Source organism: Streptopelia decaocto (genome assembly GCF_964273445.1).
Source record: "Streptopelia decaocto genome assembly, chromosome: 10".
In the NCBI taxonomy this organism is placed as follows: Eukaryota; Metazoa; Chordata; class Aves; order Columbiformes; family Columbidae; genus Streptopelia; species Streptopelia decaocto.
In genome coordinates, this window is record NC_138665.1 from 2,661,555 (window position 1) to 2,722,502 (window position 60,948).

The following is a 60,948-nucleotide window of genomic DNA, read 5'->3' on the forward strand; positions in this document are numbered from 1 at the left end:
GTTTCCTAAGTGAAGGAGAAAAAGGCAAGAAAACCCAATGACTGCTTTGGAAAGAATAACCTCCAGTTTTATAGCTGAGCATGATGTTACATGGCATGGAATGTCCCTTTGGTCGATGCTGTTCAGTAACAGCTAAAACACTGATGTGGTATCAACACTATTTTAGCCATAGATCTAAAACAGCACCATATAAACTGCTATGAAGAAAATTAACTCCAGCCCAACCAGTCCCCATACACTCATCTAGCAACAAAAGGCATTATGAGATCCAAAGGCTGGAATATGAAACCAAGACAGGTAAAACAGGTAACAGCGTGTACTTTTTAATTCCAAGGATAGCTTTGTTACTGGAAAAACATCCAAAGAAGTGGTGTATTTCCCCCCATTAAGTCTTTGACTCAGGACTGGATAGCTTTGTATCTTTTGTAATGAGATGGTTTAGTTCACCTACTGTTACCAGTTTCAGCAAAGAAATTGGTGGATAGAATTTTGTGGCATATTAATACAATGCAGGAACTACAGTAGGTCATCACAGTGGTCTTTTTATGACCTTAAAAAAAATCACTGAAATTCCCCAAATCTTCTCCTCTCCCACAATTGCAGAAAGAGCAAAACATAAAGATCACGTGCACTTTGGTATCCAAGAGTTGAAAATGCAGGCACTGTTTCTTGTGAGCTGGAGTTCTGCGCGACTGGGATTTTTTCAGGATTCAGATAACAATTCCATTAGGAAAATCTGGAAATGACATGTATGTGAATTATGTTTTGTCAGTAGACAACCTGTACTGACTGCAGTATTTGGCCAACTCTGTTTTGCTGGCTTGGCTGTGGTGTAGACAAAATCACTCAATTCATAAGGATCTCTTACTAAGTAAATGAATTCTGGGAAGGTTGTAGTCCCAAGTTAACAAAAAACCCGTGGATGTTTTGTTTTGTTTTTTTTCTGAAGGTGATCTGATGTTGAGGAGTGGGGAGTTGAAGTGGCAGGACTTCTATTTATAGTTTTTCTTGTGCTTGTTTCTGCTTCTATAAAACTAATTTTAAGTCAGAAATGTAGTAGCAGGATTCTTCTGGATGAGGCTGGCTAATGAACCATTTATAATACAGTTTTGGCTTACTTTTTTAGACTAGAAGATCAATTCAGAAGTTATTAGAATGGGAAAATAACAGACTATATCATAAGGTAAGTTAGAGTGTTTGTTTTCTTCAGCTTTAAGAATAGCAAGTTTTTTTACATAACTGGCATATAGGAATTTTAGAGTCTTGTTATAATTCTATACCATACTGATCTTAAACCTCTGTCTGAAGTGTTTCAGATCCTTGTAATTTGATATTGCTAATGCTTATTACATTACTCATCAAAACAGTGCTGTGGTATGCATTAATCCTTTGATAATTATTCTCTTAGCTTGGTTTGCACTGGAAGCTGAGTAAGAGGAAATGTGAAACTAGCAATATGATGGAATATGTAAGTATTACTTCCATTACTTATTTGGTATTTAACCTAACTATGATTTTATAGAGAAAATTTTTAACTTACTAGACTGTCACCTGTCCAAAAAAAAATCTTTGAGAACAACATGTTGTGTTTGATATACACCCATGAAAGCCACTTTTACCAAAAGCAACTGTGGCATATATTAAGACGTAGAAATTGTCAGCGCTAAACGTCTTTTTCACTTCATAAGAATGCTATGTTTGTAGTGCAGGTACGCTTGTTTCGGTCTGTAATTTGTAATGAGGGAGACACACTGGGACTTTGTGCATTGATGTGATTCCCGTACCAGTCCGTAGTTCTTTAACAGTTATCCACGTTTTCCGTTGGTATTCATAATTGCTTTGATTCAAATTCTTTGTGCGGAAATATTGAAGCCCTGTATTTCAGAACAACTAGAATATCTGCTTTGTTACTTGGGGAAACATTCCCTCCTTACAGAATATCTCAGATACATTTAGTCTTAGGTACTAGCTAATGTTGCATGGAAATTGTGCTGACAATTTGAACTTTTTGGTTACTGTGTTCTGTTCTTGTCTCTTTCCCTTCTTCAACAGGTAATATTAATAGAGTTCTTACCAAAATATCCCATATTTCGACCTGACTGAGGAACAGCATTTGATCGTTCATGTTACCTGTCATTTTCTACCCTTAGTGCCTTGTAGATGATTTTGGAAAGAAGATGGTCTACTTTGCTGTGACTTAAAAATGTTCTTCAGTAGAATATCTTCCTTGCTATGTTACTTTCTTTTGTTATTAAGAGAACAATTTGCACATTTTTTTATGTTAAATGAGGCTTCTATGTTGCACTCTGAATTTTTAACATTAACTGATATAGTTGCCACTAGGGATCTAACATCAGTGCTGCTTAAACTTGTTCTGAGCATGCTGCCTTATTAATTTCTATATTTGCTGTCCTCAAACATGCATCCTAATGCCATGTCATACTATATTTCATTCAAAACATCGCAGCCCTATAAACCCTCAATAGAAATGTCCAGGTAAGCATCTAGTAGTAATGACTTCAGTATAACTTGCTTGCATAGGACTTGCAATCAACAGCACTGGTTTTGTCCTGCACTTTGCAAAATCATCATTTACAGTAGGGGGTTAATTATTTTACCCACTATGGATTTGTAAATATTGACTCTTTGCATAATGTAAAGTGTGGTATGCCAAGGTTTACAGACTGTAATATAGCTCTTATTCTATTGCCAACAGCCCAACATCGTTTTATTCATTACATTTGCTAGTATCCCTCTGATTGTATAGACCCATTCACATGCTGGTTTTATGGTAAAGCCATAATGAGTTTGTACATGTTATCAGATGTGTAGGGCTCAGTTGCACTTTGTTTAGTAAATGGATGAAAAATGCATAGCATTTCTGTCTTTTTTTTTGAAGTATTTCAGGTGTTGTTTGTAGCATCTGAAATAGGAAGCTTAAATACTGTTCACCTTTGAAAAAGTTGCATTTGTGGGGTAGATGGTGCCTGCTACTAGCAAAATACCCTAAGGCCTCTTTTTAGTTAGGAATATATGGATGTCAAGTTTTGTTTTCTTTTTAAGTAAGGTAAAAAAAAATGGTTCATAATTGGGGACCTTCATTACTAAGGAGAAAAATTTGGAACAGCCAAATCAAAGCTGGAGTAACACTTTTTTTTTCTGTAGTGTGATAGTACTTAACAGTGAAGTGACACAGCATCCTTTTCTAGTGGAAATAAATTTTATCTAAATCAGAGTAATGTTTCAAAATATGCTGGCAGGAGGAAGTGGATCAGTTGAAAGTGTTCATGCTTATTTTTTGGCGTTCAGGAACAGACTGAAGAGCCACAAGCTGTGGAATTCTTAAGTATTTTTGGATTCTTCCCTGTTTGTCTGATCTCAGGAAGAGAAGTAACTGTAGAAAAACTTCCTGTAATGGCTGGCCTAAGCAAGACCACTCAATAATAGTAAGTGAATGAAAATTGATGCCAAGTTCCCTCCCTTTCTTAACTAGAAATAAGAAAGCAGAGAAAAGACAGCAGATGGCTGAGTATCTGCATGTTGTGATGAATATCATCATAAACGTCCAGGCATTTCTTTGCAGCAACTTGACTTCTTGCAACATCATCCCAAGTCGCTTTTTAGTTTCAGGGTGACTTGAGATTTCTTCTGAATGTATTTGCATCTTTTCAGTATGCAATGTTGTATTAAAATACATTATCTGTAAGACCATTGCATTCTACTAACTGTAGCAGGCCAGATTTCTTGTACGCAGTGTTTACAGCAGGCCAGTTTTATGCGAGTTGTTACTTCGAATTGTTTTGTGCTATTCTTACTGTACAGCTGAGGAGTGTCAGACTCCAGCGCTTGCAGTAGTTTCCGATCACAGACCAATGCTTCAGCTTCTGAAATCTGTATATTTAGTGAAGAGGTTTGGTTTGAGTGGTAGATTGGTGACAACTAACTGTGTAATTGCATTTGTAACATAATGAATAAAAACCTACTGTGTTTGAATTTAATATTAGCTACACCTTGCAACTTGGAATTCTATCACAGAACCGAGCAAAGTGTTCTCTCTAATTTATTTTTATTTAGGATGAGTGTTAACTGGAAGCAGAGAAAATACTTAATGGCAGAAAAATGCAGTGTAAACCAAAACTGAAATAGCATACTCGATTCTATGTATTTCCCCTACAAATAAGTTTCTGGAGTAAATGAAGGGAGCTTAGTATAATTAACAGGACAATGGAAGTTTCTTACTGTTAGCCAGAACTTTATTAGTTATTTTCTTTTTGTGTGTGAGAAACTCAACAATCTCAGCAGGTTCTTATTTTCTTCTTCATGTGACTATATTTTCAAAATGTTCTTTTCCAACTGACAGACCGGGCAAGCCAAATGTGAGTTGTAGTAGTTGCCAGCAGTGAATGCTGAGCAGTCTTCAGTCCCACTGCCAACAAAAATCCTCTTCACTCTGTGCTGACTTCATCGTCTTCACTTCAGAATTTTTCAGTCTGATTTGTCTTGTTTCTGTGAAGTGCTGTGCCAAGCAGAGATAATACCCAGAGCTACAGGATCACCAGTCCTTGCTGTGGTGTGATCAGAGATCCGAGGCTTTGCATTCCCACCCTCGTCGCTTTGTCCCCTTTCCGTGGGCCTGGCCATGTCCCCTGCCCCTGTGTCTCTCCTGCGCACCACAAGGCACTTAAGCACAGAATACTAGTCTTTAAAGTTTACATTTTAAGTACGTAAATTCTATACATTTTACTTTGTCCTTAATTATTTAGTCTTCAAACCATGAAAGGGTCTCTTCTTTTTGTTTTAATAGGCATTTAAATATGTGGGCATAAAGCAACTAGTAAAGAATATGAGAGCCAAAACTGCCTTTTACAGTAAGTTTCATGTTTTAGTAAGTAGATAAATTTTCATTAAAATGCAAAACCAGCACACAGTATTATATTTGCATCTGAAAGACACAAGTTCTATAGCTCATTTAAAGACGAAGGCAGCTATAAGTACTGCTGTGAACTCTCTGCACTTGGGTCTACAGGTTCATTTTTTCCCTGGACTATCCTTTGCTTTAATATGAGAACATTCAGCAGGTAATTATATATCATGAGACTGAAAATCTTGTTTTTTACAATAAGATGTCAGCATAAATTGGTAAACCTGTTTATGGAGGATACTTGTTAATTGGAGAAAGAGTTTGTAGCAATGTAACAGAGATTAATGTCAGCAAAGTGTTGTGGAAGTGGTAAAGAAAGTGCCTTGACTGGTTCCAACAAAAGGGAAAACATTGTGCCGAGAGTAAAGGGAACTAGGAACTATGAGTAGTGTGAGTTTGCAGCAGATTTTTAAAAGCAGTTACCGTCTACCAAATCAATGTTTAATCTTTCATATAAACATGTTGACATTAACTTTCTAGTTTTTATCTAGGAAACATTTGGGTTTGTATGTAGCAAGTTTTGTATCTAAGGAGTATTGAAGTATTAAACAGCATTAAAGCTCTTACCTACTGGTTCCCACCTGCATCTGTGAAGTTTTACTATAGGAGGGGGAAAAAAATAATGTGTTCCAAGTCATGCACAGACAAGGCTAGGAAGTATGGATTCAGCTCTAGAAAACAGAAAACATTTTTGCCAAATCTGGTGTGGTCTTGATAAAAACAGTTCATGTGGTTTCCTCAGTAGATACCAAACTCCATATGCAAAAACACAAATACATGTTTATTATTGTCCCACCATGACAGTTTACTGCATTTACTCATCAACACACTACCATTGGAGCAATAAAAATCTCAAGCTATTAGTATTAAATGTAAATAATTTCTCATTTTAGTAAGTAATGTTATGTGATTCTTCTGCCATTTTTTTTTTGTTTTCTGCTTTTGGTGTTCTTATGGTGTAACATTACTTGTACTGCCTAAGAAAAATGGTTTTGTTTAAGCTGTGTGAAACCTTGTGTTCTTAACATTTTTATTCTGTTTACAAGTGAACACCCACTTTTTTAATAGGACCTCACATCTTGAGAATTTTCTCTTTTTTTTTTAATTAAAATAAAGTTCTAACTGAGCTTGCTTTCTACAGTTTACTGTACTGGCTTGTGCCATTAAAAGAAGCTGGAAGTCAGACATGCTTGATCACTTTGAGACATTTTTCTTTAATTAAATTAAAATATGAAAACCTTTGAAAGTGCAATGTGTTTATGGAAAGGAAAAAAAAATCATCTGCGTCTCTCCCTGTAGCAGTGCACTGATCAGCTGCAAGTGGAATGGCAATAGCGGTGGGTTTTCTTTAAATGAGACACATTCTGATAGAGCCAGACCAGGTGTTTGTGTTGTGACTAAGTATGGTTTGGCTGGCTTAAAGAACAAGACTTGGAAAACCTCGGAAGGTGCTCAAAAACAAAACCCCAAACTGCAGAATGATCATCACATTTAGCCTTTCAGATGACTTGTTTGCTTGGCTTACAGACCCTTTGTCGTAAGGACTTGTTGCAGCAGTGTTCCTCTCCCAAAAGCAGAGGGTTTTCTCCTGTGCTGTCATAGTTGCACCTCAAAGGGAGTCTAACCTGAGCGTGGATATTGTCCGTTAGCGAAATAAAACATGGGCTTATGTAGGGGATCGTGACTGTAGGACAATGCAGCCTTTTGTGTGTGTTAACAGGCTGGCTTTGTAGCTGTGAAAGCAGGACTTTCATTGAAAGCCTTTGGCTCATCCCTGAGGGAAAAATATTGCATTCCTGGAATGGACACGTGCAATGGTTTTGTTGAAAGGTGATGTCCACAGTTGTTTTGGACAAATACAGGAGCGTCTGGGTTGACGCGCTGTTTAAGCGTTGAATGGTTACGGAATATTGTTTGAGAAATTTAGAGAATGTTAGTGTGGTGTTAAGCCAAATATATAAACATTGGGCTGAGTTATGAAGTTAATCCCCATTAGGGTTTATGACATGTAATAGCCTAAGCTACTAGAAAGGTCCATATTTGGGATTTGGCCCCAACTTCTGCTGTTGGAAGGCAGTTTCAGAACTGTTCAGTAGTGAAGCTTACTATAATGTCTGTGACAATGCATTCATAATTCTATACATCTGTCATGTCAGTATTGTTCTTAAATAGTGGAAGTGATCCAGCCGAGTTTATTTTTCTAGTTAAGCTTAGAGAGACATTAATTCTCTTAGTCTTCATTTGCTAGACAAAATGAAATGTTAGTCTCTGTTTCTGATCATCCTATTTGCATTTGCTTACATTTATTCCAGTTTGAATTCATTTTCCTTTGAATACAGGTGTCCAGAAACAATCGGATATTCCTGATAATGGCTCATGCCTAAGGCACCAGTTATTTCAATGCGGATAGTTCCATCTCTTCTGTGAAAATGAGGTGATCCATTGAATTTAAAGGATCACATTTCTCTCCATATTGGCTGTACTGTATTTCTGATTCATAGCCATCCTGTGATAAATTTGTGACTTTGTCTCTAGTTTATACCAGCTCCCAACACTCATTACTAGTCCCATCAGGCCAGGCTCATCATTTGACACTTTGCACTGTTGAATTTCTCCATACTTACATTACATTGGTCCTCCCGCTCTTCTTGTATATGCCCTCCCATTCCTCATGTAAAAAATCTTTGCCACTGATTTCATCTGCAAAGTTAACAAAAATGGTTTTAGTAAAAAGATTAGTTCCAAGATTGATGCCTGAAATCTGCTTGTAATTCTCTAAAAGCCCTTTTACTTAGTCCCTTACCTCATTTAAATTTTTCTATTATTTCTCCATTTGACCGAACCAGTAATAGTAGTCGATCTGCTAGGTCTAGCTTATTTGGACTTCACTGACTTACACTTATTTATTTTGCAAACGTGTGAACAGGGTAGTTTTGGAGTTTGGCTAAACTACTGAGCTTTCTCCATTTTTCTGTAATCGCTGGATCTGTGTAGAGGATTATCCTTTTAATCACATTTTATTTCACATTCTTTATATAAACCATATGATCCATAGTAGCCTTCTTTTGAACAGTAAATTAAAATATGTTTATATATTTAAGTTCACTGATAACAAATATGACCTCAGATTTCTGCTAGGAAGAAAACACACTTTTTAAGAATGTTCTGGGTCATACGGGATATCCAAAATTGTAGTAAAATTGTGAGGAGGAATTACAGTATCTCTCAGACTGAAAGGAATTTCAAATTAACAGGCATATACTAAACAAAAGGTAATGACTGATCTGTATTTAGTGTAAATTATTTGATGTGCAAGCTCAAATGAGTAATTGAAAATTACTGCTTCTCCAGACAAAATCTACAGGGATATCCTTGGACATTGTTGACAATGAAGTGCCCTATTCAGATAGGGCAAAAAAGGAGTTCTCATTTCGCAATATCGTAGACAGTGCATTAACATGCCTTGTGGTTATGATGGGTGCCCATATTCTGCAAGTCATATGGATTCAAAGCATCTCAAGTTGGTCTATTAGGACTTTCTACAAACAATAGCACTATGGTTGAGTGCATAAATTCACTCGGAATGCTAAAATAACAATGGGAATGGCGAGGAGAAACCATGGCAACGCAGTAAGCTCGGCAGTGCAGGGCAGCTCATGAACTTAATTCCACCCTAGTTTCCTATATACCTGAACATTTCATCCTTCAGCAAAGATGAATTTATTTTGACCTTAAAATGACAGTCTATTGGATGGTGAAATCTGTAGCCACAGCGGGTCAGTCCACATCTTCATCTGAGCTAAATTACGAAGTGAAAAGTTGTAAACTGAAAACTAAGCCTGTTATCCTAACTGCTGTTTCCGTCAAAGTACAAATAAGTTCCTTTCAACTCTAATTCCTGTTGGGCTTTGTGGGTTTAGTTTGGTTTTTTTTTTTTAGATAATCTCAAGTGTTTGTAAGGCTCAAGTGCTGTTTTGAGATCATCTGAATAATAATAATAATAATAATGATAATGATAATGATAATAATAATAATAATAATAATAATAATAATAAATCAACCACTGTTGTAAAATCTATTGATAGACAGCAAGAGTTGTTGGCCACTGCTGAGGCTCCTCCTATGAGTGAACATTTTCATCTTTGTGTAAATTAATCTGAAATCACTGGTAGCATATAACCAGGGGATCTTGTGTCGACTCTCAATGTACTTTGGGGATCCTGTGGAACAGTTGTCTAATTCCTGCGGTGAGCATTTGTTCAGCATCTCTTTCCACCCGTAGCAGAACAAGGGACGAGGAGGAATGGATCATAGCCATGCTTGAACCACAAGAAAAGACACTTCCAAGGTAACTTTTTGATACGGTATTTTTTGTTGTTGTTGAGTGCGAATAAAAGGTAATTTGCTTTATGATTAGTTACAATTTTTGGTAGCATTGAGTAGTACTGAAAATCATGTTGCTGTAAGTTCCTATGTAGTACTGATGGAATTAAGAGCTTTGAAACTCAGAGAGGGTGACACTAACTGGTACAGCTACTCTAATGGAGAAGCTACCAGATGGTGACAAATGGCAGAAGAAATAAGCATCAGGTGCTACATCTTGAGAATGTGAAATTCACTTATGAGCTGCAAAGCTAGAAATGGGTCATGTAAATCCTACCCAAAAAGTACTGAATATTTTCATAGTGTCACCAGCTGTTTTGTGAATACCGCTACATTGGCGTAACAGCTGTTAGGGCTTGTGAAAGGAACACAAATAGCAACAGCATTTGCCTCCAGTCACTTCCAAAAACCTCTTTGGAAATTCCACTGGACTCCTGAGCCCTTTGGGGGGCTCTTACCAAGATGCTGTGAGCATCAGGGACAAGAGCCACAGTGGTTGGTTGTGCTCTCCTGCTCTCCATGTCCAGCACTTTACAGTAGCCAAAATCTCCAGGGTCTCAGTGTTATGAGGCTCATTGTGAAAGGCTGAAGAAAATTTTGGTATTTACAAAAATATGAATGCAACACTCACATTGCCAGACAGCGCTGTTGTAAAACACAGGCGCTTGTCTTTGCTTGGGAGGCAGTTGTTGAACCGAGCCCATGGCGTATAGGGAGTCCTGTGAGGCTGCAGAGCTCCATGGCGGATTGTGTCAGTGAGGTTCATGAGGTAAAGATTTAGTGAAACCCGGGTGCTTCGCGTGCCATCGGACTCTCAGGACAAGGCTCGGGGCCGACAGGGCGATGCAAACCTGCTCCTTGAGCTGCTGTGGTGTGGTGCGGAGCCCTGCACTGCATCAGCTGTGGCGCTGGGGCTGCTCACAGAATCCCAGAATGTCAGGGGTTGGAAGGGACCTGGAAAGCTCATCCAGTGCAATCCCCCCATGGAGCAGGAACACCCAGATGAGGTTACACAGGAAGGTGTCCAGGCGGGTTGGAATGTCTGCACAGAAGGAGACTCCACAACCTCCCTGGGCAGCCTGGGCCAGGCTCTGCCACCCTCACCATCAAGAAGTTTCTTCTCATATTTAAGTGGAACCTCCTGTGTTCCAGTTTGTACCCACTGCCTCTTGTCCTATCGCTGGCTGTCACCGAGAAGAGCCTGGCCCCATCCTCCTGACACTCACCCTTTCCATGCTGATAACCATGAAGTCACCCCTCAGTCTCCGCCAGCTCCCTCAGCCTTTCCTCACACGGGAGTGTCCCCGCCGCTCTGTTCGGGGCCGCGCTCCTGCCTTTCCCGCGCGCCTCAGGCACTGCCGCTCCCCTCGGCGCATGCGTCCTGGCGCCGCGCATGCGCCCCCGCCGGCCCGTCCTGCGCCGCGGCGCTCGCCCAAGGCCCGGTGTGCGGCGGCGCCTTTTGTACCGGCGGAGCGGCCGGCGCCAAGGCCCGGCAGCGGCCTCCGCTCCCGCGGCAGGGGGGTCTCGCCCTCCTCCGCGCCTCCCTTCCCCCCTCCCCGCCCGCAGGAGCCAAAGAAAGAGCAATGGCGGCGCCTTAGTGAGGCGGCCCGGCGGCTGCGGACCTCCCCGCCCCGTGCCGCCCGCAGCGGATGCGCGCCTCGCCTCAGGCCCCGGCGGGAGCCTAGCGGGGCCGCGGCCGCCGCCGCCGCTTCTCCTCCTCCTCCCCCTCTTCCTTCTCCTGCGGGCGCGGGAGAGGGCGGGCAGCTCGGGGCGCCCCGCTCCCCTCAGCCCCGCGGCGCGGCGGCCATGGCCACCGAGCTGGAGCCGCCGGCGGCTGGCGCTGTGCCGGGCGCGGCGGCGCTGGAGGCGGAGGAGGACGAGGAGCACTGGCTCTACGGGGGTAGGTACCGCCGGCCCCGGCCCGGGGCTGGGGGGCAACGCGAAGCACCCGGCTGCCCCCAGCATCCCCCCGCCCCCGCCCGAGGGGCCGCCCCCGGGCTGCTGAGGAGGGATGTGGCCCCAGCTGGTCCCGGTGTCCCCCGCCGCTGCCCCAGCCCAGCGGGATGCAGCCGGGAGGGGCCCGGCGCTTCAGCTGCTTTTAGGGGGGGGAGTGTGAGGAGGTTATTGTCCTTTTAGCAACACTGTGATGTAAAGAGGTTAAAGTGATGCTTTGTTACCATTTCAGTTTCTTAATCATCCAAGTCTGGTTAACCTGATTGATGCAGGTGAACCCCTGGCCTAACAGGGGGGTGTGTGTTGAGGAGAAAGTGCAGGACTCGATTTAAACATCTTTGTCCTCTTTGTAGACTTCCCAACAGAATACTCTTATATTTCTTCTTCCCTGGTATGTTAAAAAGTCTGTGAGGACCTTCACAACTGACTTCAGTTGCTTATGCAATGTTTGCCATTACTGCTTCTGAGACTTAAAATGTGCATTTTGGATTTTATTCTGTGTCAGTGGTGTGACACTTCACTACTACAGAGAGGTTTTGTTTGTTAGTTTTTTCAGTTGCTCAATTTCCAGGTAAACTTTGAAAAGAGAACATTGGGGTTATAGTGTCTCAGCGATACGAGGTATTTCTCTAGCAGTGATGTATTTTGTGCTTAAATTTAGCTTGTTTTCTTTCACTTGAATAATTTACTTTTTTATTATTGTTTTTGCAGACGACACCACTGGTAAGCAAGAAGATGGACCAATTTCTGGGTGAGTCCAGAGACTGTTTATTCATTAGAACAGTAAATGCTCCTCAGAAGATCAAGCCACATTAAGCGTAGCTTCATGAATGCTTTAAACCAGTCCAGAAACAGGAGCCAATCCTTTTCCTATCCCATGGGGTCTTCCCCAGCCACTACGCTTGGGCTGGCACAACATTTATGGATTTGGAAGGTGAACCTGGATCAGTCAACTTATTTGGCTTCAAACTAACTTTTAAGCCCTTTTTTCCTCTCCCAATTAGTTTTAAATCAGACATGTCTTCCAGTTTAATTCTCTGGAAAAAATGGTGCTTTGAGGATTGGCCTTTGTGCTGAGCTGGCATTGGTAAAACTGCAGCCTGTGCTTTAGCCTGGAAAAGCTAAAAACCTTGAGCCTAGGTTAAATTCTCAACATGATCAACAAATTATAGGAGATTTATGAAGTATGGGATTTGGGTGAGACTTTCAGATAAAAGCGTTGGGGACAACTCAATGATCAGTTTTGCTTTCTGTGTCTGGAAAGTATTGTAGCAGTGTGTTTTGTACCAGAAGAGTTTTCTCTCAGCAAAGATATTATCTGCTTGCCATTTTTAAATGTAACAACGGTTTTCAGAAGACTCGATCTTCACTGGACTTCAGTGTGCTCAGCACCTTCAAAAGTTCAGTTTAATATTTATTGTTCTTTAAGTTCATAGGGAATTCAGTATCTGGAATTTCTGAGATTGTTATGGATACTGTGCTACTTGGATACTTGTTCAAAAACAACTTTTAGACAGACTTGGTGAATTTTTACCTAAAACCATCAAATGACCTTTGTGAGAAGTATGAGCTTTTGGTTTAGATAGAAGTTTACTGCTAACTTGCATAAATCTATTGCTCCTTGTCACTTCCATCTGAATGTAATTTGACTTTACAAGCAGGATTAAAAATCTGAATTTCAAGCAACTGTCTCCTCTAACTGCAAGATGCACAAAGGAAAAGTATTAGTGGTCGTGCTAACTCTCCTTTATTTATTTGGTTTTTTTCCCCCTCTTTGTTGTTTGTTTTCCCATTTTTGCCCAATGAGAATCTTCTTAAATGAAGAACTTTGGGCTCTTTTAAGAAAAATGACTTTTTGTTTGCTATGTTGTTGACAGCTGCAGCTCCAGAGATACATTGCTGGCCTGTCCAGAGTATTTGTCTCTACCTGTGAGGCAGAAATCAGTGCAGCACGGGATGCAGTGGCCGTTAACATCCCTTAGCCTAAAGGATGCGTTAATACCAGCAGTCTGTGCAGGATTCTGTGACATCAGCGATGCACAGGGTTCTGTTGGCTTTCTGGGGGAATTAAATAGCTGCGACATTTTTTTGCCTGCAGATAATGGCTGTGGACCTGTCAGATTGTTCATTCCTGGGAAGCAAACAGGTTAGGGAAGGACTGTTACTTAGCAAATGTTTCTTTGAACTCCGATTCACAAATTTTAATGCACACCCACAGATACTTCATGTGACTTGAAGCTGAAGGTAATACTTGTCACTCTTCCTTAATTCAGTCATCTTGGATTCTTAAGAGAATTCTGGGGTTGAGGTCAATGTTACGAGTTGCTTGGATTTGGCAAACAAAATGCAACAGGTTTTGGAGCCATCTGTGAGATTTTTTTCCATTGGTGCATCTTTTGGTCCTTGTGTAATTGCATATGTCTGCAGCTTTGAAATACTTTTAGAGGGTGATTGTTCCCTTAGATGTCTTTGCTAAGTTTTAAAACTTAAAGTGTCTTCACCTGCCACCTCTGGAACTTCGTGAAGATGGGACCTGTGCTTCCTTGGTTAGCTGCTGAACCTTCATCTCTTCTTTTTGATCTTGGCTTGATTGTCAAATTTCTTTGTATATGGGGCTTTTCTAATGTGGGAGCTTCAGTAGCTGCTCACACTGTTCCTGTTCGTTTGTTCTTTTTTTTAATGCTCTGTAGCTGCTTTGTGAGCTGCCTCAGTGTGATATTTCGGCTTACTTGTTTGGTGTCTCTCTTTCTTACCACCTCTGAAATGGCTTTAATCTGACCAGTGTTTGGATTCTGTTAGCTGCCATGTATGTTTATTTTTTAAAATAATCTCTGTACATTTATTATCCAACATGGGGTTTTAAGTTAATAGCAATGTCTTCACAAAGTACTGGTGGCGAATTTGGTTTCCTGGGCATGGTCTATTCTAATTGTCTCTTTTGAAAAGACAGAACTATTTTGAAGTTCTACTAGGTTTTACCTGCAACATTAGAGAAAAATGTTCTCTCTTTGTATTTTAGTTTTGTAACACCTAGCATACTTGTTTCTAGCATGTGTATAGCAGTTTGACTTTCTTGCTTGGCTAATGGCAATAAACAATGTTAACATCTGTATACAAGCTCTTTAATTGGAGGTAAATTTGAACCTGACCATTGTTGCATCTGGACTAATTTGTAATGAATGAGAAGACTGGGTGGATAATTATGTCTTTTCTTCTTTGAATTTTAACTGTTCATTAATGTAAGCCATTTGTAGAAACATTAAAATCACTTTTTCTTCATTTCTATGGGTCAGATGGCCTGACTGCTTACTAAATATATGTAGAATTATTAGCATCCTTAAGGAAAAAGTGAAGTTTTGCTTATTATGGTCTATTTGTATCAGTTGTGATTGTGCTGAACCACAGCTGAAAGCTTTGGCTCCACTTGTAAATGAGCCATTGAGTGGTGTTTGGACAGGCAGCCATGCTGTCTGTTAGGTGCTCTTTGCAAGCGCTAAACTGATTCTTTCCAGCAAAAGCAAAGCCAAGCAAGGATGATTAATTTGTTATCATATAGTTGAGCTAACTGCCAGCAGAATAAACACACTACGTGAATAAAGCCATTATATGAAAGTCACCTGGACGAATGCTTTAGAAATGTTTATAGCTGAACCTATAGATTTGGCTTGTCCACTTAATTTTATCTGTCACATTTCCTAGACATGCAGAACCCTCTCATCCTTTGCAAGACACTCCTCAGGAGAACCGACCCGTCAACACCGAAGACCGAGAGATGTCACAACATGTACGTGTTCCACTGCGAATGGCAGATGTAGTTATTTTTGTGCTTCTCAATACTCGCGGGTAGAAAGATGTAAGTGTAAAGACACTGGTACTGCCCAGTACGTTACATTTGTACTGTAGGAGTGTGCTGGTAGTTCCCAGTGGTAACTACAGCCATGGGCTTCTCAGCCAACCTTGTGTGAACCCAAATTTAAGTGTTGCTTCTGCCCACTGAAGAGGCAGATGAAGGAGGGTCTCCGGCTCTGCAGTCTGGCAGGAAAAGCAGAATGTGATGTTACTTCCAGCTCAGTATTTAGTATGACTTCTTGAGGGTCAGTAAGATGTGGGAAACACTGGGATCGAAAGCCCAAAGTGCTGGGAATCAGTTTTGATTCGGCCTCAGACCTTTTAGAATGCAATCTAGTGGCTCAGTGTTGAAGGAGGAGGAAGAGGCTTGCTTTTCCACCCCCTCTTTCTCCAGGCTTTTTGGTGGGTTTTTCTGTCCACTGTGGAATGTCGAGAGGGCTCATGCAGAGTTCTGACAAACCCATGTGCCGTGGAAAAGGAGGGAGGGCTATAGGAACACCTTCCTCGTGCCCTTTTGTAGCAGTGGGGTGTTAATCCAGCTCATGCATCTTGCAGAACTGCACTGCTGGATATCTGGAAAGCTTCCTCTGCTTTTCTGCCACAACAGTGGTGCTGCGCTGGAGTTGAATCGGCAGCTGTAAAGTTCTTATGTAAAGTGAGTTGGGGACCGAGTGTGCTAAATAAGCCAAGCCGAGCTCCTACCACAGAAGTTGTGGTGAGAAAATAGTTGCTCCAGGGTTCTCTAGGTGAAGCCTGGTGGATATGCATTGGTGATTTTTATTTGTGATTGTATATTTTCAGCACAGACCTGTGAAGGAGATGTGTCAGAAAAGCCCTAGCTCTTTCAAAAAGAGTAGGGGAGAGGAACTGTGGGACATGATGACATTCTTAGAACCGAGTTAAACCTTCCCTATCTTCGCAAATCTTATCCTGATTATTGTGTAGGGTCACTTCTTCAAAGGACACAGCAGTTTCTTTGTGGGCACCTGTCTATTTATCTTGAAAGCTGGTTAATTCCATGGTTTTTGCCTCCAGACACAACTTTTTATAGCCTTGGAGTGTAGTAGAAAGTTACATCCTTGTATCAGAATCATTCTTTCTAATAGTCCTTTATCATACAAGCTTTGTAAAGTTTGGCTTTCCATCCTGGGAAATTTATCAACGGTACGTATTAATGAGCTCCTGTGTGCTTTTGTTGTTGCTAGGCCCTTCCAAGCGGTGAAGATGATGAAGATGACAGCGATAGCGACAGTGATGATGATGACGTGAAAGTTACTATCGGCAACATTAAAACAGGAGCACCATCGTACATGTACGTATTGCTGATTATGGTGCTGATTTTTGATCTGAGGTGGCTCTAGGGGGTTTGGGATTGAACATGGGGACAAGAACCGATCTGTCTTCTGGGAGCAATGGGAGTAATGGCTAGAACACTGGAATGGGATTGGAAGCTGATGGGCAGCTCTATCCTGCAATTGCTTGTTGGAGAATCCATCTGTAAAATAGGAATGGTAATTCATGGGTCTGCTATTGGAAAATTAAGCAAATAATTAATGTGCTTTATTGGCAAAATCAAAGGTGGGAAGTTACATTTAACTTACCTGTGAAAACATAAAGAACCAAAATCTGTATCAATGAGAATTTGCATAAGTGGTGAATTTACTGATTTTCAGCTGTCTGATTTTTTTGTGATTCGGAACTGGTGAGGCTGGATTTGCAAACCAGGAAATTATGTCACCAGCTTAAAATTGTACTTCATTTGCATTGAATAAAAATAAGAAGACAGCATTTTTGCTTGCTGCTAGCAGCCCTTCTCTTAAGGAAATGACTTAGTGTGCTTTGCAGCATATTCTGATTTTTCCACTTTACAGATAATTCCCTTCTCTTGTTGTAGAGGTGGTTTCAGTCTGATGGATTACTCCGAGTAGCAATGCTCCATCCGTTAGCAGCTTGCTAGATTTTGCAGCCATCCTTTTTGAAATCTGCTTCTCCTACCTTTCTCTCCTCATTCTGTGATCTATGTGCAGCTGTGATTCCATGTTGCTCAGTTCCATTTAAATAGTAAGTACGTTCCTGGGCAGCATGGTAACTACGACTCTTAGAAATAACCTTTTCCTTCATGCTCAAGACAATCCTCTTGTGTTCTGTTGTTGGTCAGTAAGTGTGTTCGCTGGGTTTCTGTAGGGTTAGAGAAACTCATGTGACAATGAATCTCACTTTTAAGATGTTGAGACTTAATATTAAAAATGGTAGAGAGGCATGAACAAACCTAAGTGAACTAAGTACCTTCTGAAGGATGTCAGGGCTTGAATATATTTTGCATGAAAACCTTCAACCAAGTAATTTGTTCAAATACCAATGTAGTGATTCTTTTCCATGTAGGGGAACTCCTATGAATCTAAACTTAAAAACGGGTAGAGGCTATGGAGCATCTGCTTCAGGTATTTCTGTTATTTTTACCCTTTACCTTTTGCAGTATTTCACTTACCTGGCACGGACAGCTGGAGCAGCTGCAAATCTTGGTTTCTCTTTGGAAGGGTATCAAATAAGTGCATCTTATTTAAACTAGGAATAGTAAGTGCGTTTCCTAAAGACAAGCTCTGCTAGGACAGTCTGGGGCTCCAGGATGCAATGGAATGATTTGATTACCCATCACTGAACAAGTGCATTAAAATTCTATTTAAACTAGAAAACAAACAAACAAACTAACATAGATTCTTACTTTTATAGTAAAAAAACAGAGTATTTCTAAACTATATTGTGCACTGGAGCTAAACATTCTAAATTGTCTGGAGAAGAACTTTATGGTCAGTAGACAGAGCTGCTTGCAGTGTAAGATACTAAAAGAAGCAAACTCTGTGGTTGAGTATCACATAAACATAGTTCTGCAGATGACATTTTTCCCCACCATTCAGTTTCATTTATACTGTATATTGTGACTTGGATTCTGTCCTTCCTCATATGTGAGACTGTCCTTTCATGGGCTTCATATACTTCTTCCATTGATTTCTTTATGCAAATGACTTATCCTCTGATTGGGAAAGTAAGACCAATTCCCCTTGAAGATTCTGTACTCAACACATTTTTGCTGACTCCAGTTAGCACACAATCCACTTCAGACTGATCCTGGAAAAGTCTCTTTACCATGAGAAAATGTGTGTATATTTGGAGGGAAAAATAAATATTTTGCATGAGGATTTTTTTGTTTTCATTTGTGGTAAATTTCCTGCATGCTCTAATAATTTATTCTGTCTGTCTAGTAGCAATCTGGGTTGAAATGTGCTTCTCTGCTATTCAACTGCAAGTGCTGTATACCCTGGCTATTCATTTATAGAGTGACTGAAGTAGTTCTTAATAAGTTGATTGTGGTTACCTGTGTGCTATAAAGCCAGCAATTAATTCACAGTAGTGCTTTATTTTTGACTGGAGTAATTTACTCAGCAAATTAGTGGATTAAAGGCATTGCATTAAAAGTAGTAACGGTTTCTCTCTCTCCAAAGCCAAGTTGCAGCCCAAAGGTATTGACTTAGATGCCGCAGGGAATATAAATGGATTGCCTGTTATAGAAGTGGATTTAGATTCATTTGAAGACAAACCATGGAGGAAACCAGGTGGGGCCTCACAGTTTCTTGTGGTAAATATTTGCTGTAGTTTTAGTTGTCTCTTTTTCATTTCACATGTAATTTTTGTCCATTTATTGCTGCAAGGGAACAGGGAAGTCAGAACAATTATCGCTCAGCCTCTGCCTGTCTAGATAATCAATGACACTTACTTATTGACCAGGTCATGCTTCTGCCTAAAATTGGGTTACCTTTACTTTATTAATTTAACTTCCCTAAAGGGAGCAACTATTTTTTTTTAATATTCTGTTTTATTAATTCCCTAGTTCCAGAAAACACTGCACTGATACCAATGTGATAATGTTTGTTGGCTTTAAAGTCAACTGAGTAGGATGAAGATTTGGCTGTTGACGTGTGGTCGCCTCTTCATGTACAGCAGCTTGTTCTCTTTCGCCATGGCCAAGTTCAGAGTCACCCCCATGCACCCTTCTCGTCTGGGTCCCAGGGATGTCCACTCTTCTGCAGGAGAATACTCCTTGCAGAGGGCAACGATGGTGGGAATTACCATATGAGCACATGTCATCATAGGAAAGCTGTCTTTTTGTCTTGAATTCTCCTGCTACAAACAATGGAATAAAAGGAGGGAAAACACTGTCTACTCTGACAAGGAAGGCTAGGATTTTTCTTTTAGAAAAGCTACATTACCTAATGTTCAGCTAGATGCTGCCCTTGGGTCCACAACTATGAGTGAGCAGTCCCCACTTACTTCTTCTGGACGATATTGTCTAGACTGTGTCCAGAAAATTAGTACTTTGCACAGCAGGTTTTAATATATACATAGTCTCTTTTGTCTTCCTGATTAGTATTGGGGGATTTCTGTTAATTCTCCAAAGCAGCTCTTGGGTGACAGCTCTAGGATGCTAGGAATAAACTTGTGGTTTTCATCCGAACTTGATACAAAAGTAAATGGAGGAACCAGAGATCCAAATTTCTGCTGTGCTACTCTCATGAAATGTTCTATGATAAAATGTTAACTGAAGGAAAAAGTCCACTTGCCTCTTCTTAGAAATAATTCTTCTCCCCGTTAGCCCCTGTACTTTCTTTGTCTTTCAGAAATATTGCCGTGCTAAGTAGTGCTTTTAGGTTGTCTGTGGAGTGGTTTTGTTATATCTTGCCCACCTGAAATGAAGGGCATCGGAGTACCTCACAGTGCTATTATAATAACTATGTCGATGTGACATGATGTCAAACCAGCACTAAAACACTCTGTGATGAAGAGTAGATAGTATGGACATAATAGAAAGCATAGCCTTTTATTTGCAGGGGATTTGCCATTGATTAGGAAGTGAGAAAGAGGGGGCTAGGAAGAAAATAAGTTAGAAGGAAAATAATGAAGTGGAATTTAGAGATAAAGCATGGAAATCATTGTCATGCTGACATCTTTGCACCAAAATGAAGCCAGCTGGCCTTAAAACAGTGTTGGAATACAAATAGAGGGAAGACGTCTGCAGAGGTGTGGTCTGTAAGTTTATTTTAGATGTCAAGTATGTTTTTACTCAGCAGCCTTTCAGGTTTATATCCTGTACAGTTAATTGTTTGGCAAGCTGGTATCTCTTTTAGGTGAGGGAGAGGAAGAAGAAATACGGTGTGGAAGAACTGACAGAGGGATGAAATACAGGCTGATAAAATAGATATGTAAATGCCATGTTGCTGAATCTGTGGTGAAATTTGCATATTTGGGTGGTACAACAGGAAGAGTGGCCTGCACAGGAGATAAACTTAAACCTTGCTGTAGAGATCCAGGCTCAGCATGGTCAGAGTGTTTTGCTTAGTGCTTATGTTTCAGTTCCCTGTTTTAGAATCGATCTGTCTAGGAATACCTGTGTGAGGGGGATGTTTGTGGGACACCACGGCAGGGCTGGGAGATGCTCCATGCTGCTCCCTGTTGCGAGGGGTGCCTCACAGCGTTAACTGCAGCTGTGTTTCTCCCTCTACATCTACATTTTCATGGCAAGCAGTTTGCAGCCGCCTCTCTTATTCAGAAGTGCTCCTGCTGAACTGGCATTTCACAGAAGCCGGATAACAAACTTGGAAGGCTATAGTTGGAATCATGGCTGAACTGTAGTTACTTGTCTAGTCTGAGATGTATCAATAAAAAACCTTCCGCTTTAGCCCTGTTTCACATAATGGATGTGTCCCAGAATCTCTTCTCAAAATTGCAGAGGCAGTGATAGTCAGGAGAGGAATGTGTCGGCTTAACGCCACCAAGAAAAAGGTTCTGTGGCACCATCCCATTTTTCTGGTGGTACCTAGAACCATCACTCCCGTGCTCTTCTCAGCACTTAACTCATTTGGACAATTGCAAGAAGCCAGTCTGAAAAAATCTGGTTGGTGGATAAGTGGTTGCAAGCATCTCTTTTAACAGCCTGTGTACGTGCTGTATTCTAAGTCCCAAATGGTCCCACTGCTGTTCAGGGTATAGTCCCCCTCCCACCAAAAGATGCGGCCACCTCTGCTGTGGCACACAGTGGCTTTCTGACAGAATGAAGAGTAAGCTGTGCTCTCTAGAAGATTTTTGTATTCTTAAGCAGTTAAAGGACAATTTGAGAACGCACATCTGCTAGAATCTATGTTAACTTCTACTCCCTTTGTCAGGTGCTGATCTTTCTGATTATTTTAACTATGGATTCAATGAAGAAACATGGAAAGCTTATTGTGAAAAGCAGCGACGGCTTCAACTTGGACTGGATCCTGCTCCTCCCATCAGCACTGAAAACAAAATCACGGTAGGTGACCTGTTACTCCTGCATATGGCTATGATAAAAGTGGGGCTTTGTTTTATAATCACAGAAATGAGACTATAAGAGCAGAAGATACCTAACTGTTCTGTGTTCTTTCAGGGATGAGAAATACAAAAATATATCTTTAAGAATTAAATCTCTCTGCTAAAAATCTTTTCTTTACGGAACAAACAGTTCCAACTGCCCGGCAGGTTTGAACCACCACAATAGCAGGTGAATTTCCAGTTGACTTGGAGGCCACGCAGCTATAGGTCCTGTGGATGTGAGAGGTGCAGAGAGGGGAGCTGGGCATCCATGGCTGTTTTTCTTGTTGCTATTGTCTCTTGCGGTTGTGTGGCTGCCTTTTGTGCTTGGAGGCAGCTTTGACCATCAGCCTTTGCAGGAATCCATTAGGTGGCCAACAGTGTTTAATCAGAACTTCAGCCAATGAGTCAACGCAGCACATATTAATACTTCCAGTTTTGATTTCAGGACTAAATGAAAAAGGTTATGAGATTATTAAATTTTTGGACTTCTAGCAGCAGGCAGCAGACAGCAGGCTGAGGCTGAATAGCCAGCTAGTATACAGAAATATCTGCTGCCTCGACTGAAGAATAGATTGCTTGTTTGCATGTGCCCTCTGATTGTTCTTCAAAGGAGCCCTTTTCCTTTGCTGAGAGTTAACCTTTGATGCTACATTCAGTTGAAAGAGCATTAAACCTATGTGTTATATATTTCCATCCGTAGGTTCAGCAGGGAAGAACAGGAAATGCTGAAAAAGAAGTGGAAAACAACATCATCAAAACAGAATTCAAAACAGACTTCCTGGCTCTGGTGGGAGGACGCATGAAGGCTGGGCCTCCTCCTAACAGGTAAGAGATGGTGCAGGCATGAAGCCTGGCTGCGCTGTGCTTTTCACAGGGGTAGCTGCGATCCCCCCGGGCCACCTTTGAATCTCCTCGAGCCTGAAACAAAAGCAGCTTTTTAATTTTACAGGAAGCTATTGTGGTCTTTAGCAGTGCTCCTCAGAGGGTTGTGCAACCCCTACCTACCCATTTACCTCTTCTCAGTGATGTCCTCAGTATAGTTCTGCACAGGGAGGGAAACTTATCTCCCAGCTCAAGGGGTGAGTCTCTGGGCTTACAAAAAACCTCAGCTTTGGGGGCTTACGTTGCTGGTTCCTTATGCTTACTTGGCTTATTCTTACTCCCACGATGGAAATCTTTGTCTCCTGAAGCAGAAGTGGATTACATTTTTGGCAGCTGATAAGAGGAGCTATTGGTTTCTGAACCTGCATGCTACATTGCTTGATGCATGCTGATTAGTTATATTTTCCTGTGAAAGAGAGGATCCACAAGGCTGGACAAAGCAAAACAATTGAGTCATTTTGATTGACAGCCTCTGCTGGGAAAACTGCTTTGTCCTTATGACGCTGATGGTTTTTTATCAAAAGCTTCAGAAAACCAAAATTATGTGAAACCAGAAGAGCCAGAGCTTTAGGGTCTGTGTGTTTCTATTGCTTTATTCACATTACATCTTCTGCACACCTGTCTTGCAGAAATCAGTCTAGCATTCCAACTTTCCACTTTGTCTGAGAGAGAACCAGCTATATGCTTCATTACAAGCTTTAAAGCTCTACTTAGTCTGTTTGCATTTAAGCATTTTGCTGGCATTTCTGTCCCCCTTCGTAGTACCATGAAATCAGTCAGGTTTGTTTCCAGCTGTTATGTGTATCTCCTGAGATTTTTGAAAATTTACACCACTGCAAATGAAGCTGATGCTGTTGTAACTATACACCATTTTTGCCCTTTTTAACTCGCAGTCTGATTTTGAAAATACTGATGCACAAGAAAGACTCTGTTCCTGCAGCAGAGCTTTTAGTCAGGACCAGAACAAGTATCTTTATACACTGCAGCAGCACCAAAAACACAGACTTAGCAATGGGTTGTTTGGGTTGAGGTTTTTCTTCTTAAAGTGAGCAGATTGCAGTGAGAAATCTTGCCAACTAGCCAGCATTTTTATATCCACTTTGTCTAAATTTCCTACTGAGACGGAAAATTCTGCAGTCTGACTTGGAAAGGTGATGACGTTTTTCTGTCCTAACTGCAGGAAAACATGTCTGAGACCCTACTTACACAAATCAATTGTTGCGTGACTATAAGATGAGGGATTCTTAAATTTCAGTTGAGAGTGCTTCTCTCTCTCACAAACCTTTACTTGTGACCCTACAATGAGCTCCTATAAAAATGTTCTTCCACGAAGAGTGACCTGAGTATGGATATAAAAGAACATGAAAATTGTAGGTTCTGTGACTGATTTCTTGGCTACATCAACATTTTTTTTTTTTCAAGGATCTAGCCTTGATTTCACTGAAGACAGTGGAAAAACTTTTGACTTTATTAGAAACAGAGTAGACCCCAGGGAGGTGGGCTGGAAAGTGTCTGAGAATCTGATTTGTGAATAACTCCAGTGGTATCAGCCACACTTGGGAGATTGGACAGAAAGTAGGAAAAATCTGGGCCGATAACATTAAAGGCTTCTCCTGATAAGTATTCTGCACTTTCATGGAGCCTGATGTGGGAATGATTATTCAAATCTGGAGCGTGAGTAAAGGATTTCAGCTTGGAACCAGAGTGTGCAATCCCTGTTATTAAACCCGTTTGTGGGGATTCTTTGGAGCATGTTTCTGTGTCAAGAGAGACCTAACTCACCCCTGCTGACAGAGCTCAAATTACTCAAAAGTGAAAAATGATTTCTCTGCCTCTTGTCCACTTTGAGTGCTGCCTCTAGACATTTGGCCCTGGTGGAAAAGAATGTACAAGAGAAGTCTGTGTAGTAGTGGGGAAGACTGTTCTTCTGATGTTTTTGAGCCTAAAAAGATGCCTCTACTTTATACCAGGAAGCTGGGTGGGACAATTGATGTGATCGGTGGCCAGGCAGGCACAATTAGGAGAGTAGAAGGAAGACGTCGTGATAAGCACGCCTCTGAGGAAAACCCCATTCAGGTAAATGTTCTGTGCCCTCTTGACAAATTTCTCCTTTTATTGCACTTCTAGTGACCCCTGAGCAAACATCTGTGCATTCCTGACCTCCCACAACACTGTTTCTGCCTGCAGAGCAGTAGGTAGTTTATCAAGCCCATAGAGGCATATGCATGTATCATTCCCTTCTGCAGAATGAATTAATCTCTGTGTTAAAAGCTCTTTCTTGCCAGGAGCTGGGGATTATCTTTTAAAGTCTAGCCTTCCCATCAGAATGGTGAGGCCCAAGCTCCTTTTCTCATCAGCTCTCCCAAAGTATCCCTTGGGGCGTGTAGCTGGGAGGCTCTTAAGTGGGTTATTCCCTTCTCCTCCACTGTCGGATTGGAATCTCCAGTCCTGCAGTGAAGGACTTCAACCTGGGGCTTGTGTTTCTTTTTACTGTAAAATAACATTTAGTCTAAGCATCGTTAGGTGCAGCCCATGCTTCAGACTTCAGGTTACTGGATCTTGTCCCTTATAAAAGCCTGGGGTTTAAAGCTGGACTTGGTTCTGATCTTGCACGTCCAGTGTATGAATATAATGTCATGGTTGAGTTCCAGGTAGAAAGGTGCTCTATGGAGGCTTTGAGGACTCTAAACCACCTTCCTCCTACCAACCACTCCTAATTCACCAAAAAAAACCCAAATATGGAACCATTCCCCTCTCTAGACACAAATCCTGGTTTTGTTTTCACATGTGTTTATGTGGTCTGTTTATTTTTTTAGTGGTCCATTTTCCAAATTTTGTCAATGATGGCCTAAAAAAAGAGTTTGCCTAAGAGAAAGCATTTGCTGGGAAATGGTTGTTGTTCCTCCCACTTACAGACTTTGAGAACCTGTTATTTCCAGGTCATTCTGATATGTGCATATTTTTCTTTCCTTCAGCAGTAGTAGGTGTGTGATATGGTTTTGTCAGAGAGGTATGAATCTGGTCTTCCTTTGACCTACGTAGGCACAATCTAGACCAGAGTTTGGCCTCTCGCTGCTCTCAGGAGAGATGAATTTGGTTTAAAAAAGGAAGCACTACTGTGTCACCCTCAAATATGGCAGCTTTTAATCTGGAACCTCTATCAGTAGCCGTTCTGTGAACAAAATATGTTTGTAACAATGAACTGTCAGCTGCCTTGCCCAGTTGTCTGACAGCTAGAATCTCTTCTCACTGCTCTTCTTGCATAAGAGAAGATGCCTTGCTGAGTGTATTGATTACTTTGATCAGCCTTCCTTCCTTCCCAAAAGATGTTATCCCAGCATAGCCTGGCCTTTCCACGTATCCCCATGCTGCCTCTTTTGGCAATATGTTCCCTTTATGCCAGCACGGTGAGGTCCTCGCAGCAGGAGCGAAGAGATTAAGATGCTCTCTTCTCGTTTCTCTGCTTTCTAAGGTCCTTGGAGACCACGGCAGTAAACCACAACCCCCCCAGCAGCCCCAGCAGCCATCACAGCCCCAACAGCCGCCTCAGCAACAGCCATTCGCTCCACCAGCAGGCCCACCGCCTCCCCCGCTCGCCGGGCCACCTCCACCGCACTTCCTCCACCCTCCTCCACCCGTTACTTCTGTGCCACCTCCCCTGCATCCGCCAGGTACGTGTTCACGCAGCAAGATAACAGCAGTCTGAGCCTGCAAGTTAGGACATCCCAGGCTTGGTGCAAATCAAAGGTTTAATGGTTAAATGTGATGAGACGGTCAGTCAGTCAGGTAACAGGTCCTTAGACCTGGCCAATATTTGTTGAGTGTCTCCATCAGCCTACTTAACATTTGCCATTGAATACTTAAAAAATGATAGCTGTTCCTTGAAAAAAAAACCCTCTAGGTTTTGTTTCCATGAGAGAGCCTTTGGGTGCTACTGATCATTTGCTTTATTGATAAGTGTAGTGAAAGGGGTTCCTGTTTATCTGTGGAGGAAGCTGAGAACGCAGGAGTTGCCATCCTGTGTCACACCAGTGGGCTGGTTGGTTCAGGATCCTGCATGGTTACAGCTGATTCCAAATGTTTCAAGGATCATGCTGGAATTGGCAATTCCGCAACAGCAGTTCTAACAAGCAACTTTCCTCTTAATCCACCTCAGCTCTTGGTTGGTTTATGCCTTGAAATACCACAATTCGTGTCTCTCAGTGTTTGTTTCTGTGCATTTTTTTGTACCAACTGCCACTGCAGGATGATTCGTACTGCTCCTACGAGAGGCTAGTGTCCAGTGCAGATGTTAGAGCTGTGCTTTGTTTTAAAAGCAAAATATATATAACATAAATTAGGTCTTTACTATGCTTTTCTAGCCCTTTGGGTGTGGTCAGCCCTCAGCATTTGCAAGTTTGTGCGCTCTTATTAATAGCCAGATGGGTTTGTAGCGTGGTAAGAGCACATGGTGCTTGAGAAGCCACTGTCGAGTCCTGTCTTTGCAGGGATCCCCGTTGCCCCTGCACTTAGAGTCTGAGTCCTGGAACCCAGTGAGATAGCTGAGGCAAAATTCCTAATGTTATTCTTTATTGTCTTGAGCATCATGTTACAGAACTGTTTGATCGTCTCATCTGTGCATGTAAAACCCAAGTTTCCAGGAAGTTTCTAAATGCATCTGCACCATGGAGGCCAGTAGTCCTCCTGGGCTCCAGGCAGTTCAGGGCAATACTGGTGGAGAGAACAAAGAATTTTCCAACTGAAAGCGGCAAATATGCTTTCTCTGAGAGACTGCAAATAATAAGATGTAGGCATTAACACCTCGTGAATGCATGGAACTTTCCATTTAGCTATAGCTTTATTAAGCATGACTGTAGATAAAAGAAGCATCAAGCAATCATTGAAGCTTAAAGAACATTTTTAAAATAAGTACCAAGGCCTCATATTTGTTCTGAAACTTTTATTTTCAGTGAATACTATTTAGTTTAATGGTATTGATTCATGCAGAGCATTTTCCAGGGGGCGTAGCGTTTTTTTTTTCTCTTGACCCTTTTCAGTGCACATTAACAGACGTAGTGGCCGCAGCGTAAGACACCTTTTTCTGTCTTCACTTCCTAAGCCTGGGCATCTTCTGATCCAGCCTGAGCCATGTCTGTGCCTCTGTTGCTCCTGGCTTAACTGTACATCGAGGCTGAAGCAGAGGCCACACTCTGGGCTTCCCTGGTCCTGAGGGAGCAGCCAGACTTGTGAGAAGTCACCAGGAGCACCTCATGCAGTATTTTGCACTGGTAGAAGATACAGAATAAAAAAATATAATCAAGGCTTTTAATCTGAGGAGGATTATTACTGCGGTAGTTTCTGGTGGACATTGGTAGCTTTTCCTCCTGCCTTTCATTAAAATGATTGGCAAAATCAAGATAAATTGTTCACTCGTTATTTTGGTTGTTGACCAGAGTGTCTGATGTCACTATGCAGTTATGATTGACATTAAAAAAGAAATGGACAAGCAAAAGGACACCCTGGCATCTGCAGCAGGTTCTCTTCTTTGTCTCCTTTGGTTGTTTTGAAGGCCAAATCAATTGTTTCTGTTGTTCACACTAGGAAAAAAAGAATTCTCCAGTGTAAGAAAGCGCTAACATTTTGAATTAAAATATAAAAGAGATCACCATTTGGGAAAATGATATTGTTTATTGGCTAATTACTGCTTAACAGCACCAATTTTTCTGCTGGTCCGTTTGCTCAACTATGTGAAGTTTATTCAAAAGTGTGCTTTTAGGTTTAGCTTCAGTTACAGAGATTACACCTTTACCTGTTGTCCTCACTTGTGTTGCTTGTTTTGTTGTTTCCGTAGGTCTGCCACCGCCCGGTCCTATTCCAGGTAGGTCTTCGCTTGGGCTTAATAACAGCAGTGATTGTGGGTGTGCAGGTGGCCGTGTCTGAGCATTTGGATTAAGTCACACAAGATAGGATGACACCAAGACCCATTTAGAGCACAGTTAATTTAAGGGTAATAAACTCCAGTGCAGCGTTGAACTCCAGCTGCTTATCTTATATTCTGGACCTGAATATAAATCTGCAGGGCTTCTTAATACTATCCTGTTTCATCTCTGAAGACCAATCTAGAAAGTGAAATGGAGAGCTTCAGATGGCAACAGCCACTTAGTTGGTTTTGAAATGGTTTAGTTCTTGTTATGGCATTTGCACAGTGGAAGTCTGAGTGACAAATTGATGCTTTGTGGAGGAATTTTGGAGTGTGAGACTGAGCAGAACAAATGCCATTTCCATCAGAAGCCTTTGCTCCCTGGTGTGCGATGAAGATGGTGAATAGTAATAGAAAAATCTAACAACCAATCTTGTGCATAAGTTAAGAGCCCCACTAATTCAGAGCTGCTATAAAGCTGAGTTTCCTCTAGCTGTAACTTTTTTTTGTCTATTGGAAACTTTGCCTACTCCAGGGGACACAAATTTCACTGTTTGTGTAGCAGACTGGAGTGATAGCTCTGAGCAGATGATGTACATCTGAAAATCCAAGGCTGACGGTGACCACGTACGTGCAGTCAGGCCACTGTCTCTGTGTTTTACTGTATATTTGATTCATGTACTTGCAAAATGTCTGCACCCAAAGCACTTTGGACTCAGTGTGCTTGTCCTCACCATGTGTCAGACGTGTTGGACTTGATTCACAGCTTGTGCGTCCGTACGTTTGTATTCATGCTCTGCCCCAGGCTTCTCAAATGGAAATATGGAAAACCTATACTGGGCTGTCCCTCAGATGGACAAAATTCCTGTGTTTGTTAAAATGTCGCTTTTCATACTTCTCGTAATGTACAATAATATTATAATAAACTTGGATTTAGAAGAAATACATCGTAATGAAACTGGATGCAAAGTGCTATTGATTGCAGACATTGCAGCGCCCAGTTGCAAGTGCATTTAGACTAAAGTAGTTTGGGAGGAGCGAGGTGGACGAAATGACCAGGCTGTTGCAAGGAACTTCAGGTAACTGGGTTGGAAAGGGAAATGAGGGAGAATACCTGCTAATTATGGTGATGATCCACCTCCATTAGAGTTGGGTGCTTATAACAGTAGCACTTTGAAATACTTGCGCTTGATGAGCAAGTGTGACTGAAATGCTCTAGGCGTTGCATTTTATTGGAAGATCTTAGGAAAAAAAGGACAAAAAGCACCCAAGAGTGAGAGGTGTCCCCCGGCGGGTTTGCAGCACAGATCTCCGCCAGCTGAGCTGGAGACTTCAGCTTACCTCTTTTTGCAGTGAGATGCTTCTAGGGTGAGGTTCTCCTGACCCATTTGAGGTGTTCCCAGCAAGAGGTGATGAATTGGCCCAAAGTTTCATTGACTCTGCTGGCTCAGTCTCCATTGACTGGAACCTGGAGCTGCCAGCTTTAATGTAAATGACTGCAGTTAGTCAGTTGTCTCCTTTATATCAGTATAGCTTGCTTCTTTTCTTTTGTTTAATAATGAAAAGAGGAATTTTTATGCAAACTCAAGCCAATGGGTGTTCTTGTTGGCATTGGTAACTGCCTATAGAAATAATGGTTGCTTATAGTTATTGATGCAAGTTTCAGAAGTTCGTGTAGGAGCAGTTAGCACATACTTCTCACCTGCACATTGATCAGGGTTGAAGACTTTAGTTTCCAAGGCTTATGTCACTTCTGGAAGTGGCCCTCATAAACTTCTGCTTAATTCTGCTTTCTGAAGATACGGCCTTGTGATTTTGTATAACAACTCTTCATGCGTTTGACATTGGGCCCATTTTTATAGTGTCAGACCTTTCAGACAGCTCTCTGCATCATTAGTCATGTGTCTTCTCATGATTTTTAAATGGATATGTGCTCAGAGGATTGGCTTTCTTCAAAAACAAACAAAATCGGGTGACTGCTATGTTATGTGCTTTGTAAGAGACAAAGGTGCTCACTTTAATCAATGGAGCAATGTGTCCACAACGCAAGAACCAGATTTTTCTGTCTTCCCCAGGACTGTAAGGGTTAATGTTTAGTCCTTAATGACTCTTATGTTTATGATGAATAAGCCAAAATAGAAAGTAGTTCTTCCTTTATTTTCCTTTCCATGCCCCTACAGAACTAACACAGCTGTAGGGTTTTAATTTTGGTAGGAAATACAACCCTGAAGGAAAATGATTCCCTTTCAAACAGGGCCTTGTTTAGACTCAAAAGATGCTTTAACTGCTTTTAACCATGAACAGCAACAAAATCTTGTTCCTTCATGTCAAACGGTGAGATCTTTGTGCTGACTTACGCTTCTGTGTGTAGGGTTGTTCCCGCCTCCACTGGCACCACCACCAGCTCTCCTCATTCCAACCTTGGATGGGTAAGACCACACCTGGGCCGAGCCATGGGCAGGGCTGCTCTGTAGCAAGGAAGGGTGGAGGACAGGTCTAAAATCAGAGCCAGTAACTCAGCCTGGTCATGGCTTGGGGTGGGGGGTCCATGGGGAATCCTCTGTGCATTTACCTTGATTTGTCATGTTCATGACACTGGAAGGAGTCAATAAAATCTAGGCGTGTGCTTAGGTCTAGTGCAAAGTAGTTGATGCATGTTATGTTACTGCAGATGTTTTCTCTGAAGGTTCTCCAGGTATTTTGTAAGCGCTGGTGGTGTCCCAGGAAGCCTGCCTGATGTGCAGAAGGGAGGGGTGAAGGGGAGAAGTGACTGAGTTACAGCTGTTTCAGAAGCTGTAGCAAAGCAAGTGCACCTGTATGCACTTCCAGTAGTTTGCGGTGCGAAGTGACAGAGCTTCACTGAAACAGCAGCTTTCCCATGAGGATGTTCCACAGACCTTCAGAAAAAACGGGGTGAACTTGCAGCACAGACATACCTGCCAGTGGTCACTGATGGTAGTGACTTGCATCCTTTTTTCTCTCTCCAAAGCCAGCCAGCCAGCTACAACAACAGGCAGCCTCCTCCGTTTGGGTACAACTCTGCAGGTGAGCACTGAAGATAACAAACTGCTTATGTCTCTGTTCTCTGGTGTTTGGTAGTTCAGGCTTTTCTTAAGCTGATGGATGTAGAATCATATCCTAGAATTGTAGAATGGTTTGGGTTGGAGGGGACCTTAAAGATCACCTAGTTCCAAGCTCCTGCCCTGGAGGAGGAGCCCTAGTTCCAAGCCCCTGCCCTGCCACCTCCCACCAGACCAGGTCTCCCAGAGCCCCGTCCAGCCTGGCCTGGAACACTTCCCAGGATGAAGCATCCACAGCTTCTCTGGGAAGCTTGTGCCAGGGCCTTAACACCCTTGTGGTGAAAACTTTCTTCCTTATATCTCATGTAAATCTCCCCTCTTTCAGTTTAAAGCTGTTAACCCCTTCTCCTGTCACTACATGCACTTGTAAAAAGTCCCTCTCCAGCTTATATAGAGAGCAAGAGCTGTGGGAGTGCATAGCGCTTGCATTTACAGGCCGTGTAAGGGGCTGGGGAGATTTTGCAGTGATGTCTGTAATTATCTGGTCTTGCTTGCTTCTTCCACAGGGAAGAGGTGTCCACGTGTTCTTAGCAAACTGCTGCAAGGAAAAAGGGAGAGTGAGGACAGAAGGGAGCTGGGCCCTTGTTGACTCCTTGGGTTCAGCTGTATCTCCAGACAGTATCTTTGAAAAGGGAGGGACAGAAAGGATGCTCTGAATGCTCCAGATGAACAAGAATTCCACTCTCTCACTGCAGATTCAGGTTTCATCAGCTACCCACCCATCTCCACGTCCCACACGCCCTGGGTGACGACGGTGGACAAAGGCACAAGCAGTTCCAGCAGCAGCCATTGGGAGTACTCGGGCTCCAGGCGCGAGAGGGAGCGGGAGCGGGAGAGGGAACGGGAGAGAGACCGAGACCGCACTCCGACCACCAGTGAATACAACAAGTGAGTGCTGGTTTTTGTCACCACCTGCTCCCAGCTACCCAGTAGGGAGCTCCAACCTTGCCCTGGAGCACAAGGTGTTTGGTCAAGGAATGGGATTCTACCAGTTTAATTTTCTGAAATGTCTGGGGAAGAGATACTTTGGATCAATAACTAGAGGATAAACTAGGAGCCAGTGTCACTGGCTGGCTTCCCATGTCTGCTTTTTTGTTTAAATCCAGCAGAACCAGTTACTCTTGCTCTCCCACCTGTAATATGAGGCCAGTAAATGAAATAGCCCCTCTCTGTTTACTTGGTATTTCACAGCTCAGTGTGAAACATCAGCCAGAGAAGCTGCTGCTTCTTGTCTTCTAAATGCAACTGTCAGATCAAAGGAAGAACCACCCCTGCTTTGCTCTGCTCTCCTGGAGAGGCTTTCAGGGCAAGGAGTGCCATTCACCAGGAGTCAGCCACTAACTGGAAATCCTAACCGGGCGTTTCTGCCGGTGCTGCTGGGGACAACCACCTCACTAGGAACTGGCCGGCTCTGAGGCGACAGCAGCGCTGGGAGCACCAGGGAAAGGAGGCTTTTGGCCTCCCAGTGTTGATCTAGAGAGCTAAAGTGAAGGTTGGCTGCAAAGATTCTTCCTAAACCCATCACTTTTTTGTTCCTCAAAGGCAGCGTTGGTGTTTTGCAGGCGTCAGGCTCAGAAATACTAAGTCATTCAAAACATGATCAGAATGCGCATTCCTGGCAGAGAGGTGCTGCCTGCTGGGGAACTTCCCAGCCCAGGGAGTGAGCAAATAGGACAACATTTTCCTAACCTTTTTATTTCCTCCATTAATTTTTTTTTCCCTTAAGAGTTTGTGGGCACTGTGGGTGGAGGGGGAGGAACAGAAGACAAACTTGGTACAGTTTGAAGAGCTCAAACTCCCACACTTCCTCAGCAAGCCCACGCTTAGTCCTGTGATCAGCTCTCCTGAGCACGTTGTTGGCATTTTTGGGCGCTTTTGAGCACACTGACCTCTGAGATCCTGCTTGCCAAAGCTGTGCTTAGTGGAGTCCTGTGGAGCACTCCCAGATGATTGATACTGGACATTACTTGCCTAGCTTGCTTCCGTGAGCATTAGGAAGATGTTTCAGGCTTCCATTCTCTCAGAATTTGAATATTGTTTCCCACAGTCGGACTTGATAGCCCTTTAGATTTTGGCTTTCAGAAGTTGATTAGGGACTGTGAGATGTAGAGGGGAGTGTGGGCTGTGTCTGAATTCGGGGTATGTCATGCTTACTCCTGAGTGTGGGTTGAATGAGGTGCAGGTAGTTGGGTATAGGCAGAGAGACCATGTCAGCTATACTCACAATTTGAGTTTTTGAACTTGTGGGGAAGAAAATATTCCCTTAGTGTAACAGGTTGTCGGGGACAGTAGTGCAGCGAGGTGACGTCCAGCACCAAGGGAGGCAGAGTGATGAGAGGACCATGTTTCTGTTGGTTTTAAACAAGGTAGCTGGATGTCTTGGACATATTCCAGACGGATTGTGCGGGTGAAAGCCCTGAGACGTTGGCCACATGCCTGCTCCTAAGGTACTCCCTTAGCAAATCCGCAGAACAAATATTGTAAACCCTTGACTCGAGAGGCCAGGAGAAAACCGTGATAACTCAACTGTTTGGGCTTATGTAATAGGCAAGTTACTTCACTGTGGTTAGAAACTGGGACTGGGTTGCAGTTTGGGTTCAAAAAGCAGCAGCAGCTTATTGTTACAGATGTTTCCAAGAGCACCACGAACACCTCAACCTGTTGATAGAATAAAAGGTTTTGTTGGTGAGGAATGGGGTTCTACAGCCCCGTAAACATGGCTCCTGACATTCAGGTCCACAAGTGGTGTGTTCCTCTGCCTCACTTTTCCTTTTTCTTTTTCAGCGATGATGAACGATACCGCTACTACAGCCGGGAGCGCAGCTACGACTTCGAGCGTGACTACCGCCGGAGTCGAGATCGCAGCAGGGAGCGAGAGGATCGTCACCGGGAGCGCAGGCACAGGGACAAGGAGGAGAGCAGCAAACATAAGTCTTCGAGGCGGTAAGAGCTATCTAGGGCTGAACTGGGCTGGAGATGGGAACACAGCTGCAGATGAGAAGGTTGATGTTCTCGGGGTGAACTGTCACCCCAGGTCATACTGGCTTCCTGTGACCTGCTCGTGTCCCAAGTTGTGACGCCCAGACAGAGCAAGCACTCTTGGGCACATTAACTGGGCAGGAGGCAGAACTGTGTAACAGGGAGAGAAGTCCTTGGTGTTTGTAAACTCTTAGTAAGGCAGCTGGCAGCATGTCAAATTGCTGCCAAGAAAATTGCAGCACTGATTGAAAAGGAGAGGTTAACCTGTGCTAAACATCACATCAGAGCAGCGTAACTCCCACTGTTAAGAAATTACACCCAAAGCAAAACACACAACCATAACAGAAGCATCAGCTTTCAGTATTACATGTTCTTGAGCAGAAGAGCTTTCTTCAGCCTGTAATCTGAAATTTCCTCTTGGAGCAGGAGGCTCAGCACCGCATGGTCAGAGCTCCGTGCCCAGTGCTTCCAAGTGAGGTTGATGGGGATCTGGAGAAAGGTGAAACCCTTTTGGAGCAGAGCAGAATGTTCTAAAACTCCAGCTTTTCTGGAGAAAATGTGTTTGCTACAGATGATCTTCCTATGAGAGCATTTCTCTAGCAAAGTACCAGCTCTGCTCTCAGATGTGACGCAGTGCTTGTTTGCTGGGTCACTTTACATCCTGGCAATCACTTGGGCAGACTAGCTTGTTTTTTTGGTGCTTCAACTTACTTCATCCTTTTAAATGAAATTCATGTCAGCTCTGTAAGTAACTACCCTTATTTTGAAATTAGTATCAGAAAATCTCCTACATAGTGACAGGAGGCAGGAGGCTGTTCTCATCCTTAAGGAGATGAGTAAGTTTTTCAAGGACGAACTTATTGCTGAAGGGTTGGAAACAAAGTGATGAGAAGAAAGACCAGGACCAAAGTCAAAATGGAATACAAAACAAATGGCAGCTGAACTGATCCCAGACTAACAAGCCAACAGCTTTCAGGGTTATTTCTCAGCTTCCTCTGCTCAGAGTTGAAATCTGGTGTTAGATACCTGACTGCATGAACAGGGTGGAGTTCAAAGTGTCAGAATCCGCTTGAGAGCTTCATTTACAGAACTGGGCTGTTGCGAGGGGCAGGAAGGAGCTACTTTTCCTCTGCTCCTTAAACCATGCACAGCTGCTCTCTGTCTTGCTCAAAAGGGTAGGGAAGTGTTCGTTAACTCAACCAAATGGAGCAATACTTTCTGTTCAAGGCCACTTCCAGTGCATTCAGAGTCCCTGCTTGAGGCACGTTGAGGTTTGAGCCCATTTAAGGCATTTGCAGAGAGATGAAAGGGTTTCCTTGTTTCCAGTCTATTGCAAATTGAGCAGTCTGAAGGAAATCACTGACGCTTGTTTAAATATTAAAGGACAGTTGCATTGCTCAAGCATAAGCATAAGCCACCACCACGTTGCTGTCCACAAGGTGGCTGAAGGTGCTGAGGAGATGCAGCAGCCTTTTTTCTTTTTTTTTTTCTATTTTAATGACTATGAAACTGTTTATTAAACAAGTCAGAAAAGTACTCGAAGCCAGGAGCTTTTCAGGCAGGGCGCCAGTGGTTCAGCCAGTCAGGTGTCTCTGCTGCCAAACTGGTCTCCCAGCTGTGCTAAGAATTTGTCTCTACATCTGATTCTGTCCCCACTCATGGAGTTGAGTGTCTGCACTGCGTCCGTCTTCCTGGGATAAATTTAATCCACTTTTTCTTCTACTCTCTGCTCTGTTTTAATTCTGCCACCTTCGCATCACTATCTGCTCTAGAGACCTCACTTGGTTATCAACCTGTGAGGAAAAATAATGGCATGTTTGAGAAGCTGCAGAAAATCTCTTCCCAGGAGGGGCCAAGGACCAGAGTGAGCAAAACCAGAGCTCCCGCTTTCCCCGTGTCCCTGAGGGGAGACAGATGCGATCCTGGGCTGTGGGGGCACAGCTGGCTGCGGTGGGGGGCACAGCTGGCTGCGGTGGGGGGCACACACCACCTCAGCGCAGGTACTTCTGGCTGGGATTTCTCCCACATGGCAGAAATGCTGTCTAAACATTCACATATACATGCTGTATAAACATCCACAACCATCCAGCTGCATCTGGAAAACAATTCTGGGTGAGGAGATAGAGGAGTTTTAAAGCACAAAAGTAATGAAGTGCCAAGTCATTTATGCATAAGCAGAAGTAGAAGCAGGACTTGCCTCCCACTAGGAAACTCACATTTCTCTAGCTGCAGTGATCCTGGGGACCCAGGGATTCCTTAAGATGCTTAGAGGAGTGAAACCTTCAAACACCGCTCGGATTGAGGACTCTTCCTCCTCTCAGCAGCCTCACTTTTTCACATTAAAGCTTGAGATGTGACCAAATCAGTAGAGCTCCCTTAGGAGTGGGGAAGGACACAGAGATGTTACTTATAAAAACTATCCAAAAATTACTCTGCCAGCAGTCTGTCTGGTGTGCCGCCTGCCCACACTGCTGTCCAGAAGCCACCTCCAGCCGTTTGCATCACCTGCCTTCAATTCAGCATGTTTGATACCACATAAACACGACGAAGCGTTTCAATGGCACCGTGATGCCCTCAGCACTTGTGATGGCTCCTGTTTATCGGAGACCAAAGCGCTCTGTCCCCGTGCGTGTCGCGGAGCCGGTGTGGTTGGGTCTCTCTGGCATTGCTGCGCTGACGCGGGCTCCGGTGTCACTTTCTTCTCCCCTTTCTGCCCCCCCGCAGCAAGCAGCACGAGAGCGAGGAGGGGGAGAGTCATCGGCGTCACAAGCACAAAAAGAACAAGCGCAGCAAAGAGGAGAAAGAGGCCAGCGAGGACGGCGCCCAGGAGGGAGAGGAGCAGGATGCCAAGGAGTAACCCCAGCCCAGCGTCAGCCCTCGGGAGGAACCCGCTCCTTTTGAACCAGCCTGCCGGTGGTCATGGTTTGGTTTGGGGGTTGTTTTTCTTTATTTGTTGTTTTTTCTCCAAGGGAAGAGAAGCCGCTGCCTCCAGGTGAGCAGTGAAGCAGGTGGCGTCGCTTTGAGAGCTGAGGCTGCACATGCAGTTAAACTTATTTTATTTTTATTTTCTTTTTTGATACGAGACAAAATACAGCAGTACTAGTACACAAAGCACTGAGCTACTCTACTCATAAACATCCCTAGGGAGAACTTTGTTGTATCAGATCCTATGGTTTCTGATGGAAGATGGCTTCAGCTGAAACTAACACGGTTAGGTCATAGTTTTTGCTTATTTTTTGGTCATCATCATTCCGTTTTGAAAAATAGGACAGTAAGTGCGACTTGAAATTTATTGTCCAAAGAGAAGTGTGATTTAGATCCTGAGAGCCAGCTTAGAGTCTGGCTTCTAGTAGTGAAGAGTCTCATCCCCAAATAAATTTCTTTATAGCTACAAACACGTTTTCTGGTTTCTGTGCGGGCAGCCCGTGAGGAGCAGCTGCTCTTCCTGCTGGGTCGCAAGATCCCGCTTTGGTCTGGCGGATCTGAGAAGCTGTGGTGTGTGTTTGCACAGGCTGTGCAAAGGCTTCAAGCCCAGGGGGTTTTTTAATCTGTTGCAAAATAGTTCTATCATATATGACACCTCTAAGTGGGAAATGAGCAGAAGACCCGTAGTAAGAGCATGAGTTTCTCTTGATTTAGTTTTGACTTTTTTTTATAAGTATCTTCCGCTGCTTTGACTTGTTATTTAAAACTGTCTTAAATCTTTGCCCTGAAATAATATGGTTCTGAAATGTTACGTATTTTTTGTGTTGTAATCTTGCAAGTCTGAGTGTCCCGCGAAGCTTACAGCCTCAGTGACTCCAGCCAGTATAGCACTGATAACAGCTTTTCTGCAGTGACACCGCATTTGATGAGTCATTAACTGCAAAACCTGCAGGGCAAAGAAGAAAAAAACCCAGTTTTCTGTTTGTTTTTTGGTTTTCACGTAGCTTTTTAAGCGTGCTTTGAGATCATGGGAAATGTGTGTGCGCTGAACCAGAGTTAAAGGGCAGGGCCTGCCATCAGGCTTCAAAATATTCCTCCCTCTGCAGCCGCAGCAGAGTTGTGGTGGAACAACGCCGGGATTTAGGAGTGTTGGCACCTCTCCTCGGTCGCCTGTTTGGGCACGAGCTGCAGGGATCTGAGCGAGGGGAAACCTCCTGGCTTCGCTGGATTTCAGCTGCCATTGCCTGGCAGCTTTCGGGAACCTGGGCTGAACCTGCTGTGCTGTGGGCGAAATCAAACCAGACCTGGTGAGGAGGATCCAGGAGTGCTTGGTACAGCCCCCTGGAAACACAGCTGTCTGCAGCACAGGGACAGATGTGCCCCCTCTGCTAAGTTTAGGTTTTGGGCCCAGTCAGTGCTCCTTCTTCTGTTTTATCGTGTGAAGGTGTATGTGGTGCCTCTGTATGGGTGACAGAGCTGTTCTGCATCCACTCCCCTTGTCTCTTGCTCAGTTTGGGGAGGTGACAGAAGCTCCTCAACCTGTAAATAGGCACAATGAATGGTGATCACATCAACTCTGCACCTGGGCTTAGGGATGGGGCTGTTGAGAGGGGATGGAGTCAGTGCTGCAGCTTCCTCGTGTGTCCTTGGAATGTTTTTACAGATGGACCCAAGCCCTTCACTGTTTTTAGCAGGCTTATGCTGCCAGAAGCAGCTGTGGATTTAAGGGAAACAGTTTGAAATGGTTTGGGTTTAATTAAATAAGTAGGGGTGAAATGTTTGCCTTTAATGTATTAGAGAAGTCTACTGGTGGGGCTTTGGAAATAATCTTTACTTGCATCATGCAGGTTTCATGGTTGTGTTCCCTGGGGAATACCGAATGGCAACTAATAATTTTCAGAAAAGAGGCCACTTCTTAGGCTGGGGGCATCAGTATTTGCATTGGACTAAAGCCGGAGGTGAGAACAGGCCTGTGTGGCACTGAGCACAGAATGCCCGGGGGGCCGAGCACCTTGCGCTTGCACAAGTGTCGTTATGTGAGTGCCAGCTGTGGAGAGAAGGGGGACGGTGTCTCGGGGAGCCCGTGGCGGGTCCTGCTCCTGCCAGCAGGAACCACGCCGAGCGGTGGGGAGGAGCGGCTGCCGTCAGTACGGCCGCGCGGCCTGCGGGGAACGCCAGGGCTGTCTTTCTCCCAGATGTTTTGCGCTGCCCGCGCTGCAGCGGTAGAAACCCCAGCAACAGCTGAGCCAGCGCCAGCGCAGACGTGCGATTCCTCTGGGAGCAGCAGCCCCAGCGCTGCCTCGGAGCTGCTGAGCTGTGCAGCGCACTGAATCGCGGAGTTAAGCCTTATTTATCTATTCTCTGGTCAGTTCTGAGCTCTAGTGGGCTGCAGCCAGGAGCAGTGGCACAGCAAGGGGAGGGTATGTAGGATTTACTGTCATTCAGGTTTTTTTCCCAGTCACAGTGTATTTCAGGACAGGGAGAGCCAGAAGCACTATTCCTGCTTCATAAGGTCACTTTCTTGGAGAAGTGTCTGTTGTTGAAGTGGCTTATTCTGGTCGTTGTAGCCAATACACTGGAAGGAAAGGTTAAAAAACCACACAGGACACGTTTTTCAGTCATATTACAATAATTTATAAAGGCATCAAAACAAATTCAACATCTATTAACAAGCTGATCTTGGAAACACTATTTAAATTACTAGGACATTTTGGTGAAGTTGAAGGCACCTTGAAACAAGATGGAGTAATAGCAAAAATCACGCTGCCTTCTGCAGCATCCTCTTGGCTTCTACATGGCTTTTTCCTACTGTACTTTCTCCAAGCGACATTTGGTGCTACCCAGTAGGAATCGCCCTCTCTCTACCTACAAAAATATTTACTGTTCCATACCAGGCACAGATTCTGCACATTGATTGGAAAGAGACAAAAATTGCTTCAGGCTTTTCTGTTCCTTTGTGTCAGACAGAGGTCAAGTGACTAGTTTTCCACAGGCACCTTTCTGACTTTTTGAGTTATTTTGCTTTCAGCATTCAGTAGCAACAAAAGGAGATAAAAAAAGGCCCCAGAGCCCAGCTGGCCAGGCACTGTTCTGCTGTCAGAGTCCAACATGGGATTTATCGACCAGACAAAGAGGCCACACCATGTGCCAGGGAAGTTTTTGGATCCAAAGCTGTTTGTGTGTAATGGGCTCTGTTAACAGGCCCTGCGGTGCTGCCAACAGCCAAAGAGAGTCGAGTCACTGCGTATAAACACCAAAGTCATCAAGCAAGGAACGATTCTGCTCTGCAGTAATTGCTAATTACGGAGTAGCCAGCCCTAAGAAAAGCACTGCTTAAGACGACAGGCACCTACCTGCAGCCAGTTTACTACAAGAAGGAATTAAACATTCATTCTAAGTAGCATTTTTACAGGAGAGAGAAACTCCTTTGATTCTGATAAGCTGAGCTTCCCCCGGAAAGGGACAGCAGAAACAGCATGAGGTGAAAGATCTCAATAAAACCTGCTCTGAGAACAATCTGACATTCCTATGGCTGATTAAGAACCTGCTAAAAGAGGAGGGAATTGGTTCACGTGCAGTTTCCGGGTAGGCGCTCAGCAAGTTGTCACAGGTCAAACCAACCTGCCTTGGCTTTAATTCTTTTACTCTAAATTGTAACAATAGCGTGGATTTGACCTGAAGCCAAGTGGGGCACTGTCCTGCAGCTCACTTAGTTCATGCAGTTGGTCCCACATGGCTGAGGTGGCCAATGGCCCTTGGGGCTCACCCTCATCCAGCGAGGGGGTCACTCGCTCCAGCTGCATGAGGGACCAGAACAGAACTGCAGGAGCTCAGCACACATGCCTCACCCTGCTGGGTCAGGTACGTCCTCCTCCCCCCGCCTTAATTCTGCGTCTGATCTCTGGAAACTGGTAAAAATAAGCATCCTGGGACAGAGGTGTCCTGTAACAAGCCTCTTTGCATCATCATCTGCCTACTGTAGGAAAACTTGGTCATTTTATCAAGTCATAAAAGCAGGGAAATCAAGCTGAGGAAGGGGATGAAAATGAAACAAGTTCCTTGTCTCTGGCTCCTGTGACGGATGCACTTGATTCCTTAACAAAACTAGTGGCAGTTTGGTAGAGGCTCCAGAGAGGTCAGGGCCGCAGCTGGAACCAGGCTGGTCTCTGAAACCCCACAGTGACACCGTGAGCGTGGAACGCCCATCATGTGATTAGCACATGAACAGCAGGTGGCTTTTCCACAACTCGGACCAGGGAACAAGGACACTAAGAGTCTCACATGTCCATCACATGCAATTTGACCACAAGCCAACCACTTTATTCCATAAATATGGCACCCTAAGAGACCCTTCTCTGAGCTCTCCTGCCAGGCAGCTGCTGCATGGACACCTCTCAAGGTTCCTCCTCAAAGCTGAGATCTTTGGGAAGCGACCAACATCATACATCATAACTTTGTTTTATAACTTGAATTTGTATCTTGGGAACTTTGAATCATTGTTATATCCTCTGTTCAATAAGAATGAACTTTGTTAAAGTCCCATCAGTGAAACCACTTTTGCTGATACATGTAACAGTGGTTCTTTACACAGTCTAAATTGCCTATTCGTGACAAATTGGCTTATTCAGTGGGATCCCAAATTGGGATTCACAACAGCTACCTGTTGACTCATATGGGTCAACACATCCTGCTAACCTCAGTGCTCTTCTGCTGTCAGCCCTGAGAGCTACAATTGGTTCTTTATTGTATAAACACATTCATTGGGTGTAAGTACACCTAAGAATATCAACACTGGGGTCTACAGGAACAGCTTCATTAGGGCCCCATCCTTACGGTTTTATTATTGGCTTTTAAAAGCACATATAAAATAACTCATTGTCCAAGAATGGCGGTCAGATCAGTAGCAGAACTGTATTACATTAGCAGGGGAAATTGGGCAGTCGTGCCTGTTTTAACCTGATCATAATCTTGAAGGGAAAGCAGAGCTCTAAAATGGAGCAAAGCGCCTCAGAGGCGATTTGTAGAGAAACACTGGAAAAAGAGCTTTCCCTGCATCACCACCCTAAAGAGCTTTAATGAGCCCAGGAAGCCACAACAACTGTTCAGATTAACTGTTGCTTTGAATCAACCACCAGATTTGTTGATAACCTCAGCACAGGAATGACATGTTTTCAGCAAACAGGACACCAAAAGTCTTCCATGGCAATTCACTGCGGAGCAGGAGTTCAGCAGCCCCTTGGGCTGTCACATCTTTAGTTTTGCGGGATGGCCAACTGGTACCTGCAAGTGTTGGGTGTTTAGTTGGAGCTTTCACACGAGGCTTCCCGGCCAGGACACCACAGTCAGCGTCACTTTGTTCCGTTGTTCCTTCAGCATTGGGATTAGTTCAGAGTTGCTCATTCCTATCGCTGGCACTCCATTTACTGCCACTATTTCATCTCCACACCTAATCAGAAGATGAGAAACGTGCTTGTCAGGACTTAATTGTTGTTAACGCTGTGCCCTAGGACCCCCGAGGTCATCTAACCTACCCTGAGCCAACATCATCAACTGCTTGTTGAAGCAACATTTTCACTTCACAGTCTGAGATTCATCTCAAACATTCCCTTTCCACTTCTATCATCTAATTACTCCATTAAAACATTACAGCCTTTTAAAACAACCGTTCATTCCTTTTAGTTGCACCTCTATAGAGAAACCAAAATGCTCATTCATGTAGAACTTGGTTTGTTACAACTTTGGCAAAAGCATTAACTACACAAATGAGCGTCTAAGAATGAGAAGTCGTTAACTTTTAGCTTGGCTTGTAAAAGGGTAAAAGCCAGCCCCTCCGTAAAACACTGACATAAATACCCATCGCGTTTCTGACACAAACACGGGGACCTGCAGGGGAGCTCATACGTACTTGAGTTTCCTGTCTCGGAAGGCAGGAGTGCCCGGCACGATGGTTTTGATGAAGAATGGCTGGTTTCCTTTGCTCTCCTCAAAGCCGCCGACAATGCTGAAGCCCCAGCTCTCCAGGTTCCCTTTGCTGAGGACAATATCCTGACAGCAGTGGAGGTGGCTGTGGAGACAGGCACAGTCAGACCCAGAGACCACTTGTTAAGTGTGTTTCAAAGACTGCCTGACCAGGAATGGATGTTTTCCCTTCTGGAAAACGCAACTAAGTACCAGTCTCATATTTATTTGGGTGGGTTTTTTAAGGATTTGAGGCAACCCCTTTGCAGGGCATTCTCAAATCTAGATACGCCAGCCCTCTGGAAATCTGCTTTCAGTATTGTCAGTGCTAGCTTAAGAGGCAGCAGAAAATTACCATTACCTGAAAGATTCATTAATAACTTCATTAATTGTACTAATGAACATACACTGTACTTGTGACAAACCCAAATTGATCACAAACAGCAGTTACACCCATGCAATTAATGAGAATGGAGCTCTGTGCTGGGTACAATGGAGGCATTCAGCAGCTGCGTATCACTGATGATGGAAAGCAAACACGGGAGGTCCGGCAGCCTTTCCTCTACTAACAAGCAAATCAGAGTGTGAAAGGTCTTTCCTGCAGGACCTACACCTGGGATTGCCACGTACAATTGAGTATTGGAGTCCTCGGAGATGCCAGGCTGCTGGTTTTGAGCTGGTGTCCTCTCACCGGGCTGCTGGGGGGTTCTGCAGCGCCAGCGCTGCCCTGCAGAATGCGACACACAACTTCTAAGAGCGCTTGCTCCTGGAGATTGATTGCAGCACAAAGACACACAAAGCCGGAGCGCAAAGAGCTCACAGGTCACGTTTGCTGGGTGAAACTGCTCCCACCGAGCTATTCCAACTCCTAATAAACGGTTTTGCCCCAAGGGCTTTGTTTGAGCAGTTTGCAGATGAGTTTCAGATTTCAAAAGCTTTCTCAGTTAACTTCTCGCTAGGAGAAAGATCTAATTATCTGCTTTGAAACTGTAATTTACTTTTGTAGGAGTTCTTCACACATAAACACTGGAAGACCCAGCTCTGGCTTGCTGACGGTTTTCCTCTCCTGGCACCACACAAGTGTAAAACCACAGCTATGAGAAGTGTATGTGGCAGCTAGTGCAAATAAATAAATAGCCCAGGGAGCAGGAGGGGTAAGCACCAGGCAGCACACAAGAGAAATCAAACCATTTTTCTCCAAGAGTTGGAAAAGGCTGTTTGCTGGAAATCATTTTTCCATGTGAAAAAGGGTTTTTAGAAAGAGAAACATCGATTGATTATATTATGAGTGTGGGAAAAGAATGTTAGGCTTCACAGAAAGGTGACGTTTTGCTCCAGATAAACCTCAAGGCAGGAGGAAAACTGCTTTTCCCCCCCCACGGAATTATGCCTAAGCCACACCGTGCACAGTTACTGTTTTTGAGAGTCAAAGCCCTTGCAGATAAAAGATAAGTTTATCTGTAAACTTAGTATTTCTAGTATCTTTAGGATTCATTGTGTAATGAATTGGGATGCACATCCCCTCCAAACCAGCATTTGGAGATGGTATTTCTTACTACCAGTAGCTGTTACTGATTTAACATAATCCTATGGAGAAATCAAGTAAAGTTCCTATGCTGTCTTAGGTGACATGTACAGTGACGATGATAAACATTCGGTAGCAGTAAGTCCCTATGATTACCTTTGAACACTCACCCCCACCAATTAATAACAAAGCAAAGAATGGAGAAGGAGTAAGTTTACAAGGACAGCAGAGCTACCCACAGGTGTATTACAAAACCAAAAATGCAAGAAAGATACTGGCCAGCTGGTTCAGTGCAGCCAGTACTAGTTGCCTGAGGTTAGACTTTCTGGAAAATATTACTACACCATCCTTCTTATGTTTGTATCTTCATTGGAAGCGTGGAGCACTGGCCGTGGTCGGAGGTGGAAGATCCTCCAAGCTTACACACATTTCAGAAACAGCACGTCACCGAGAAAGCAAACAGCATTTGACATCAACAGAAAACCACAGACAGGAGAATCAAGGCTGGAATCAAACACTGCGGGCTCAAGTTTTGCAACGACCAAATACGCTTCCTTGGCCTGGAACACTAACTCCAGCCTTTCCGCACAAAGTTCAGCTTCAAATCAGAAATACCTGGGTTTCCTCTAAGGAGGAAAGGATCTTCCCGCTGGATCAGAGTATTAACTGCAAAAAGAAGCTGAACAACCCCAAAATCACGCTTGCCATCAGCAATAAGCTTTAAAGTTTCTCGCTGTACCGCCAGACGCTGTGTAATAGCGTTTTAAGGCTACGTCTGCTTTAGCAGGGCAGCCTGGAAGGAACAGCTCGGAGTGAAACAACTGGTGCTGAGGACACAAGCTCTAGTTTGGGTACATTTCAGGGCATTTTCTGTAATCTCGTGTTGCACATGGGGTCTGTTGGTGCCAGACTGCAGTGGGATTTCCTCTGCAGAGCTCCTGGTTTAGTCCTGTTGACAAGGAACCCCGTTTGTGCAGGTCGAGGCCTCTCTGTAACCTGAACTACAACAGCAGGTGAAGGCATCTGGGATTCTCCCTTCAACGGCACGTTCCTGCGCCAAACTAAAACGCTGGTGTAGAGGCACCCTGAACATTTACAGCTGACCAAGAATGGTGCCATTTCAGTTCACAGATTCTCAAGCAATAATTGAAAATAATCTGATTACGCAAGCCACAATGTCAAATATAAATACTTAGCTGAAAAAGGCAGATTTCTTAGTGGCTTTAGGGAAATCATTCATTCTGTGGATGACCAGCTAGTTGCTACCAGGTCTTACTGTGAGCAGGTGGAAAAATGAGTGAGGAAATACAAGAATCACAGCCATTTTTATTACCGGAAAGAAGAAGGAAGATTATTGTCAGATCCTGAAATGAAATAACCTTGCTTTGTGCCTCCTAACCACCCTCACAGCCACAGAAGAACAGCAAATTCAGATGTATGAATTCAGGTCAGAGTAAGAAAGGAAGACTGAAGAGCAGCAAGGGCACCTGAAATCATTGCTCCTCCTTCAGCAAGGTACAGCAACAGTTAAGCTAAGGGGAGCCAACAACCAGCAGCAAAAGAATTTCAAGCCACATACTGAACAGCAGGTAATGTCAGGATACCCTTGAAATGAAGGCGGGTGGCAGATGAGCAAAGAGTCCCTGTAGCAGAAAGCGTGGTGAAGCTGCAGGCCACCAGACATCCAAGAAATTGGAAAAGGAAGAAAGGAGAAAGCACAGCCAGGTTTTCCCATGAGGAGCAAACACCAGCCAGCATCTGAAGGTTGGTGCTCGGGTTTGGGCCGTGCAGGTGCAGCTCGGGCTGGTTCATACCAGGCCTGCACAGAACAGGCTGATTCCCTGGGCGAGCGGAGGAAATTTGTAGGACACTGCTGAGTATGAGCCAAGTTACTGTCGCTCGAGACAAAAGGCACCTTCCCTGGGCTGTTTTGTTTAGCATTAGGCTGCTAAGTAACACAAGGGCAAGGTAACGGAGGCTTTGTTAGTATTTCTTTTTTCAGGTGCCTCAAGAAACAAGGCTGTAAATAATCGGAGCTTCCCACAGAAGGGTTTGGCTTTGCTTGTTCCACGTGCCTCTCCTGCGCAATCCTCCTCCAGTCAGCTGGACTGGAAACAGGCTCTGCCTCGCACAGCTGAATGCATTTTGATGGAACTGCAAAAGCGAGCAAACCAGAGGTTCACCTCTCCAGGAAGGAGACAGAAATTCAAGCTTTCGAAGTCTCAGCTGTGTTGTCTGGAACTTACCATGTTGCCGCTAAAATCTGTGTGAAGTCTACAGTCCAAAGCTTTGCAGAAGGAAAACTCAACTATCCAGAATCATTTCTGCTTTGTGCTGTAGATGACGCAGTTTTGACAGCCAAAAAGAATTGGACTGAAATAACGCCTGCCCCTAACTCAGGTTATCAGATCAGAAACTATACAACAGCACAGACATCTGTTGGCTTTTGTTATGCAATCCAGAAAGAGCCACAGACTGATTTCAGTTAATGATATTTTGGCAGAGACTGTATCTGTGTTGACTAAATGTCAGCTCAGTGCCTCAAATGCCCGAATCTAAACTTCTTATTTTCTGTGTCAGTTCTCTTAGAAGAAAAAATGGTTTTCAGGAACTTCTGACATACGGTTACTGTCCAGCGGAAGCGGGGAATGATGGCTCACACCATAAAAAGCAATGGAAGTTTCTTATGCATTCAAAATACTATGATCTCATTGACAAATAAGGCTTTCCAGTGCCTTAGAGCTAAGTGAGAATACCAGTCATGCTTCTAGGTCAACCAACAAAGCAATTATTTGTAGCGTTTGAGTGAAAGTCAACTCTGTGATTGAACAGAGTCACCAAACAAACGTACCTGGGCAATCCAAGCCATGTGATCCAGAGGGGAGACCAGCTGAATCCTTGCTCCTTGATGTCCAGAGACGGCTCTGCCGAGTTCGCCGAAATGATTTCCAAGGCTTTCAGTACGACTGAGTGGGAAGCAGCATTAGATTTCAGTGCTGAGACAGCTTCATAGTAGTTCAGGTGAGTCAAATCAATGCCATTTATGCTCAAAAGTACATCTCCTGTTGATTAAGTAAGGTAGGATTATTACAGACCTTTTGCTATGAAGCCCATTTCTGCCTCAGGGTCTCGGGTGGAACCCTGTTCCAGCCTCACTTTAGTGTCCAAGTCCAACTCTCACTAAAAAACCCAAACCAAACAGTTCCGAAAGGATAAAGGGTCTCAGAGCCTCCTTACCTCGCTTGATTCTGCCATCCCTGAAGAGGCATCCGATGGGCTGCACACTCGTTACATATATAGGGAGCTTGTTTTTGTTATCCCTTCCGCCTCCAATTGTTATTCCTAAAGATTCCTTTGGTTCCTTTTTTATCGCAACTGTCTTTTCATGACTTGCATATCCCTGAGGTAAATCCTACAAAGGAATGACAGTACAGAATGCAGCTTTGTTAATGCAATTCACATGAGACGCCCAGATCTGGAAGAAAATAACATAATCTGTATCTTTGACCCAGAACATTTCAGGAATATTGCTGGGTGGAAAAGTCAGCTTCTCATTTACTTGTTCTGGGTAGAAATACTACCCTGTGTTTCCAAAGGGCTACCATGACTGAGGCACTGCTCTCCTAATGATCCACATTAACTTGCTGTAGAGAGATGCTCACCAAGGAGAACAATTTTGCACTGAGGAACAAGCTATGAATTCATTTCAAGGCCATTCATATCAAGCAATTAACCTCTCTCTGACTACTACTAAATGTTTAGGTTGCAGTGGAAGCACGTATTATAGCGTATGCTATAGAAACAATATTCTAGGATTTAAATCAGAGAAACACACTCCAGCTGTTTATGACAGCTACTTACTAAACCCCGGAGACTTTTAGACACAGAAGTCTAAGCAGTTTTAGCATGTTTTCTCACTCAAGTGGAAGTTCTAACCAGAGCAAATCTCTCTTGGTACAACAGGCTGGTGCTTCTCCTCTTGCTCAGACTGTTTCATATTATACGCAAATAAATGACATACGCGTCGCTGGAGTCACAGGAGCACTACGGTGTAATTTGTGTAGTTTGTACTTCTGTGCCATAAAGCCCTCTAGCTCCAAAGCAGAGGCACAACTCAGTGTCATTTGCAGTACCCCGAACACGTTGTGCTTGATGAGTGTCAAGAAGCCAGTCCCAAGCGTCTCATGGATGGTATTAGAAATTTCCCATTGCCCTTTCCAGACAAGAAAGGATGAAATGCTGGTTTGGCATCAACAGTAGAGACATTAGAAGAAATTTCGACACATTTCTCCCTAAAAAAACTTTTTCCCAGAAGGTGACCAATGTGCAGTTCTCCGGTACCAAAAGCCACAAGCCTGCTTTTCAATAGCTCAAGAAGAAACGGAGCTACTGATCCGTCTTAGATTATAAATCGCCATCACGGAGCAAACATAATAGATCTCCTGGATCAAGAATAACCAGCGCTTTTGCCATTATTTACCAAACTCACCTTCTGGTAGTTAGATTTTCGTCTGTAGTGATTCTGGTCTAGTCGTCTCCGATGGTGCACGGGGCTCCCTCCGTTGCTACTGCTGCTGCTGCTGCTGTTATTTGATGTGCTGCCGTCTTCTACCGGGTCCGAGAGCTGTACGCCTGGCTGCCTCAGGACAACAAAGTTCACTCTGGATTCAGTGGTCTGCCAGGAGAAACAAAAAGAGTGGAAATAAAATAGATAGAAAAATAAGTTAGGAATTCGGACAGCCCCTGACATTTGTTGGGGAGAGAGAAGGGTTGGCAGCGGTTTCTCCAAAGCGTCTGAAACAGGGCTATGACACGCAAGGCAATGTTTTTGGAAAGAGCCACAGAATCCTACAGTGTAAAGAAAAAAGCAATTAGCAAATGTTAATCAGAAGGAAGAGGAGCAGAGGCAGGCTTCACTCATGCCTCCCTCCCCGCACAAGTGCCAAACGAAAAGGGATGATTCATTCCTCCATTTCAGTACGAATAAGCAAAATAGTGTATTGTATTGTGATACAAAACGAACAGAGCTAGAATGCTAACTGGTCCACATGATGGATGACCCTGATACAAGTTGGAAGCTTTTTCTTTATTGTAAAGAAACTTTTAAAGCTCTTTCCCTCCCAGCTTATGTACCACATCTATTGTTCAACATCTCCCGCCCTTTTTTTTACCCAGAGTACCTGAAGACATGACCTTTTGTCTGAGACTGCTGCCAATTAAACACTTAACCAGCTGGATGTCTGGCCTTGGCAGAACTACAGGGAAAGTATTCGCTATTGTTACTGCTCTTCTAATTTGGTTTGTTCTTGCAGATAATTGGACAAAACCTTATTGTGAAGGACTCCAGTGGGGTGAGGCTTGTGTGCTCACTTGGGGCATTTCCTGCAGCGGATGAGAGAAGCGCGGGCGCTGCTCTCGCTTCTTGACACGGGACCTCGTTCCCCTGGTGCCACCGCAGCGAATTCCCTCGCCTCGGAAGAGAGACTGTATCAACTGCTTTCTTTTTAAACTAGTACAGGAGAGTTTTGTCTTCTGAAATGGAATTTAAAAGCCTCTTGCCTCTGAAGTCACTTCAGATAGAGGAATTTTTTTGCAGACACATCCATGTCTTCATGAAATATATTGTAAACATCGTGTCCTAAGGTGGGGATTTGCCCTCCCCTTCAACCAGGAGTACCAGACTATGGCTGGCTGTGCATATATATGTAGCTGTAAATGGTACTTTATAATGCAGGTAGAAGGACTCTTTTCTGCAAATGGTTTGCAATCAAAATTAAAATATGTTTAACTGAGAATTTGAATTAGTCTTCAGGAGAACAGATAACGTATGGAAGACTGGCACAGTTTTACACAAATGTCACTTGAAAAGGAATTCGATCCCCAAGCCTACTGAAGCTGGTTCTGATACGTTGGTTACTGGTTTCAGTGGGACCAAGACATAGTTCCTCACATGGGAGTTGTGTTTGCACATTATGCCAGAAATACAGCAACACTAGTGGGATGCAAACTAAATTCTAAGAGGCCATAGAATGGAATCACATACATAACATTAAAAAGGATCTTAGTGCTGGAACTCTGCTCTTGTGTTCTCCCGTTCCACTGCACTCCTCTGCCGATTACCAGGAAGAGAATGGTCTCTCCCTCACTCTGCTGACCTCAGATCCTTTCCGGAATATAAACAGTATGCGATGAGATGTATTGTGTCAGGATCTTTAGATAAAAACAGAAGCTAGAGGTCACCGCCTAGGGAGATGAAAGAATTTAAACTGATCTACATGATATCTGCTGCACATGTAGCAATCCTTAATCCTTAACCAGAATTCCTTGCCTACACCTTTCACCAAAACATTTGGCATGCTGCAACAGGAGCACCCTTCAATTGCACAGGGAACGACCACCTCTCTTCTACCCATTGAGTATTTTAGAATGTTTTTAGTCTGCGGTGCCTCACATTGTGTTCTAGACTCCTTTCCCAAATGCAGGTAGAATGGTGAGAGAGTACTTCAGATCAACCAGAAGGGTTCTGTTTTGTGCCGCCAGCCTATCGCATCTCCCAGCAAATATCTTTAGGTTGAGTGCTTGAAGCACAAGCAGCTGCCCTGGTCTCTCCTCGTCGCCGCTGCACGCATCTACTCAGGGCACACAAGTATTCACTTTGCAAAAACGGTTCCAGCCTCCACCCCACGGCCTGGGCTGAACTCAAGTGCCATGAGCCACGGCCTCGCTCCAGACTTGTCAGAGATGACTCACGATGGATTCCCACTCTTGGTGTTTATCTTCAGTTGGAAGCAGTGCTTCCCACACATCTGCAGGGAAGTAATTTTCCCAAAGAGATATTTCAAGGATTGCAGTTTGCTCTGGTGTGTTCTGTTAGCCCCCAGGTCAGAACAGGAGCCCTGCCATCAACACAGGCAGCTGCAGAGTCATTAGCCATACAGCATCACCGTGTCATAAATTACCTGGATTATCTGTGCAGCAGTCTCAGGTGTTCCTTGCCTCAAATCCTGGCCGTTTATCGACAGGACTCTGTCATTCCGACTCAGCTTTCCATTTTTGGCTGCCAAACCTCCCTCTAACATATCTAGAATAAAAATCCCTGCCTCATCTGTCTTCCTGATCAGTTTGATTCCCAAGGGTTCAGATCGGTCTCTCTTTATTAAGGTAACGTGGATCACTTCCCGATTCGTAGCAGAAGTGGAATCCTGCTGTGCAGTCTTGTTGGAAAATCCCTTCTCCTGCAGGACCATGAGGTGGAGAACAGGACCTGGGTGGCGCAGGAAGGAGACAGCTTGGCAGTGAGTCACGCTGCTGATGTTGACGCCATTCACCTAGAAAGACAAACAAACCAGAGTCACTAATCAGAATCTACATAATTTAGGTACTGTCCGCAGTGTGGAACATCACAGAGTTGGAGACGGGCTGTACGACTCCCTGTGCAACGCTGTGACTGAAGCAGCTGCTTCTGATGCACATTAGAGAGCAGAGCTTTCTAAAAAAGAATGCAGAAGCAAGCAGATTAAATTGGACCATAATTGATGGTGAATAGCTGAGGATGGGGACAAAACAGGACATCTCACATAACTAACAAACCTGAAACTGCAAAATATTCAATCATTTCATCCACCCCATGGCAATGCAGAACTGCTTTCCTTTAACTTCCAGCTTTCAACACACACTTGGAGGAGAAGACTCAAATTGGAGACTACCTGTCCTCAACTTTTAAGTTGAGGAGTGGTCCATAGTCTACAAGCTTCTGGAATCATCAGTCTAATCATGCTTTGCTTACCAACTCTGAGAAGTTACTTTTCGCTTTGTGTGTTGTCACATAACACTAAGTGCAGTCTTCTTTTAGGATGCTAATAGGGCTATTAAGCATGGGGACCTGCCCTGTTTACAGCCCAGTCAAGACTGAGACATGTACAATTCAACTGGATAAAACAGAATTTAATCTATTGGTCTCTCCAAGAAACCAACCCAAAGACTGCATCAGCCACTTGTGCACATGGGTCCGCCTGTCCGTGCTGAAGTCCACAGTCCAACAAGATAATTAGGTCTTTACGGCTTGTGAAACACCGGGGCAGCCATCGCCAGGAGGTGCTAACAGTTCCCCTGCGCGCAGGCTTCGCTGCCATGCGCGAGTCATCCCGATCAGCCCACTGCAATGCGGCGCCATGAATCTGGAAAGTAAATCTGGCCATGGGTCAGCACAGTGCGAGGCTGCTGCTCTTTATTACTCACAGTACATATCTGATGCTTACTTCAAGTCATAAGGCCGTAAACTTTGGACCTGCCCATGGAGAATATGCAGGTTAAGCAACATAGTAGAGCAAGCAATTATAGGACTTAGTAACTAGAGCAGAGCAGTGGTGCTACCGGGTGAAACTTATCAGATACAAATATTTTTGATTTATCCAAAATGATCTAAATTTCAAAAAGCAATCGAATCTGCAAGGTAAATGTGACTGGAAGGAGCCTCAAAAATCTGCTGCTCAGCCCCAGCAGATACACAATGCTACTGACATACAAATCTCATCAGTGCTTTAAAACTCAGCTGCAGAGATTTCCCAGTTTCTCTAAACAACTCTCCTCCCTTGGCCCTCATGTCAAGCCAAGAGAAGCAGTGGGACTGCCAGCGCGGTTTTACCTACCTCAAGAATATGGTCCCCAGGTGCTATTCTTCCATCCGCAGCAATGACAGAATCCCGCAAGACTTCCTGAACAACGATGTTTCCTAGCGGGGTGTCTTTACCCCCAACTATCCTCATCCCCAGCTCTTCCTCCGGGTCTTCTCGGTGAATTTCAATTGTGTTTGTTTCAGCCACAAGACTAGTTCTCTGAGGAAGCTCTGATTGTGGAAATGAAGCAAAAAAAATAACATATTAATAGAATTTTCCTTCACATAGCACCACAAGATTTGTAGCACTGGCAGGGTGTGTTCAAAGTAGTGTCTGGAGGGAAAGCAGCTAGCAGGAAAGAATAGGTCAGATTAAAAACTTTAAAAGCCTGTTTCTTTACAGTTTCCCCAGAATGTTTCCCATCTTCCCTTACCTTACAGCAAATTTAAACTCTTTCATTATTATTTCTTGAGTTTTATTAAAGGGCATTCAGTGTGTTTCACTTACCATTTAGAGATTTATTTTTCTCCTGTGACAGCTGGACTACCAGAAGCGCACACCTAACAAATGCCAAATTCCATGATGCCCATTAGAAAAGGGAACTCCTGAGCTGTAATTACTGCTCTGCTGTTGCGGTGACTTCACCACAGGCAACTTCCCTCCTCTAATTTCCTTTCTTCCTCTTTTCCCACCCCCTCTCTTTTAAAACAGGAGTGATGTTTACCCATTTCACAGCATCCTGAAGACTAAGCAATGCTCCTCAGACACTTTGAAGATGAAAGTCATTGCTAGCAAGTCATAATAAATCTACGAGCACTGCAACGCTGAGGCAGGCCCAACGCTAAGGAAGCCAAGCATGCTGCCTGTCAGGGTGAAGTGCAGTTGTCACACAGGAGATGCACAACCTGGCCCAGGTGCACTTCAGGAAAAAGCCAACAGAGAAGTAAACTGCCCCATGTATAAACCCCGACACGGGCACAGCAGCTGACAGCTCCGGCACCTCAGCACTTGGAAACTGAGACTAAGTGTGAAACAAAGGACCAAGGTTCCACGCTGCTGCCTTATAACAGGGGTCAAGACAAGGGGTTCTACACTGAAGTGGAGATGGTTACTTTTACCTGCAAGGTTTAATCCAAACACTAAGTTATGCTATAAAAACACACCTCACACCATTAGGGAGGCACTGACCACTCCAGGAAACTGACTGTATATTTAACTTAAGATTAAGAAGAAGCTGGAACATTTCCTAGTCACTAATTATTTGGCTTCTGTAAGTGCTTGAAGCACTCCATGTTCACACTGACAGGGACTGCCTTTGTTTCTACAAATAATGCTGCAAACATTCACTGCAGTCTAACAGAGATTCTCCACATTGTTTTGCGCAGGCAGTTTTGTGCTTGTGAGCAGATCCCACCACACCTGATGTGCGTGAACGTGTCTCCCTTCTGCTCAAGGACAAGCTGAGGAAAGAGATTACTGCAATGGCTACTAATGGCTGAATAGCATTGAGGATATCTAAGAATGTTGGGGGATACTTTAAAAATTGAATTGTCTGAGATGATTACCTCATTTTTATATTATAAAAGTTAATTACATAATTACACTTCTGTATCAAACTCTCACCTTCTTCAGTCTCCTCAAAAGCTGGATTAACCAGCCCAGGCTCTGCAGTCCCCAGCGACACCACGGCCGCTGCGGAGCTTTCTGCCACAAGGGACGACCCTCCGCTCGGTACCTCTGCGTCCTTGGGCGTGTTTGGCTCCACCTTGGCAGGAGGATCTTCCTTCCCTTTGGAAACAGGATTCTTTTTCCGCTGTAGTTCAGATTTGTATTTCTTGAAACCAGGACACCTAGAGAGATTGTCAGGAACTGTGAGTGTTTAGTCTCTGCCTGCGTGGTTATTCCAGCACGTGCAGGCTCTGACTGACAAAGGTATGTGAAGAAGCACGTTCAGTCTCTTGTCAGATGCAAAGCTCGTATCATAGATGCTAAAATTTATTCTCATTTGACCTTCAGCTTCTACTTTTATCAGCTTAAGAGTGGGCTTGTTATTATATTACTTTCAAAATTATTAAGCAAATTATTTTAAAAAGGGGAATGCAATAGGAACCGGAGTCTCCCTTGCTAAATATTTACCTGGCAAACACTCAGTGAAGAAAACAATGCCTCTTAAAATATAAGCAAATACTTAGCTTGGGCCTTTTAGAGATGACTGTGAACTGTATCTCTATGCAGAGGAAGTGGCTCAAGTTTCAAGCTTAGCCTTGAATCAGGCTTTGTTTTTAACAAGCCAGTAACACGCAAGAGCAGCAAGTGAGGCTTGCTTTTTGTTGTTGTTGTTGCTGAATGAGATCTGACCCTCGGACAGCATTCTACCTCCAGTCCATGCAGGTGGCAGCTCTACTTGAATTGAGACAGCTTGCAGGAGTTTATAATCCCACCAACTGCTTCCCCCACAGAGGTTCAAGACCCAATTCTCCATTCAACAAAATGTGCTCTGTAGGCAGTGTCACCACAGCCAGCCTATCTCGGCAAAACGAGTAAGGAAAAACAAGCTCTTTTATCAAGAGTACTTATAAGAAAAAGGTGTCAGGTGAGGAGTGTGATGAATGCAAAAGCATCACTTTCAGAGACATGAGTAGTATTGGGTGTTTACCAGAGTCACTTTTCAAATTAAACTCGTCTATTTACATTCTGGATCAACAAGTCTCATCCTGGTATTACTTCCACTGGTTTATTTCTAGTTATTTATTCTCCAAGCAGTAAGATGACCCTGAAACTTAAAGACAGAAGCTGATTGACTGACTTGTGTACAGGTCCATCTTAAGATGTCAAGGAACAAACTCATTTTGCAAAGGGCAGAGAAATCCCCTAAGAAAACAAGTTGCAAGGTGCTTATTTCCGTAAGTTTCTTGCTATCAGATAGCCCCACTTAAAGCTAAAAAACCGGAACACTCAAATCTCAGTGTAAGTTTTTTATCTTTTCATTTGTTTTTTTTGTTTTTCAGTGTAACTATGCTTACAGCCCAGGTGAAATAGCCTCGATTTTCAGAACACACTCCCCTCGAAGGATGATATAAAGAACTATGAAATGTATGAGAGCATGATAAGAGTTTCCAGACAGGTCTCTAACATAAACATTTCAGGGTGCTTCCCTCTTCTGTGTTTAACTCTCCTGCCAAAGGGATTACCAAGTGACAGCAGTTTACTGGTACCAGGGCAGATTTTCAGAGCAGAGAGGAAGGCTCAGCCCTCGTACGGGCCATGGCCCCAGCGACACAACTGCACATCTGGGCAGTCTTGTTCCTGCCATTTCAGCCTTCAGCCCTGCCTGCTAACAAGAAAGCAGCACTAAGAATTAGCTCAAGAAAAACGGAGATCATAAGCTTTCATAGATCAAGGGAAAAGCACACACAAGCATCTTCCATCACTTCCTCTGGCTTTAACAGCTCTCAGCTCGTGGGTATCAAAGACGAGCAAGAACCACAAGGACACATCCTTGGCTGGAACCGCAAAGGTATCCTGAGTGCAACTGTTCCCTGCACATTGCCTGACCTAATTTTACAGTATGCCATCGCCACAAAAAGCTACAACACAGCTGAGGGGAAACAACCCTGTTGCATTTCTCCTTGCTCACTGACAAAACACAGTGCCAGTGAAGGGCTCCTTCCACCTGCAGCAGGGCTTGCACTTCGCTCCCTCTCCTGCAATCATTAACTAGGTAGGAACAAGCGTTCTTCAAGCTCTATGGCGAGAGCTCTTTGTCACTTCTTTGAAAGCTACAATATTCTGCCTGCCACCAGCTCAACCAGCACTGGAAGCACCAAAACACATCTCTGCTGACAAGAGCAAGGAAAAAAGTCTCCCTGTGCTCAAGGTGGGGGGGGAACAAGAAAAAAGTATTTTTCATTTGCTTCTCTTTCTCAGCAAAAGAATGAGAGAAGGTAATGGAATTGTAAATAGATGAGTCAGCAATGGCATAACGTGCAGCTTGAAGAAACTTACATGATTTGGATCAAAGATTTATCTTAACTGGACCAATTAAACTGGCAACACTGCATGATCCCTTGCTTCCAGGGTGTTGACTTTGTACCTGTCTTTCTTCTATGTGCAAGTGAAACAAGAATAAGCATGTTTGTAATAATTTTCAGAGTCAGGTGCCCCAGATCAGGAGACACAAATTTATACGCATTTGATAGGTTGTGTGTCTGTGGACAACTTGCACAGCAGCGGGGAGGCACCTCACTGCACCTCTGCAGCACGAGCTGCCCTTCCTAGCACACGCATAATTACGCTGTCTTCACCCACCCACCTTTCTGGCCTCACCCTCTCTCATCTCTGGTGTCCCACCTTGCCCCAGTTTAATGGATCTTCCTGGTCAGAAGCACAAGAGACAGATAGCATTATACAAGGAGCAATAATACAATGTAAATGGGAATGCACCTGTTCTGCAGATGAGCTTCTAGCTCACACCGCTGCATTATCTGCTGGCACTCTGCCTTGAAGGGACACAAGACAATCAGCTTATCCAAGAGGTTTCGTACTAGAAGGCTGGACTTGTGGCACTGCTGGAAAGAGAGCTTCTTCCGATCCATGGGACAGAAGTTGTACTCCTGCATGAAGTTTTCAAGGCACTTGAAACAGTACGTGTGTCCACAGGGGGTGTCCATAGGCTGGAGCAGAGGCTGAAGGCAGATGTGGCAGATGAGCTCATCGTCCACTTCATCCTGGAAGTTGTAGAGGTGATTGTCCAGCAAGAGGTGGAACTGCCCGCACTCGCAGCAGAGCTCACTGGCTTGGGACGCGTGTTCTTCTGCCAGAGGATCAGCCATGAGAGCCGGGAGCGGGCACGCTCGGCCCAGCAGCCGGGAAACGTGTCACGGAGCAGCTGTCACACAGGGGACCCCTAAGGAAAGGGAGAGAAAGAGATTTCCAGCCAACTGGCCACTCTAGATCTAGCCCATTAAAAATTAAATGGTGTTCCTGCCTTCGGTTCCCCCCCCGGTATCTTCACCCTCACCTTCGGGTTCTTCCAGAGTGACCCTGTGAATGATCAGCCCAGGGATCAGGGAACACAAGGACCTCATTCAGCAAAACGTTTAAGCACATGGATAAATTGAAGCTTATATTAACATTACTTTACACCCACCAGTGACACAGACTAGATAAAACCCGGCCAAACACAGGAACTAGAAATCTGAGACAAAAGCTGCAGGTTCTTGAGGAAAAACAACCCAGAGAGGGAAGGGAAGGATAACCAATGTAGTGATTTTTAAACTGACAACGTTCCTCTCTGGCGTTCCAGATTATACCAAATATTTCAAAGATATGTTATGGTGAAACATCAGTCTGGGGTCTTGTAGCTGCTTGGGTTTTTGTTTTGTGTTTTGGGGAGGGATGAGGAAAAAGAAGAGGAAGAAATTTCAAAAGAAACTTAAATCTAAACCACATTTCCTTCCTTTTAAGCCCACTCCCTTCAAAAAAGTTCATTTTAACAAACAATGCATTGTTCCCCACTCATCCATGCCGAAGTTCACCCATGGAAACAAATTTCCTATGAAAAGACTAGAGCTTCCTAAATGGAAAAAATGTAAATAATTGTGCACATCACAGTTTGTTGTAACGTTACAGAAAAGCTTCAGCTTTTTGCAGTCAGGGAGAATAAAATAAGGGGCAAACTGAACTCTTTGTAGCTGCCACTCTACTGATTTTATTAATGACAGAGTTGTCTCCAGGCACATCCATCTTGAATCTTGCCTATTATAATTAAATATTAAATTCACTTCAGTTTGCTAGCAGATTACAGGCACAGAGACTAATGGAGGAAGGATTTTTTTTAACCTCGCAGTTATTTTAATGAAGGAAATGTAGTACTAAGTGAAGATGATAACACTGTATTACACAGTGGAGGGTTTTGTTGCGGTGGTGAGGTTTTTTGGGGAGATTTGGTGCATTTTTTAAAAGTCTATGTAAAAAATCCCAGAGCCTTTTAAAAGCAAGAAAGCAAAATAATCACAGAACTGTGATGAAATGGAAAAATTCTGAAAGGCAACATGGAAAATATCTGAAAACAATAGCTTTATCTGGAAGAGGTAAAAGCCTCAGCAAGAGCGAAGGCAGGTCTGCAGCAGTGCCCGCAGGACACGGCTGGCACGCAGCAGCTTTGGAGGAGGGCGGGCAAGAACAATAAGATAGCGAGAACGGCAAGAAAAAATTAGTCATGGGTTTCTAATAAAAATCACACATCACTCCAATTAATTGTCAAGCGTAAGTCAGCTATTTAATTAAAGGCATAACATATCACCAAGAGAATCAAGCCGTTTTACAGGCTGATTTTTACCGAGCCACAGAAAGTTGTTCACTTCAAAAGATGAAAACGTTACTGTCACGGTTCCAGACGGGCACCGGGCAGGAGTTGTTTGCTTCTCCTCCTGTTCCTGCGCCAGAAAGCATCTTCCCCCTGAGGAAAGCGCTTGGGCTGGATGTACAAACCTGGCTCTTCTGTTTGCATTTACTCCTTAACTCTTGCATGACCGACTCGGTGCTCCCCAAAAGAGAACGCACAGTTCACACACAGCACCCAAGTGAATCAAAGCAGCTGTTTCCATGCGGTACCCTCTTAGAAATACCCCTGTTCTTTGGTTCGTACCCCATCTGAAACAGGCATTCCTGCTGTTCGCCTTATAAAGAGTCTTTATTTGATCTTGAATGATTTTACAAGCGAAAAGGAAACATTTCGACATCAGACAATCACTGAACGTCACCTACCAATTCTAATCAATCAGCTCAGCACCAGCAGTTAAAGAAACACCAGCCTTCCAAGGCAAACATCTACCCATCAGAAATACCTGTGCTTCGGGTTGTAATACTTGCATAAAACTTTGGCAGGTGATTAAACAAATCTACTTTCTCAGCAAAAACAAACCCCACGGTAATTTTGCTGATAAACTACTTCTATATGGGTTTTTTTTGAGATTATTTACCAAATTAATTCTCTGCTCTCTGTGTTTAAAGGTTATACAAGATGAACCCTATTTATGAGTAACTTCAAAACTCGTGGAAGATAAAAGTATCAGCAAGATCTTGCTGCTTTTTTCTTCCCTGTAACTCTAAGCTGTTCCATCCTCACTTCTAGGTCCTGGAAAACAAGGAGCGAAGATTTAATTCAAAAGCGCCAAGGTAAATTCTACTTTTGCACCACTGCCCTTTCAATAAGAAAGAGACAGACACCAGGGAACCTAATCCTGACACCTCGGTGATGAGAAGCGGCCCACACCCTTTGGCAAGGCAGGAGCGGAGGCCAGCAGGCTCCAACACGCCTGCCGCGCGTTCCGCGGTGCCGTCAGAACGCACATGTTCTGTAAGAGGAAAATTGCTAACATCTTATTCAGCAAAGATGACTCCAGCACGACAAGACAGATTTTAAGTGGCTAGAAGAGGCATCATTTCAACATAACAGGCACGGTTCCCCTCAGCCTAAACAGACGGGTTTCAAGAGTCTGTCTGGAGTCCCCAAGGATTCCAGCTTTCGGGGAGAAGTTGGATATATATCAATCTTTTGCAGTTTCCAGCAAATTTCAGTTACTTGTTCT

General features: G+C 43.8%; 3 protein-coding genes across 3 annotated transcripts in view; 2 read left to right on the forward strand and 1 right to left on the reverse strand.

Annotated features, from left to right (window-relative positions):
• CHIC1 (cysteine rich hydrophobic domain 1) overlaps positions 1-2,873 on the forward strand; it is an 18,098-nt gene extending 15,225 nt beyond the window's left edge. Inside the window, exons 4-6 of the mRNA XM_082061777.1 lie at positions 1,127-1,183; positions 1,409-1,468; positions 2,053-2,873. Coding sequence (XP_081917903.1) covers positions 1,127-1,183; positions 1,409-1,468; positions 2,053-2,103 — 168 coding nt within the window. The 3' untranslated portion in view covers positions 2,104-2,873. The remainder of the gene's footprint in view (positions 1-1,126; positions 1,184-1,408; positions 1,469-2,052) is intronic.
• A 7,847-nt stretch (positions 2,874-10,720) lies between these two features.
• Positions 10,721-37,728, forward strand: LOC309444223 (uncharacterized protein). The gene is made up of 16 exons (XM_082061878.1): positions 10,721-11,204; positions 11,969-12,008; positions 14,957-15,041; positions 16,312-16,418; positions 17,489-17,547; positions 18,607-18,717; positions 21,322-21,452; positions 22,194-22,318; positions 24,346-24,451; positions 25,848-26,046; positions 28,206-28,232; positions 30,646-30,703; positions 31,264-31,319; positions 32,050-32,242; positions 34,139-34,297; positions 37,058-37,728. Exons 1-16 carry the CDS (start codon positions 11,111-11,113, stop codon positions 37,188-37,190), a joined length of 1,683 nt encoding a protein of 560 aa, XP_081918004.1. The 5' UTR covers positions 10,721-11,110; the 3' UTR covers positions 37,191-37,728.
• Positions 37,729-37,866: 138 nt separating this feature from the next.
• On the reverse strand, positions 37,867-60,295 carry LOC309444222 (ligand of Numb protein X 2-like). The gene is made up of 10 exons (XM_082061877.1): positions 59,697-60,295; positions 57,800-58,262; positions 54,980-55,206; positions 53,390-53,586; positions 51,701-52,069; positions 49,231-49,416; positions 47,979-48,153; positions 47,593-47,803; positions 43,164-43,322; positions 37,867-42,704 (listed from the first exon to the last, which is right to left on the reverse strand). The coding sequence occupies exons 2-10, from the start codon at positions 58,186-58,188 to the stop codon at positions 42,569-42,571; spliced, it is 2,049 nt and encodes a 682-aa protein (XP_081918003.1). The 5' UTR covers positions 58,189-58,262; positions 59,697-60,295; the 3' UTR covers positions 37,867-42,568.
• Between the last annotated feature and the right edge of the window lie 653 nt (positions 60,296-60,948).

Excerpts from the sequence above, each read along its gene's own strand:
- LOC309444222 (XM_082061877.1), bottom strand. The coding sequence starts at position 58,188 with ATGGCTGATCCTCTGGCAGAAGAACACGCGTCCCAAGCCAGTGAGCTC. Across the intron at positions 53,587-54,979 it reads TTTTGAGGAGACTGAAGAAG|AGCTTCCTCAGAGAACTAGT; the intron begins GTGAGAGTTTGA and ends TTCCACAATCAG. Across the intron at positions 48,154-49,230 it reads GAAAATCTAACTACCAGAAG|GATTTACCTCAGGGATATGC; the intron begins GTGAGTTTGGTA and ends ATTCCTTTGTAG.
- LOC309444223 (XM_082061878.1), top strand. The coding sequence starts at position 11,111 with ATGGCCACCGAGCTGGAGCCGCCGGCGGCTGGCGCTGTGCCGGGCGCG. Across the intron at positions 31,320-32,049 it reads GTTTGGGTACAACTCTGCAG|ATTCAGGTTTCATCAGCTAC; the intron begins GTGAGCACTGAA and ends CTCTCACTGCAG. Across the intron at positions 32,243-34,138 it reads ACCACCAGTGAATACAACAA|CGATGATGAACGATACCGCT; the intron begins GTGAGTGCTGGT and ends TTTCTTTTTCAG.